Source organism: Drosophila montana, unplaced genomic scaffold (assembly GCF_035044405.1).
Source record: "Drosophila montana isolate Dmon_TW-CO22-7 unplaced genomic scaffold, ASM3504440v1 contig_1083_1, whole genome shotgun sequence".
Taxonomy (NCBI): Eukaryota; Metazoa; Arthropoda; class Insecta; order Diptera; family Drosophilidae; genus Drosophila; species Drosophila montana.
In genome coordinates, this window is record NW_026996074.1 from 1,227,542 (window position 1) to 1,290,165 (window position 62,624).

Here is a 62,624-nt window from a genome sequence, read left to right on the forward strand (position 1 = left end):
TCTATATGGATGGAAGCATTTATGCGTTTGTGTGCGTGTTGGTTGCCTGCCTGCCTGCCCGATGCAAATTTGACCAAATTTGAAGTTTTTGGCATTTCTGAATTTCGAGCTCTACACACAGACACACACACACACAAAAATGTGTGCGAATGAGCCGATCAAGGGTTTGTCGTGAGACAGAGATATTTTCATCAATGGGTGCGTAAATTTGGGCGACGGTGGGCTTGCGGCCGCGTAAGGCACACATGTGTGAACAGGCAACGAAAGCAGGTGAACCGCCACTTGCCGCTCGTTTGCACTTTGATATGGAAAAAATGCAAGTGATCTTTTTATTTATTTTTTGACATAGTAAACATTTTGGGTTAAAGGGTGTTATGGCAGGCAATTAACGATAAGAATGTGCAGCATGCGTCTGCATCCATTTGTCCATTTGTTCACACATCCGATTATTTTGACATTTGACAAGTCTATGCATTGTATGGTTAGTGATACCGATAAATCGTCAACGACTGAGCCCCATGGGTGCTCGCGATCATTTTAGTGTGCCCAGATAGAGTAAGACTGCTGAGAGAGGCAGCAGCACGCCGGCCTCGAAAGCCGAACGTTTAGTATGAAGCCGCATCTCGCTCAGCGCGTAACGTCGCTGCGGCTGATGCTATTTCGTATTATATGTATGTTAGTATTAAATCTTTTCAGCCCAAATACATATGTACATATGTGCGTATGCATGTGCAGAGTGTACCTCGCTCTCATTTATTGATTTGCGCACTTGTGTGCATCTCCTTCTCCCTGCATAGCTTCTCAAAAACCCGGAGATCTACAAGCATACAAATGTTTCTGTTGTGTGGATGTGCGCACAAGTAGATCGCGGCGTTTGTCGCGAGCCAGAGATTTTTTCTTCAATTGTGTGCCCTTTGTGCCATTGGTGGCAAAAAGCACACACATTCAAATGCTCTATCATGTATTTCTTCGTCCAGTCAGGCATAATGAGAAGAATCTGATATATTTATATTTATTAAAAACTTAAATGACCTAAATGATATATTTATATATTATATTCTAATTTTTTTGTTTACTGTGAGGACCAATTTTGCTTAAAAGTAAAAAAAAAACGAGAAGGAAGGGCTATCTTCGGCACGCCGAAGATTTAATACCCCAGACCCAACCTTTTCATAATGCTCATAGTGCTTTGCCTGCATCTAAGAAGCACAGGGAAAATAGTTAATGACAGTTAATTAACCGAGTATGGTTAATATGTCTTCAAAAACAGAAAGAGTTCCATATAACAACTTAATTTCGACCGATCGTTCCTATGGCAGCTATATGATATAGTGGTGCGATTTTAATAGGATTTTACATGTATATGACGAGCGTCGTAAAACTAATAAATACCGAGTTTGGTCAAGATATCTTTATAAACAAAAATGTTTTTCATACAAGAGCCTACTTTTCGACCGATCTTTCCTATGGCATCTATATGATATAGTGGTCCGATCCAGCTGATTTTGACATATGTACTGCGTGCAACAGAAAGAGGCACTTCTGCAAAGTTTCATAAAGATAGCTTTAAAACTGAGAGACTCTTCGCATAGAAATAGACAGCCGGACAGACGGACATGGCTATATCGACTCGGCTGTGGATACTGATCATGGATATACAGTATGTCAACAAATTGTTTTGACAAAGCGAAAAATTCATATGTTCCAGATTAAGGTGCACTTTAAACAACATTCTTTTAATGTTTTTATGTATTTTATATTTTATATTGATTTATTATTTTTCTATATATGTATTTTATGGAATCGGAGATGCTTCCTTCTGCTTGTTACATAAGTTACATCATCCACTTTTTTCACGCCTAGAGCACCGTAGGTTGGTTTTACTACAACATTGAATAACAATATACTTAACTGTTATTAAATAAATCTTAATTCCAACATTTACGTACATATGTATCTTAAATGCCAGTAATAAGTGAACAACTTGAATGTTTAGTTTTAAAACGGAAACAGTCAGACAAATGGCCAGAACCAAAACCAGACGCTGTCCCAGTCCCAGCCGCGAAGACAGATTGTTCTTTATTCGGAGTTATGCACTAAGTATAAACAGGCGACGAAAGTCAATTAGACAAATGCTGCACGGTGGCATTCATATATACATACACATATATGCATGCACATGTATGCTTATGTATATTTTGCTTTGTTGGGGCCAAAATTGCCGCGCACATGCCAGGATATAAAACAGCAGCAGAAATTGTAAATAAAGCGAAACTACAAAATATTCATTTTAAACCTATGTATGTACATAGAATAAGCGCATAAACTCAGTGTTCGTATTTTGGCGGCCAGCATCCAAAATGCAGCATATTAACTGTCTGCTAGGTTTATAGCTGCAATAACTTTTATCCAAATAGGCTGACAGATTGTCGACTGCGCGTTTAATTTGTATAAGGCTTAATGCATAATGTGCAGGAACATTTACTTTGGAATTTCGTGACGCGTTCATACAGACGGACATGGCTAGATCGACTCGGCTGTTGATGCTGATCAAGAATATATATACTTTATAGGGTCGGAGATGCTTTCTTCTGCCTGTTACATTATACCCCTTTTACCCATTTTCAACTAACCGCACTACTTGCCGCCGTCTTTACTCAACAGCCACTCCATCCAAAAAAATAAAAAAATTTTTCCTCGGTAGGGGGTTCGAACCCTCACTACTTGCCGCTGCCCCTTCCCAACAGCCACACCAATCATTGGGTCTTAATGCAAAAAAAACGAATTAAAATAGCAGCACAGAAAACAATCCAATCGCAATTGCAATGCTGTTGATAGAATTCAAAACAGACGCACATGAATACGTGTGTGTGTACATGTATTCAGAAATTGTTGGAATTTGCGCTGGCTGCTGTTTACATGTCCGCAACCAAAACATATAGCTTTTGTGTTTCTTAACCGATCTTATTGAAATTTTCGACATCTTACATCTTATTATCCCATAGGTTATTTTTTTTATTCTCAAAAAATTTATTGCATATAAATTCTGTCATAAATTGGTGAGCAATACAAGTTGGATTATTAACTTGATTTATAGTTATGAGGTGGTAGCGGGGAGGTGGCGATAGCTATAAAATTAAAGATGCTGTATGTATGTTTGGCAGATGTCTTCGCTTGTTAGGATTATTTCGACAACTAAAAAAATAGTCCCCACCTTTAGGGCAGGTTATTCAAAGGACAGTGAAGAACATAGATTTGTGTATACAATGCAACTGTGATGCACACACTCATGTGTAGCGGTGTCTATCTCAGCAGCCTGTTTCCATTTTGTCATAAGTAGGATATGACGTCACTACCTCGTTCTGCATATTTGCCTCGCCGCGAATTGACCTTCAGGGCATTTACACAAAATGACGAAACATGTCTATTTACACACAACCTATGTACAGTTTTGACATACATATGTATGTGGTTATAAATACTATATATGTATACTATATATGTATGTATATGCAGTGTGAGGTTTTTCTACAATGAGCTTGTTGGCAGCAAGTCCAGCTGAAAATGGGTAAAAAGGGTATAATGTTTTTGTGCAAATGTATGTAACAGGCAGAAGCATCATCTCCGACCCCATAAAGTATATATGTATATTCTTGATCAGCATTAACAGCCGAGTCGATCTAGCCATGTCCGACTGTCTGACCGTGTGTATGAACGCAAGGATCTCAGAACCTATAAGAGCTGAAGACATTTATTTTTAATTTTATTTTAGCTGTAGGTCCTCCTAGTGCTCGCGCAGATCGAGTTTGTTTCCGATATTCAATAACTTGCCGCGTTTCCAAGTAATCGATAAAAATCTATGTATATCGAAATCCTGTTTTTTGAGCAATTTCGGCAAATAATATGAGCTAGAGTCACCAAACTTGACATGTAGCTTCTATTATGGTATATACATACATATATATATGGTGATATATATATGTATCAAGTATCTTTCATTTTATACATAGCTATCACCACTTCCCCGCTACCACCGCAAAACTATAAATCAAGTTAATTATCCAACTTGTATTGCCCATCAATTTAAGCCACAATTTATATGCAATTGACTTTTTGAGAATACCCAAATATTCTTTATTCTATTCTACAATAAGATGTACTGTCGAAAATTGCATTAAGATCGGCTAAGAAACACAAAAGTTATGTGCGCACGTGTTAACAGCATAGCTGCTGCGCAAATTCCAAGAATTTCTGTATACATACGTGTACACACACACATTCATGCGCATGTGCTTTGAGTTCTATCAACAGCATTGCAATTGCGATTGCGTGGTTTTTTGTGCTGCTACTTATTTTAGTTTGTTGTTTTCTCATTAAGACAATGATTTGGTGTGGCGAATTCGAACCCTGCCGAGGAAACTATTTTCATTTTTTTTTTGGCTGGTGTGGCTGTTGAGTAGAGACGGCGGCAAGTAGTGCGGTCAGTTGCGAGTTCGAGCCCTGCCAAGAAGACGTTTTTTTTTTTTAATTTATCTTTATTTCTACTAAAGTCGTCCTCAGCTACTAAAATCATGAACATGAACAAAAGGAAACTTTAGCTTAAATTTAATATTACTACTAAAGGAAACGAGCGCGTAGCGCGAGCTGCATTTGTTGTTGGAAGAAGAGGGTTCAGGGTATCCCCTAGTCGGGAGCTCCCGAGTAGAACCTCTTACTTGTTTCTTAGTTGCTTTTTATACCCAGCGCCTTAAAATTAGCGGAGTGTAACGACCTTGGGCAAGTGTATGCTCCTATAAATAAGATACAACCTATTTATTGCTCATTGTTAATTCTTAAAGTCTATAACGAAATTAAACAAATAGCATTGCTTTAATAATACATATGTTGGGTATCTTAGAGTCACGCACACTTTCTTGTTTTATAATTTGTTTGCCTTAACTATTTGCTATCTTGCGCATTTCGTGTGTGATCTAGGTGCACCAGTTACACAAATATTTGTATGTATTTCAAGTGATGATATGAGTCTTTTGATGGGCAACATATATTTGCAACTGACAAACTCATCAAGGCGGTAACAACTATACAGAGTGGTAAGCAACACGGACCAAGGGAAATGTTCGTGCCTATGCGAAGGACAAAGACTGCTACTAGCGAGCCCTGACCTTTAGGTTCAGTCCTCATCAGCTACTAAAATCATGTATATGAACAAAAGCAAATTTTAGCTTAAATTTAATATCAGCATGGTGGTTTTATGTATATTCAATTTAAAAATATGTCGGAGAGGAAGCATTGTAGCATCTCGATAGGCATGAGACCTTAAGGTGTGACCATGGGTTGTGCTGGTAGATACTATCACTAACCATACAATGCATTGTATGGTTAGTGATACTAGTTCTGGTAGAATGGGGACTCAGTTTGCGAACTGAGGCTGTGTGTGGCTTCGTATGCGTTGCTAGATCTGGTCTCTCTCTGGTGTCTGTTCTGTGTTTCCGGCGTGGCGTGAGGTGGTCACGTGTGGGTATTTAAGAGACAATAATGAGCAACAAAGGCAACGAAGACTCGCTGCATCCGCCAGACCTGAGTACGGAACACCAGAATCCGAACGGTCAAGCAACCAACAATAACGACTTGCAGGGAGACGACTTCAATTCTCCGACATCAGAAGTGGGATTCGGCCCTAACCAAACTTCTTCAAGGGATGTCTTCGCGTTGTTAGAGCAGCAAAACCGGAATTTTCTGGAACTGGTTAAGAGGCTACAGATGCCGGCGAGCGAGTTACAACAGACTAGCGAGATTTGCTTGCCGAAATATAATCCGGACATTGCTGGGGTGGATGCCACGCAGTGGTGCGCTACGGTCGACATCATTTTACGAGCAAAACCGTTAAGTGATAGCGCTCTTATATTAGCGTTGAGTAAAGCTTTGGAAGGCGCAGCGGCCCAGTGGTTATCACAAATATGCTACCCAGGAATAACTTGGCAACAGTTCAGGCAATTGTTTGAGCAGCGATACGACACATCGGAGACGCCAGCCGCCGTTATTTTAAATTTTCTTAATAGTCGCCCAAGCAACGGTGAAAGCTTGCCTGTTTTTGCGGGTCGCAGCGTGACGTCACTGTGCACAAAATTGCGTAATTTGAGTTCTGAACAAATTTCCATCGCGCTGGTTCTTGGGCACATGGCTAATTTCGACCGGCGTTTGCAACGAATGATACACACAACGCATGTAAACAATCGAAAATTGTGTAAAAAATAAAATCTTTAAGATATTCAAATATACCAAATACAAAATAGGAGCAATTTTATATTTATAGTATTAATAATTTTATTGTCTTAAAATATTTAGCTTTTTCATATATGAATTTGATCTACAGGTAATGAGGGGTCAACATTCATTCATCAATTCAAACCCAAAATCATAAATAATAAGGGTGCGCGACAACCGCGGGCCAAAAATGATATTTTCTTTTGCGCCCATGATCTGCCCATTCACACACATTTGTCTATGTGTGTGTGTGCGCAGAGCTCGAAATTCAGAAATCACAAAATATTGTCAAATTTGGATCGGACAGGCAGGCAGGGACCAACAGGCACACATGCGCATAAATGCTTCTATTCATATACAAAATACGCAAGTATGCGTGAATAGCAAGTCCAAAAACTTTTAAATGCACACATGCCAACGCTTAGGTACCCTTTCCAATGATAACGAGCTAAAATGAAAGAATTTCGCATCGATTTGGCAAACCCTTTCATTATTTCATATTACTCATCCCCTCAAAAGGGAAGAAATGCCACCGACTTTTGACAAAAATTGAATTTGTGGGCATTTTTGCTTGTGCGGACACATACACACAAAAACATTTTAACGGTACCTAGACATAAAGAGAGCATTGTGAGCACTGGAGAGTAAATGCGAGCGAGATAAAAATAAACAGCGATGCCGTTCTATCGCACAAATCATATGGAAGAGAGTAAGCCAAAGCAGTTTCCTGTAGTGGGAGCGAGATAAAAAACAGCGATGCCGTTCTATCGCACAAATCATATGGAAGAGAGTAAGCCAAAGCAGTTTCCTGTAGTGTGAGCGATCAAAAGATGTCATATGTATATCTTACTCGCTCGTTGGACCAGATGCAAACCAAATTTTGGTGACCAACATCTTTACTCTGGTTGTCCGGTCTATATGTTTTTTGGTTAGTGGTAATACTCAATTGTGTGTGCAACCTCGCTATCGCTCATGAAGTGTTTCGAAAAAGAGCTTTCAATCCAAAAGGCTCCTCTGTCTCTTTATTATACTGATCGTTCGGCTTTTGAAGACGGACGTTCGGCTGCCACTCTCAGCAGTCTTACTCTATCTGGGCACACTAAAATGGTCTGAGGCACCCTTGGGGTCCGTCGTTGACGATTTATCGGAATACGATTACTCTGCTGTTTGACATGTCTATGCATTATATACTTAGTGCTAATACCTTACGTGATAAGGGTTCACGTAAAGGCAGGGTTTTGGGGAATTTGTGCAAATTCTTTTGCGAACTGTTTCAAACTCTTCGCATACTCCATCACTCCTTGGTTGAGACGTGCACTTTTTGCAGAATCAAAGATTTTATTGAGCGTGTTTTTAAGACTTGTCCGATTGGCTCCAAGGTTATTTTCAAACCCTAAGAACTTAAAAATTACGTGTTTCAGCGATATCCGCAAATGCTGTAAATTTTCGGAAAACAGTTGCATTAAAGTTTTTATAGTTTTGCCCTCCGATCGGCTTTAAATTCATTTTTAAAGATCTTTGTGAAAAGTCATCTGATACATGTTTCACATCCTTTGCAAACTCCTCGCCTCTTAGACAATAAATGCTGTTCAAAGATTGTATGGGCGAGGATAAGGGGATACTGCCATTTACAAAAGATCTTTAAGCAGAATTAATTTCATATATTTCACATAAACTCTAACTTTTCAGAAAATCTAAGGCTCCTCGTTCAAAAACAGCAGTTGAAAGATTTTTAAGGGGAAGTTTTTAATTTTGACTATCGGCTTCAAACTTGTTTTTAAAGCCCTAGTTCAGAACTTAATGTATACGTGGCTCAGTGATTTGAAAATTACAAGGTTTGGCCAGTAAATACCTTAGTCTATGACGCATTGAATCTTTATTAATATGCCATTTTTTTTAAATCAATCTATTTTTATTATGCATTTTGACAGTCTACAATCGTCGATAATGGCCTTCCCCATTCCTCTTAATGAACTCTACGGAAACGTGGCTGTCTGCGTTTATTTTTATGTTGTGCTTGTTTATAACATTTTCTTCTTTTATTATTCCACACAAATAATCGCATTGATGTTGCCCTATGTCCAATTGAATAAAAGTCTGTAATTCGTTATGTAATTGAGAACAGAACGTAATGGCAGTACGTTGTAATTTTTTGCGCGAAGAGGAAGCCAAATATAAAATAGCCTGGCGTAAAAATTTCGAAGCATTTTTTTATACGAAATTTTTCATTTCGATATAGGTAATAGCATTAACCATGCAACATGTGTTGTTGCGAAGAAAAAACCTGTTACCGTCAAACATATTTTATTGTTCTTAGAAACCCGAGGATTTGTATAACTAAAGAAACATAGATAGTTCATAAAACGACAACGACCTTACCAGCCGTTTATTAAAAAAGACAAAACTAAACCAATAAATAATACAAGATATACCTTTTAAGTTTGGACTTAATTTAATTTTTGGAGAATCTACAGAGTGAAATATTTTTGATTTGCTACCGAAAATTTAATAACAAATGTTGTACCATTATTAATAACCAAATTCATATTTGTTAAACTATCAGAAAAATCATATATGAGACTGGCTAATTATAACATCCTATACAGTTTTATGCAAACTGCTAAGCGTTGAACAGTTGATTGAGCACTGTTATTAACATAACAAAAATAAGTTCCTATAAATGTAAATATATCTTTCAGTTTGAGGGTCACTGTACAATGCTAATATTCAAATAGCCCCCAAAGTATTTTTACTATAATAACATAAGAAAATAATTAATATATATATATATATAATATATGTATTTAGAGTTTTTACATAATCGAATCCGATTTCGAATACATTCGTATAGATATAAAATCTAACTAAATTCTAAAAAACACTAACAATACTCCAATACAGGCCATATTTTTGTGGTTTCACGACCTAGCTTACTAATGTTAATCTTTGGGCAACTTACGAACTTGGCAAGTTGACAAAGTTTTCAGTACAGCTTTCCATCAAATAAAGGAGACATCCGCGGGCCGTTGGCGCCAAAAATGGCATCGATTGATTTCAAAGCAAATGATTTGCATTGAACAAACTATGAGCCGAATGCTAATCGAGTACCTTGGAGCTCTACGATGATGCAGGGGCGCCATAAAGTAAATTGTCCAATTTTAATTTGTTTATCTTATCTGCAGTGGGTGCCCCGTGCCCGGGACGTCCCCAGAACGTTTCGAATGTGTCGAAATGCTGATTACACAGGTCCCGGTCCATCTGCCTGGAGACGCTGACCGAGCGCCGTTTCTGGGATATTTGCACATTTAAATCGTGCAGATAGCGCATATCGGCGGCCGTTTGTATCCTGCAAGGAATTGCCCCAGTGGGTGGTTGGTTATGCAGTCAAGGTCGATGTTGGCCAATGGCGATGGGCAGCAACGAGGTTGGGCAAATTGTTGATTGTTGCATTGATAAGTCGTTTATTTTAAGTGTTTGTTTTGGTATCGATTTGGTTTTTGGTTTCGTTTTTGCAAACGGATTTTGCACGGGGATACATAGAAGATTTGTATTATGATTTGGTTATTGTTGGTTGTTCAATTTGTTTTGGTGAGTTTGGTCTTGCTTTTTTGGATGCTATACTTTCACTTGGATTACAATTGATATTTTCTTGCTGTATGAGCCAAAAGAATTGATAGAGAAACCATTAAAAACACAAAGATGAAGCAATCGTCGCAAATTATTTTCAATTGCTATGATTTTTGTAAGCTCAGCTCAGCTCAGATTTGGTATTTGCGCAGAGCAAGCAAATGGGAAACAGCTACAGTAATGGTAAGCATAATGCTAACAGAGAAACGAATGCGGATGCAAGTGCAACACACTGATAACGAATCAGAATTAGAAAAAGAGTCAGATACAAAGACAACAACGAACACACAGATGGACAGGTTGGACAGGATGGACTTGGATTATCGTATGTGCACTGTAAGGCGCTTGAGGCAACAGACGTCCGCTCGAAGCGGCGTTATGGTTGGGGCGCAGCCGCAATCGCAGCACTTCAACTTGCAGTCCAAATTCTTGGAAAGCCGTTTTATGTGACTAATGTTTTTGATGATATTGCTGATGTTCTGCTCTTTGTTGGACTTTGTCTTGTGCTTGGGTGGTGCGTACCTATCATGCGAGGGTGTCCTCTTCGTTACATCCGTGCTAGATAGACTGATGGGCCGGTTTAAGCCTCGCCTGCGTGCCAGCAGTGGTACCAGTTCAACGCCTGCCCCATTCTCCATACTGGCATCCGGTGTAGCTGTACTGTTGCCAGTGCCGCCCGTACAGTTCCCTCGCTGCACCCGTGGGCATAGTTTCACAGGCTTGCATTCTTTGGGCGGTGATCGTAGACCACATGCAGGCGCATGCGGCCTTGCAGCTGCAATCATTCTAGACGATTTTAGTGGACTTAAGGTGTTCACGGCGGGGCACTTGCAGGTGCAAAGATCACAACAGCGCTGGGGCTTAGATGGCTTGCTGACCCTCGATTTGCGAAATGTATTTTTCTCAGCGGGAGTCACGGGATTGTCCTGATCGAGCTCTTTAAGCATTTCCTTGTTCGTCCAGCCCTGCAAGCAATTCAACACGTGTGGTACTGTCTTAATTCGCTTTAAAAATGAGTCTTACCAGCGACTTCATAAAAGTGTTGCCTACTTCTTTGGGACTTCGCCAGGGCTTGCCACCAGGGCCGGCCTTGCCCCAGGGCTCTTTGCACAGCTGAAAGTGTGAAATTATTATGCATTAATAACGCTATGCCACCGTTGAAAGTACCTGCTGCTCACCGGCTTTTCCAGCTTTGTCTGTAGTTTCTTTTTCTGCGAGACAAGCTTTTCCTGCAGAGGATGGTCGCTCTCACTATTGACAACAATCTTGTCGAGCGTCGGCTTGCTTTTGCACGGTGGGGGAGGCCTGTATCGTAACTCAATGTCCACATGACCTTTATTGCGAAATGACATTGAGGGGTGCTCTTTCAGTTCGATGTGCACACTCTCACCGTTCGCATTGTGGCCCAGGCTGACACCAGCCTTCACCGGATGCTCGCGCTCACAGATGGTCACAGTGCTGCTTCGAGGTCCACTCTCTCGCAGATGATGAATTGAATGCGCGTTCGTCATTCGGCCGCCCGGCTGAAGTTGGCAGGCATGAGGATGATCATGGTGATGGTTATAGTAAGCCGCCAGCAGGTTTTTGTGGCACTTTTTCTGCATGGAGAAGTAATCATTGTAGCGGCAAGGCTGCAGCGAGTTAATGCGATGGGCGGTAGTCTGTAGCACAGAAATGGTAAGCATTGTATAATCAAAGCCTCCACTGCTGCACCAAACTTACAACTGTTGGTGTTGAGTGGAGTCCGACAGCGGTAATATCCTTGCGTCGCACCTCCACGTTGGGAGCGCCTCCACCCGGCCGACCCCAGGGGCAGTGCTGCAGGAACAAATCATAGTACTGCAAAAAATTAAGAGACATTGGTAACAGTCGAGTATGCATAATGTACCCATTTATGGTTTTCGCTTTATTGATTCCCTAGCAGCCTATATTCGGCACCTCCATCCATCCTTCCGTCTGTTTACGGAAATTGCTAATTCCCAAGGCACCAACATGGGCCTGCGAGGCCTGCTGGTTGCTATTTGTTTGTTTCGCTTGTTTGTAGGTTGTTGTTATAGCTGCGAGGTGGCTCGCATTGCTTTTCATTCACCCATTTTCTTCATCTTTTATTCCGGCGGAACTGAATCACATTGGCAATCATAAGCACGCGAGCTGTTGCTAGATAAGCTTAGTGACCGACTATGTTACTTCTGTTTGTGGGCTTGTCTTTATTAAAAAGTAAACTCAAACTTGTCAAATTTTGGCATTACATTTTGTTTGTTATAGGTCATTAAACTCGACCTGAGTGCTTGTCCTGGCGTGGGTGTAGTTGTAGGGATACAGGATACCAGGAAAAAAGTCCTTTACAAATAGTTTAATATAGTTATAAGATGTTGATGTTATTGCCCACTAGTAGAGTTGTAAAGTGCATGTCTTCGGAAAAAACAAACGCTGTACTCAAGTTTTAACCACGTTAATGTTACTACAGTGGTATAAAACCGACACACGCTTTACTCTGGTGGCCTTATTTTGAGAAATCGATACTAAAACAAAAGTTTACAAACTTGATGAAATTTACAGTGTGAAAGAAAAAAGAGTAAGAGTGCTCTAGTCTGGAGTGCCCGACAAGAAGATACCCTGTACCTTCTACTAACCACACAAGCACACAAGCCCGGGCAACGGTAGGAAATTGCGCGTGCCATATAAGGACACAGCGAAAAAATAGCATCAATTACATCAACTGATGTTTTGCAATATACATTTGGTTCCTTTTATTTGAAAAGACATACGTATTAGTCAATACATACACAAAATTTTGTTTTTTTAATTTTAATTTGAATAGAATAAATTGGCTTTATGCTTCTCATCGCATCAGACCTTATAGTCGCACTAACAATCAGATTATTAGCAAACAAAATCTACTATATGAAAAGTCTCTTCCAGGTTCTGAGAACGACGTATTCATACAGACGGACGGACGTGGTTAGATCAACTAGGCTATCAATTCTGATCAGGAAGAACTATTTTATGTGAATTCGAAGATGCTTCCTTCCTGTTACTTACTTTTGCACAAAACCATTATACCGATCTTACCCATTTTGGGGGTATAAAAAGTTCAGAAGGACGAATAGTTAAAAGGTATGGATGAATCTGGTATTTAATGACGCTAAATGCAGCACATAATTCCTTTTAAGTGTAATTAAAAATGTAGAAAAACTTGTTACTTTTGAAAAGCATGACTTTAGTCTGCGTTATAATGCTGAGCCAAATATGAAATTTCGGTAAAAATTATTAGACAGACGGTGAGCATGTTAAGCCCCACAACGCATGTTGCAGGAGACCAAAAAATTACAATTGGATAAATAGATCATTTGATTAAAATCTAATTCATCTAATAATTCATAATCATTCTAATGTTATTATGAACATTATATATTATAAACATGAATAAGTTTTTGAATGTTAATAAATATGTTACTAAATACGAACTCCATGATATTTAAAGATCGAATTATTTGAAAATATTCGATATTTACCTCCTGTTTATCCTTCTCCTTGCGAGCACATTCCTCAGCCTTGCGACGTCGCCACATACGTAAACTCTCCTCGGCATTCTTTCGTTCGATGAGGCGCTTCTTATCATCGCACCACATCAGCGGATGCTGGATGTGGTCATGGCAGAAGGTGCCCATCTCATCGCTAGTTGTCATCGTTGCAAGCAGCTGGAAGCGGCAGTAGCGTCACGTTCGGCAAATCACGCTCTACTAAAACAGTTCCGTGCATAACCTAAGCCTTTCACATCACAGTCGAGTAGGTCGTCGATTTGGTTCCCTGATCCGTGCCTGGTACGGTTATTGGTCTCAACTTTCAGCCCGCCAAATCAATTTGGTTGTCTAGGCAGCGTCGCTAGCCAGCTAGTTATTTATAGTCTAGGTCGGTGCACAAGCTGCACGTGAGCGGCGCGTATGTCCTTGAAGTAGGCTAGGATTGCACTTAGTTTGCTTAACTCGTTCTGGCCATTTAAATATTTTGTCAGTTAGGCACCCTACCGCTGCCGCGTTTGTTTGTTTGTGATTCCAGGGCGTCTTGTTTGCTGAGCCCAACGAGGATTGGACATAAAATAAATTTATTTTATAGTAAACTGCGGGCGCTGTGGTTTTTAGTAAACTGTGGCACAGTTGCCCCAATTCGACCCTATTCGTGTGGTTTTCGCATTAAAATAGAAAGCTCCCAAAACTCATCAATATTGAATTGGGGCTTGGAGGTTTCCTGCTGCAACACTTCGAACTGTTGCTGTGAAATATTGCGTGTGGCACTCCGTAGTTAACGTTAACCCAATTAAGGAACTTTTGCAAACTGGTTGATGTTTGTCAAGCTGGGCCTAGCTGCAAGCTCTCGGAATGTGTCAGCTAAATGAGATTCACTTAAGTCTTTCTGACCTCCATTACTCACAATGACTTGTTTGCTTAGTTTATTTTTACTATCAGTTTTGCAAAATAACCTTTTCACTAAATGCTTCATCAGTCAGAATGTGTAAGGGTTTTAAATCTTTATTTTATTTTTTTATTAACATCATCGTCGGTATGCCTTACAATATTGTATTTTATTCATGTTTTCGTAATATAACTATCATTATCAAAACAAAGTCATTTATTATGACCAATTACCCGAGCACCTTGCTATCCAAATATAGCGATATATTAAAGTTGTTCCATTTTACACGTTTATAAAGGTGCCTTTGGCTTAACGAGACTACTTCGAAAAACCGCACAAGGGTCTGAAGTCAGTTTAGGGCTGCACTATTAATTATTATTATTATTACAAATGGTTCTTAAATAAATGTACATCCATTAAACATTGAATTTAATTCGTTCGTTTTGTAATACAAAAATTGTTCTTTTTTATTGGATCAAAAATAAACCATGTTTGTTTATATTTTTAAACTAAGACTGGGTAGCTGTTTAAAGAGTAATTATTCTCTTTTTATTATCAAAATAGTTTTAACTAGTAATAATTGGTGATTATATAAAAATGTTGTGCATTTCATGCACGAGCGGTTCAAAACTCAGGTAATTTCATTAAGATAAGTTTACAAAAAATTGATAAAAACATATGAATCATGAGTTTGTGCTGGCTGAATTGGTGGCGAAGTGTATGAAGTGATGATTGAACCATTTAAGCATGAAATGTCGTAAGCACTGCTCGTTATGTTATATATATATATATTTTTTTGCTCTGACTAAAAACCATTTTGATTTGTTTAGGATTAAATTGATAGTCCATTTAACTTAATATAGGAGACATTTAAATTTAACAAAAATCTCAAACTGTAAAAACTGATATTACTTTAAACTAAACAAATTTACAAATTTTTATGTTTGCAAAGCTTAGCTTTTATCAGTTTTTACAACTTATTATTTATGTAATATTTGCTGTGCTTGACAAATATTCTTACATGTATGTGGGTTTTTAACATACGTATAGATATTCAAAAGCATTGCATATAAAGTATAATAAAAATTATTTTTGAATTGTTCATGTTTGTATATACAACGTACGTGAATCGTATTTCTGCCAGTTAATTTCTTACAAAATTTTGTGTACATTTTATGCAATTATTTACAGTGTCAACAACAATGCTTAAAAACTAAATAATAAATGTTGTCTTTACCATTTTCTAGTTTTCTTCCTACAAATTTTTGCTTGTTTCTCTCATTTGTTGACTTAACTAGCATTACGTGTTGCCTGCCTGCTTATAACTTAATTTTATTTGTGTATATATTAATTTGTATATATTTTATCAATCCTATTTCATACGATTGATGACTAAGTCGGCAACAACTTGGAGGCCCTTTTGATAGGGAGACTCCGTCAACTCCTGTGCCAGACGTATCGCCTCATTGCAATGCTTCTTAGCCAGAAAACGCGTTTGCTCTAGTCCATGCGACTTGTGTACCAGATCAAAGGCCCGCTCTACGTCGCCCGGTTCGCTGAAGCGACGCATTACCATTGGGTTGAGCTCGGGATACTGCAAGATGAAACATCAAACTGTTGTTAGTTATTGTAAGAGTTTTCTATACAGCAAGCGCTATCCTCACACTCAGGTGGGCTCGGTTTCGGGTCCGCATGCCAATGCGATCAGTCAGACACATTATCATTAGTCTCTATGGCCTCATGATACGCATGTACATGGCTAGTTTTAACTATTTAACTGGCTATCTTAGCGATTGGTACACTACTCGCTTTTGCCACTGCTGTTGGCGTTGGCGTTAAGATCGCTGCTTAAAACGCATTGCACGCGCGTTTAATCGCGCTTCGCATAATAAACTGACAGTCGTTTTTGATCTGAAATCGAAAACGCCTTACAAACGCATTTGATGGCACTCGATGCATAATCCCAGCAGCACTATGATATCATCAACATCATGAACAAGCATAAAGCACCAAGTTGAAAATGCACAAAGCTACCAATGCAAACACAGTTCTGAACAATTAGCAGAAGTTTCCACTGGTATAAACATTATTTAAAATATACTTTATAGTCGGCGTGTTGTCACAGCAATGAGGAAGTCAGTCCGGGGCTTACCTTTTCGCATGCAAAGAGGACCGGCGCTGTGGCCAGGCCCAGTTTTAAGTCAGCTGCTGTTGGCTTGCCCATTTGCTCTGTGGAAGATACAAAATCCAGCATATCGTCTACCAGCTGAAAGGCTAGACCAATATTGCGTCCATATTGAAAAGCCACCTCGGCAACATTGTCATCGGCCTGGGCGATGACAGCGGTCTGTGAAAACACAAAATCAAAGTCAATTGCTGGCCAATTCAATTGTCCAATTGTTCAAATGGGCACAATGACAAACGCGTTCGAGCAAATCAATTTGCAGCCTACCAATTGCATTGATATTTGCAATTGCGATTACAATCACATTTTGATTGACGGGATTACTCACCGCTTTCAGTGCGTTCGCAATCAACGATGCGGTCTTCCTGTAGGTCTTGGTCAGATAGTGTGCAAAGCGCTCATTCTCCGTTTCCCTCGAGCCGAGCTGCATGAATTCGCCTTGAACCAAATCTGTTAAAATCTGAAAAAAATAGTTAATTCACAATTTGTTAGCAGTTTAGTGGACTATAACGGAGCAACGTTGCTCCAGTCAAAAGTTTTGAATTGCCATAAAATGCATTCTGCCATGCTTCTTCCGCCCTCAGCACTACATATGAATAAGTTATTCGTGGATTAGGTCTCTCTCTACCATTCTTAGAGATTACAACCCAAAAACTTACATATATTTAGTCTGTCTATGCTGATCGACATCCTGTGTATTTCTCAAATTTGGTCCCCTTGGCTGTCATGTTCAAATTCTCGTGATATGATTTAAAAACGCGAGCTACATATTAATTTCGATCGGTTGTCGAGAAACGTACAGATTTATTAATAAAATATTTCATAGTACATATGTTTCGGATTCAGATCGTCGCGTTTCTTAAAATTCTAAGCAAAACATTTCTTTTTATTTCTTTCCATAAAGTTTGACTTTCCTTTATTACGTAAACGATAACTGTTAAGCCAAGCAATATCATTAAATTTGATAATATATATCCATATGTACAACATACCATATATTATATTATATATTATATATATATATATACTAGCGGGTATACCCTGGCCTTGCCCGTGGCACCTATAAAATAAATTCGGAAGATCTTTTAGTTTGAAACCGATGGGACGGTAAACAAAAAACTTTCATACAACCGTTTCCGCTAATTTACCACTGTTGAGGGTGAAATTTTCCAAATCGCTGAAACACGTATAAATTAAGTTCTTACGTAGAGCTTTGAAAATAAGTTTGAAGCAAATCGGACTAAAATCTTTGAAAATGAGTTTCAGGCCGACGGATGTTAAACAAAAAAGTTTCATACACACGTTTTTCGCGATTTTTCTGTGACTTTAGCTACAATAGTATCGATAAAACTACTTTTAGACAGATAATCGGATGTATGTATTGCCATTTTTGCAATTTACATAGATACATGTGCTTATAGATATTTGCGGGTAGCTTCCTCATGGATGATTGTTCAAATGAAAAGGGCAAACACAGATGTGCCAAATAGTTGGTGTAAATAAAATTTCATTAAGAGCAAGATGTTCAGAGGGTGGATGGTGGAATGATAAAGGAATGGATATAAAATACCCGTCCGAGGGTTATTCGTTAGGTAACAAAAATATATGTAATTTCAAATATTTAGTTTGAAATCAAAATTGCTAAATTGTATATTCGACTGGGATTTTATTACAAGTTTTTCTTTATCGTAAGGGTGTCTTCCGCCCAATAAGTTTATGAAGGGTTATAGGTCACACTGAGTAGTGAAGTTTTGAGGAAATTAGGAAAGAATTTCAAATAGAAATAAACACAAATATAAATGGGAGGGGTTGATCTGATTTGTAAAACAAATTTATGCCAAACAAGAAAACGGCAAAGATAAAATAATTTTTTTTTTTTAAACTTCAAATAGGAGTGATGTACATCTTTATTTTAAAATCGACCCTCGTAGTTAAGGTGATATTTTTATTTGCACAAAAAATGTTGGCGCGCCCTTCGCTTAATTTTGATTTTGTTTGTAGTCTGTGCCTCTCGCATAACTATTTTCATTCATTCATTCACTTTGACAATTTCGCAGGCAATTGTCAAAATGTTGAGCAAACAAACGGCGGGGTAGTATTTGGTATATATATGTATATATATATGTGGGCGCTGATTTGGTGGAAATCGTTGTAGTTGTCATTTGTCACTCGCAGCTTAAGGAGCCCAAGGTAAGAGCTAGAGACACAGCTCGGACATCGATACGGCCATATAAATATTTTTGGCCAAATCCCAGCGAATTGGCTTGTTTAATGTACATTATTTGTTGTTTTTTCTTTGCAGTTTACCTTAGAAGCAAAACAACATCTTGGCTTTCAATGTTAACTAATTCACACATGCGACTGAAATAAGCACGATCGGTGCACAACAACAAACAAAAGAGCAAGTAATTGCAGTTGAAGCCTTTTAAGCAGCTGCTGACAACATTTTTCTTTTAACCGCAAAATGAGAGCAGTCTTTTATTATTGTTTTTTTATTTTCGAAATGCTGCACAACTTCAATTTTAACAAAAGATATTTCCCAAGCCTATTGTCACCTGGCTTTATTTTAGTTAAATTAACCTTTGATTCTCACTTTCCATCAAAAAGCGGTGGATTAAGCGAAAAACGAAATAAATGTATACAAAGATCTCTGATATTGTATTTGAAGCCGATCCGACGGTAACAGAAAAATCGAAAATTTTTATCAAGTGTTTTGAAAATAACTTTAAAGCCCATCGAAAAAACTTGAAACTTCGTCTTTACAATCTTTGACCACCAAGGGGTGGACTTTGCAAAAAATGTGAAAGACATATCCGATCAATTTTTGAAAAGTTCTTAGATTTGTTTCAAACAATCGATTTTCCCGATTTTCTATACTTGCGGTTGGAATTTTTTAAAAACCCGTCTTAGCGTGCATCTTTATCACATAGCGTTACTACGGAAAAAACTTCAGTTCCTAAGTCTTATGGCTTGGGCTGTGCTGGAGACCAATAGTCAGTCAGTCTGCCAGGAAACAGTTTCATTTATATACTAGCTGGTAATTCCCGGACTTGTCCGGTACAAGTCTTTTGCTTCAAGTAATAGACCAATTTTTATCCACCGATTTCCCAACCGAGAGAAATTTAAGCACACCCGTACTATGTTGAACACTTCGTGGAAATCAACGCATTTCGCTCATTTTAGTTTCGTGAGGAAAATCCTGTAGCTGAAACGTTTGCGCATACAACCTTTGCCCGCATTTTCTATCAAACACTTATTGTCATACGGTTTTTATGTATAGCTTTGTAAAGTAGTTTAAAGTAGATCAGACTTACACTTCGCCCTTAGAACCTTTGTTCTCGATAGACTCAAATATAACCCGAGATGCAAGTTGTACGAGTAGATTTAATTTCCCACCAGCGAGAAATGGGTGAAATTGTATTCTAATAAAAAAACTTAAGCCGGGCAAGGCCTAGAAATACCACCTTGTCATATACAAAAAGATATTTGGTAACATATGCTAGGTCAAACTTTGCTTTTCATACATGTTTATAATAAGGTTTTAAGGATTTGCCTTAATTGGAATCACGAATCGTAATCTCCTCTGATCAGATTCCTAACAACAGCACATTTTAAGCCGTAACGGACTGGTTTAACACACATGAGCGATCTACCAATAATAAGTATAATGCCGTCAACGTCTTTGAAGCCGCGGAAATTACTTAAACGTGCTTAGCATATCAAATACAACAACCTGATATTGTTGTCGTTGTACATGAACAAAAATTCTAAACAGTCAAAATATAATGCTTGGGCGTTACACACAAAAAACTCCCAAAGCAACTGCGAAACTACTTCTAAGATAAAAGCGATGTCTTGGGTTTTGCCGCAGCATTTCTTATACACACATGATAATCTAATAATAAAGACATAAATGTATTAAACTAATACGAATGGATGTAACAAGCAATGGAAGTCTTCTCCGATCTTATATAAACTTCATCTCCGATCGCAAACGTCGATTTTGGAGACTACAAGAACGACGGTAACAGCCGTTACAGCGGTAACGGCAATTCAATTTTCATTGGGATACGCGTTCGATTACCAAGTATCCAAGCTTGCTTTTGACCCAATTCAATTTCAGTATTTTTATTTTACGTTTTTTATGAATACGGGTTATAAAAACGAGAAAAGAAGGCAAACTGCAGGCTAAATATTCGTAGCATTGCTGCTTGCTTCAAATATTGATTGTGTAAGTGACGATTAATTCGATTGCGCTGACTGACTTAGGCTAACTCCTATTTCTCTGACTCTTGCTACTGAAAGTGAAATTGTCAGCTGACATTTCGTCAATTTGTGGCATTGCTGCGAAAGTGTTTTGAATTTAAGAAGTCTGACTAAAATTTCTGTAATTTTGTAAATGGATTTGATGTGCCTACAAACAGCATTAAGTAGAGGAGACGTGGAAGCCGGTTTAAATATGTTCATACATATGTATCATAGTATATATGTGCAAGTAAATTGAAAAAATGTGAAGGCTGTAATGAACTCGCGATTGGTTGCCCTTCGCCTTGGACCATTCCAGGGTCGCAGGAAGTAAAATCGAGCAGTCACGTTGATTGTGGACGATAACTGAACAGGTTTTTCCCATGAAAACAAAGGAGTGCTGAACCAAACGAGCAACTTCCTTAGTTTAAAAATGTTAACCTGCCAGCCCGATATAAATAAAAATGTATATATTTTGTTGTTTGTGCAAACTGCGTGCGAAATCCTATACAGATCTGTGATCTGAGAACCCCAGATACTAAACTCATGTGCTGGGCTTTCAGTTTTTGATTATTAAATGCAGGTTGACTTTGGGAAGCCGAAGATTAAATACCCCGCAGACATATAGCAGAAATGCAGTATTGTTAAAACCTGAGCCCATTTAAAATAGGTAGAACGGGTATAAAGACAATGGTTCAATAAACGATTTTATCATTTGTATTCGATATCAAAGCCCATCGATTAAAATGGATTTTGAGACACGGTTTTTAAGCATAACTCGAAAAATATAAGAGCTAAAAGTACAACTTTGTCTGTACAGTTTACATATTCTACTTTTTGGATATCTTCCTTCATTTTCTAATGACGGTCACTCCCGTCTGCATCTCTTAATTATACCCTTGAAGAGGGTATTATAATTTTATCGTGAAATGTGTAACGCATAGAAAGAGCCATCTCCCCATAAAGTATATATGTATATCCATGATCAGTATCAACAGCCGAGTCGATATAAACATGTCCGTCTGTCTGTTTCTATGCGAACTAGTCTCTCAGTTATAAAGCTATCTACATATATGAAACTTTGCAGAAGTGCCTCTTTCTGCACACAGTACATATGTCAAAACCACTATATCATATAGCTGCCATAGGCATCATCGGTCGAAAAGTAGGTTCTTGTATGGAAAACATCTTTGTTTATCAAGATATCGCGACCAACGTCGGCATTTATTAGTTTTACTATGCTCCCTCTATTTATGCAAAATTTTATATACATCGGACTACTATATCAAATAGCTGCCATAGGAACGATCGGTCGAAAGTTAAGTTGTTGTATGGAGAACTCTTTTGTTTTTCAAGATATCTTAACCATACTCGCCATTCACTATTTTCTCTGTGATTCTTAGTTACGGGGAAATCGCTATGATCATTATGAAAAGGTTGGGTCTGCAAGGGTATTAAATCTTCGGCGTGCCGAAGATAGCCCTTCTTTCGACTTAAAATTCACATTCTCGCTACTCGAAATTTTGAAATTTTGCGCCCATGATCTGCCCATTCACACACATTTGTGTCTGTGTGTGGGTAGAGCTCGAAATTCAGAAATCCAAAAATATTGTCAAAATTGAATCGGACAGGCAGGCAGGCAACCAACAGGCACACACGCGCATAAATGCTTCTAATCATATACAAAATATGCAAGTATGCGTGAATAGCATGTCCAAAAACTTTTAAATGCACACATGCCAACGCTTAGGTACCCTTTCCAAAAAGAACGAGCTGAAATGAAAGAATATCGCATCGACGTGGCAAACCCTTTCATTATTTCATATTACTCGTCCCCTCAAAAGGCAAGAGATGCCACCGATTTTTGAGAAAAATTGAATTTGTGGGCATTTTTGCTTGTGCGGACTCATAAACAAACAAACATTTAAACGGTACATAGACAAATTGAAAGAGCACTGAGAGTAAGCCAAAGCAGTTTCCTGTAGTGGGAGCGAATAAAAAGACAGCGATACCGTTCTACGACACATGTCAATGTATTTCTTACTCTCTTGCTGTGAGAGCAGGCGGGCATGTCTCGAACCCAACCAAAAACAAAGGCGACTTTGGACCAGCCGCACTGAAAACGCTTGTCCCCGTCATTAGTACTCTTTGTCCAGTCTATTTTCTATTTGGTTGGTGGTATAATCTAAAAGAATATATATTTTAAATTTCAATTCCTTAATTTTTTTTATTTCAGAGATCGACACGTTTTACAGACGGACGTGGGTAAATAGACTCAGCTCATCGTCCCGACCTCAGCACTGCCTGTAACCTACATTTTTACAAAATGCTGGGATTCAAACCCGGTCCCCGTTTTTAAATAGTCCTAGACACGAGGTTACTTAATGTTTGGATAAACTGCTTTTAAATTAATTCAAATATTTTGTATTTAGACTATGGCATTACAAAATTGGATTTAACTTACTTGACTCAATACGATCGTCACATCATCGCTGCGCAGACGCGATATCATTATCGAGGCAATCGACAATATATAATCACCAGCCATTGTGACCTGTAACGACAACGACGAACATGGTAATCAAGTGTTAAGAGGCCCCAACACACGCACTAATATAAATATATATGAGTACAGTTAAATGTTTCGACAAAACCAATTCGCTGGGCAAGTAATGTGGATATGGAGCAAGCTGTTGATCACATCGAACCAAGAAATGTTAATTATTTGTTCAGATAAAAGCTCTTGTGTTGGCATTCAAAATGATGTCCAAATCCAAATTTAACTTGAACCTGTGAAACTAAAAAATTTAAATCGGCTAGCGGGAAAGACAGTCCATTATTATACGGCCTCTGCTTTAAGACCTTGCAAATGATGCAACTTATTGACAAAGTCTCAATAAAGTTTATTCCATTGATGGCCAAGTCGGGGTCGCGTGAAATCATTGAATCAACTGCTTGATCATTTTCGGTGTTATTCATTTCAATTGGCAGCTTGCAAACAGTTCGTTGCAACTGATCCCGCAATCGGCCAAAAAACATATTTTAGCTGATATCAACGGCTTACCTTTTTGTGATTCCATAGAGCATTCACGCTGGGCTTGCCGCGCCGAAAGTCCGACTGATCGATGACATCGTCGTGTACTAAGCTAGCCGAGTGGACCATCTCGGAGAAGAGGGCTATCTGTCGTTGCTTGTGTACTAATTGGCTGTCAAGGGTACGTCAATGGGTAAATATAAATTTTTAATCAGTATGTATGTAGTTATAATTTGGCTTTAATTGTTGTTCATAGACACTAGTAGAATGCGCACATTTCGCAATGGTCTGCTAATCATTACACTGCTCAACAAAAATGTGTCACTAATGCAGATAGTTGGCTTACTTACTGTGATTCGTTGTTCAGATGATAATTCAATGCCTTGGCCATCAGCATGGTCACCATAGGACGCAGCGCCTTACCCTGGCCATCAAAGTAGTAGCATGCTATGGTGTCCAATTCCGACTGCGATGTCCCCGACTGTAGCAACTGCAACGATTAATTGAAGAAGATACTAATGTAAGCTAAGCAAAAACTTGAGATTTGACAAATAATGATTATTATAATAATTATTAAACATTAATAATAATAAAAATAATAATAATAATAGCAGGTCTTATCGCTCTTGAAGCTAGAAACTACATTCTTAGAAATTAAATTCTTGTGTAAACCACTTCAAATATTATTATAGTTTGGTTACGCTTATTAGGGGCGAGCCAACCGCGATATCGCCTATAGTTTTGGACATGGCTTAATGGTATTGCCAAAGCGGCCTAGCTTTCCACAACTCTGAGGTTTGAGCATTGGTTTCAAATTAAAATATACCAATTCAATATATGTTGGTATTCACAGTTCGAAAAAGGTCCTTTAAAAAAACATGATTAACAAACAAAAGGAACTTTTATATTCCTGAAAGTACAAAAATGCAAATTGATATATTGAATGAAAACCGAACTGATAGGGGTTTTAACTATTAGCTGATCGTACTCAGCGCGATTTTAAATAAGTTAAATGGGCTGAAAAAGAACTACACGGCGTGTGAGCGGTTTAATGTATACACAAATACGCACAGTGCAGAAAATACCCTAATATCATTATGGCTTACAAAATGTAGTTTGGCTGTAAACAAATTCAAACAAAAAATAAAATGCGAATTCAGTAAAAATGATTTCTTAAAAAACTTGCTTTGAACTAATTTTAGTGTCTCATGTCATGTAAATTATTGGCTTTTCAAAAGTTTTTAATGCACAAAAAAGTTTCTTGTAATGTGCAACAATTGTTTAAAAAATTTTTAAATGATTATTCATAAGCAATAGTTATATTAGCTTTAAGTTACTCATATTTAAGCGGGACAAGGGGAAAAAATATTTGCTCAAAAATAATTATACTTAAACCACGTACACTCATTTTTACAAAAAAGAAAAAACACATGCCATTACACTCTTGATTTATGTACATATTTTGCTGACTATACTTACGTCTCTCACATCGTCGTAGAAATACTTCAGCTCATCATCGAGTATTATATATGGATCAATTTGTATTTCTCTCACGGGTCCAGCTGGTTGCTGTGTGTGAACGGAGCTCTGTGTGCGTAAACTCTGCATCGATCGGGGCGAGTACTGTGCGTTGTTATAGCAGTTGTGTGAGTTTTGCTGCGGGTTGAAAAAACATAAGAATAGTGGCAGTGCGATTAGCGAATTTTCCATAAACGCTGCAATTAATAATAAAGTGTGAAAATTACAGGAGTAAAAAAATCGCTTGGATAAACGGTCATAACTCCCAAAGTCAGCAGCAAAACAGCATACTACATTCGTACATAAAAAACTGTTTTTGAGTCACTTAACAACTTTCAATTGCTGGCAGCAGCACTAACGAGTTTTTGTTGCTGCCCCAAAGCAAGTGGAACCAAAAGCAACTTTTTTGACACTTATATTAGACGACAGCAGCAAGATTAATAACTGGAAAATTGCAGCGGCAAATCACCAACAAATCAAAGTTTATTATTTAGCGCTCTCGTCACGACTCTTGACCTTGTCGCCAATTTCAACTGTGCATACGTATCCTTTTGTTCTCGCACAACAAAGCGCAACAAATCACTTGCAACAAAAGTCTCGCGTAGGAGGCCGCACGGGACACATCAAGAGAGAGAGCGCAGCTATTGATCAAGTCAGTGTTGCCAATGTAACATTTTTCCTATATAACCTTTTTCCAATATACCCTTTTTCCTTTTTAATACTATGAACTCATTGAAAACGGGTAAATGGGTATGATGGTTTTGTAGCTAAATGCATTTAGCAAGTAGGAGGAGGCATAGATTGGCATTAAGAGCTGGGTCAAGTGAGCCAAACCCGTCTGTCCATATGTATGAACGCGTCGAACTTAAAACCCATAAGTTAAGAGTAATGCAATTTTAAAAGCTTTTCTATGGCCGCGCAGTTCGAGTTATTTTCAAATAATCGATAACCTTCTCAGTTTTCATAAAATCGAAATCGAAATCTTGTTTTTTGCGAATACCTCTGAACTATATTCATATATAAGTATAGTATATATGTATATATAGTACTAGCGGGTATAACCCGGCCTTGCTTGTGGCACGCACGATATGAAATCAATGTTTTCAAAAAAATTTGAAATGATTTTAAAACTGATCGGACGGTAAACAAATAACTTTCATACAAACGTTTTCCGCCAATTTACCACTGTTGCGACTGGAATTTCCCAAATCGCTGAAAGACGTATTCATTACATTCTTATGTAGAGCTTTGAAAATAGGTTTAAAGCAAATCGGACACAATTTAAAACTTTGCACAAAAAATCTTTGTGTCGCATTCCACCCGAAAAAGTTTGGATTCTGCGAAAAGTGTGAAACTCGTCTCAAATGATTTTTCTTATAGATCTCTGCAAATGAATTTGAGCGCGAAACGTCATCCACCAAATCTTTGACCTCCATTTCCACCAAGGAGGAATGGATTTTTCGAAAAGTGTGAAACACCCCTTAAATGAATTTGAACAAAGATCTTTGAAAATAAGTTTGGGGCCGATCGGATGGTAAACAAAAAACTTTCATACAACCGTTTTCCGCCAATTTACCACTCTTGCGGGTGGAATTTCCCAAATCGCGGAAGTACGTATTTATTAAGTTCTTATGTAGAGCTTTGAAAATAAGTTTGAAGCAAATCGGACACAACTTAAAACTTCGCCCAAAAAATCTGTAAATCGCATTCCCCCCGAAGAAGTTTGAATTCTGCGAAGTGTGAAACACGTATCAAATGATTTTTCTTATAGATCTCTGGAAATGAATTTGAGCGCGAAACGTCACCCACCAAATCTTTGACCTCCATTTCCACCAAGGATGAACGTATTTTTCGAAAAGTGTGATACACCCCTCAAATGAATTTGAACAAAGATCTTTGAAAATAAATTTGAGGCCGATCGGATGGTAAACGAAAAAGTTATATACAAACGTTTTTCGCGATTTTTCCACACTTGCGGGTGGAATTTCCCGAAACCCCGTCTTAACGTGCACCTACATCACATAAGGTAGCTACAGTGAAAATATCAGCTTCCTAGCTCCTACGGTTTGGGCTGTGCGTTGATCACCAATCAATCAGTCAGTCAGTCAGTCAGTCAGTCAGTTAGTCAGTCAGGACAAACAGTTTTATATATAGAGATACACAATGCCTCGCACATTTTTAAAAATGTTAAACTAAGACTATTTTCAGCATGCAAAAGATTTAATACGTTTATAGACATACGGTATATAGTACTTACGGCTTTGCGAATATGTAACAATAGTGATGCTGGTAAATGTTAAGTTTGGTGAAAATATCTTGGAAAACAGAATATATTGCCATAGAGTTATATAATATAGTAGTGCGATCTTGATAAGATATGGCTCATATATAAATAGCATAGTGAAACAAGTAAATGCTGGGCTTGGTAAAGATATCTTGACATACAAAAATGTTTATCATAAAAGAACATAATTTTCGACCGATCGTATCTATAGCAGATATATTATACAGTGTTTGATGTTAATAAGATTTTGCACATATGTAAGAAGTACGAATAAATTTTAAATGCCGTTCCTATGGCAGCTGTTTGCTATTATTATCGAATTACTATTCGATCTGGATAGTTCCGACATATGTATGTATTGCCTGCAACAAGAAAGAGGTTCTAGTCGGGAGCTCCCGACTAGGGGATACCCTGAACCCTCTTATTCCAACACCAAATGCAGCTCGCGCTACAGGCTCGTTTGCTTAAGTAGTAATTAAAATAGATTAAAAAAAAACAAGTTTCCTTCGGCAGGGTTCGAACTCGCAACTGACCGCATTTCTTGCTGCCGCCTCTACGCAGCAGCCACAACAGCCAAAAAAAAAAATAGTTTTCTCGGCAGAGTTCGAACTCGTAACTCGTAGCCACACCAATAATTAAGTCTAAATGAGAAAAAAACGAATTAAAAAAGCAGCACAGTAAACAATACAATCGCAGTTGCAATAATGTTAATAGAATTCAAAGCAGACGCGCATGAATGTGTGTGTGTACATGTATACAGAAATTCTTGGAATTTGAGATTGCTGCTGCACGTGTTTGCAGGCTAAAACACATTTTCCTTAGTGTTTCTTAACCGATCTTGATGAAATTTTCAGCAGTAGATCCTATTGTACTACAAAATATTTGAGTATTCTCAAAATGAAAATTGCATTTAAATTGTGACTTAATTAAGTAGGCAATAAAAGTTGGTTTACTAACATGATTTATAGCTTTTAGGTGGTAGCGGGGAGGTGGCTATAGCTATAAAATGAAAGATACTTAATATATATATATACTATTCTATGTCAAGTTTGGCGACTCTATCTTTATCGATTACTTGGAAACGGGGCAAGCTATCGAATATCGGAAACAAACTCGATCTGCTGGGCAATAGGAGGACCTACAGCTAAAATTTCAAGTCTTTAGCTCTTATAGGTTCTGAGATCCTTGCGTTCATACATACGGACGGACGGAGAGACAGACGGACATGGCTAGATCGACTCGGCTATTGATGCTGATCAAGATAATATACACTTTATGGGGTCGGAGATGCTTCCTTATGCCTGTTACATACATTTGCACAAATACATTATACTCTTTTTACCCATTTTTAACGGGTTCAGGGTATAAAAACGGACCCTTGGAAAGTTTTAATACTGAAAGACTAGTTTGCATAAAAAAAAAGACGGACATGGCTATATCAAATGAAATGTTGTACTGATCAATAATGTATGGGGGATGTCTCCTTCTATGCGCTACAAATTTCATGACAATGTTATAATAGCAAGCCTTATTAAGCCTTAAAAATTTCATAAATTCATTCATTTCATAATGAATTCCGAATCTATTCACGAAAGCATATCCCAATGTAAGCTAAAGAAAACAAATCGCAGCCTGTGCGAATAATGTACATAAACTGTACATAAAGTTACACAAATATTAATTGTGATATTTAGAGTTACAAAACATCAGTTCAAATTGTTCGGTCAGCAAGTAGACATCTTTACTCGTTTTTTGTCAAAGGCCCTGCTCTTTTTTTGCATAGTGTACGTTTTCGTAATGGGTATCGATGTTGGTTGGCATTACGTCGGAAATGGGAAATGGCATGCCTCGGGACATACCAACCCACACATATAGAAGGAAGCTAGAATGTTTGTAACGGCGACTCAGAATATTTTGCCATACAAAATACTTATTTTTCGACCGATTCTTCCTATAGTGCTATAAAATGTAAAACTGCTATATAATATAGTAGTGCGATATTAATATGATTCGGCTCATATGTTTTCTCAAAAGTTGTTAATAAGGAAAATAGTTTTCATACAAGAACTTTATTTTCGCCGATCATTCCTATTGCAGCTATTTGATATATCCGTCCGATGTTAATAAAATTTTGCATCTTGAAAAACAATAAAGTTTTCTAAAAAGAACGTTGTTCATACAAACAGACAGACGGTCATGACTAGATCGACTCGACTATTGATTCTTGTTACATACATTTTCACGAAACCAAACATGTCTGCACAAATAATTTGTAAGGTGCAATTGCGAATTGGACTGCTGGCTATTAAAGCGAAAATAAAATATATTAAATAAAAGCAATGAATAGAATGAAATTAACTATCTTTGAATTCTTTTTATTTATTTAGTTACCAGACACACAATTCTTGTTGTTTACCCTTCGTGGTTTAAATTGTGATCCTCGTGTGCGGTTATGATTAATTTTCCTTCTCTTATTAATCGTACATCCATGCTTGGTAAAATATTTATTCATAAGTTAATTACGGGTGAAATTGACTATTCTGGGTTGCCTAGTCAATTTAACTTCTCTATCCCTACTAGACTAACAAGTAATTATACACCCTTCTCGCTTCAATTTTGTTCAACTAACAATGCCTTGCATTAACCGTTCGGTATTCTGCTCGGATGCTTCTCTTTATCTAATAAAGTAATCTATTCTAAGCCATTTGGCAAGTAGATAGTCTTAGCATAGCCTTCACTCCAAATGATATAACTTTCTGCTGTCACACTACAAAAGATATAGATTTTCGCAATTTTAGGGTCAACGTTCAGCGTAGTAAATAACTATTTGGCTCGACCCTTAGAGGTTGTCTGCCTGAACAATTTTGTGAGTTTGGACGGTATAGATTTAAGTAGCTTGCCAAAATTATCTGACTCGGGTATTCATGAGCTTTTATTTAAAGTTTCAAGTGTCCAGCCTCACCGAAAATAATTGAGTTCATACGAACAGATGGACGGACAGCAAGAAGGACATTGCACAAAACCAATTTATTCTTTTCACCTTATGAATAAGTACCATGTCTGTATAGCATATAGGGATATAGTTATATAGTTTTTATAAACAGACTGGGCTGTAGCTCTATGTATATGTTCTAGGCTAAAAATCGATATTTACTAATTTGATGAATGTTTTGACACCAAATAACGCTAATTTGTATATTTCTTTTAAGTTGCGCGAATTACAGAAACAATTTCCATTTCACTTGAATTTTCAACATTATTGATTTGACCCTGGCGATAATTTCTTATATATGTAAACTCTTGTATATATTTAACATCAAACATGTAAGAGGCTTAAGTCGGGAGTTCACGACTAGGAGATACCCTGAAACCTCTTCTACCAACACCAAATTATTGACTATCGGAATCTTCTACTGCGCGGGCACCAGGCGGACCTAAGTGTAAAATTTCAAGTCTCTAGCTCTTACATGTTTAGAGATCCTTGAATCCTTGACAGACGAGGTTGGCTAGATTGACTCGGCTATTGATGCTGATGAAGAATATATATAATATATGTTGTCGGAGCTGCTTCCTGCCTGTTACACACACTTGCACAAATACATTATACCATTTTAGCCATTTTCAATGGGTTCAGGGTATAATCGGGGTCCTGAGCAAGATCCAAAACAGGCACAAGTCACTTCTATAGCAACAGCTAATGCACACACAATCACACTATTTATATAACGGCTGAAAAGTATTTTTATCGATAATGTCCTGTTTTTATAAAAATGATTACGAAACACGGTAAACAATTTATTATCAAAAGCGGTTAAAATAGTTTATTTGTTTAAAATAAATTTTATAAATCGGTAAAAAAAAAAACGCAAAAATCGTAAATCGGCAATTTAAAATGGACAACACACAAAAGTCTGTAGGGTGATGGCAACAGACTAAATCGATTACTGCTTCTTCTGTAAGAGTGTTGGAAAATACGCACTCTCCTACCACCAAGAATTAATGTACATATGAAAATGCGCGCCCTTCCTAATTAATTTTTAAAGTCACATATACATATAAAAACAATCTAATGATAATAATTATTAATGCATCAGTCAACCTCTTCTGGACTATCTACTAATTTTACGTAAGTAGCATTATAAATTATTAAAATCATGTAACTATAATAAATATGTACGAAATATAATTCTTTAATTACGCGCGCAGATTTTATAGTAACAGTGCCGAAAAGTTCCACTTCGCGGTCTTCTACTACTTTTGTAAACATACATATGCATGTACTGATTAGGCCTCAGCAACAACGAATGTATGTATAACGATATATACACATACATATGATTACATTCTTCCGTAAGCTTTAATGAAGATATTAATTTTCGAAGAAGGAAATGAAATAGCGTAATTTCACAATTTATTGATTTAATTTAAAAATGCTTATATAATTATATTTAGTCATACCTGCATACTCATACGAACACAAATATTAATCAGAAAGCTTTATCCGAAAAAATTCATTTTTTTGACTTATGGGTGAAGGGATACAACTATCATTATTAAAAAAATTAATAATTGAAAAAAAATTACATTCGCACTGCTGGAATTGAACTTGCGCCCCGCGTTCTACGAAACGAACTAATCTCCATCGCTTATACCTTGCAGCCATAGCAAGAGTTGGTATCCCATGAAAAAAGACTTTACTAAAATAGCCGCACATATCCAATCGCAATTGCAATTCTCTTAGGTGTATACATGTTTACGCATGTGTGTGAATGTACAGAAACTCTTGCGCTTTGCGCTAGCTGCCGCTGACACGTGGCCTGCCAATATATACATATATAATCACACTTTTAAAAACTTCTGTGTTTCTTAACAGATATTGATGAAACATTTAGCAGTAGACCTTATAATTTTATAGAATATTCGTATATTCTAAAAAACAAAACAGCATCAAATGTTGTCTTAAATTAGTCGGTAGTTCTAATCGATTCAATTATTTGATTTATAACTAAGGGGCGATGGCGGGGGGTGACGATAGCTATAAAATGAAAGGCACTTGATAAATATATACTATTCAAGAAGCTAAATGACGAAATTGGTGACTCTAGCTCTTAAAACCTAAGAGATTGTCTCAAAAACAAGGATTTGAATATCGATTAATATCAAACAGACTCGTACTGCGCAGGTACTAGGAGGACCCACGTTCAAAATTTCAAGCCTCTAGCTCCTTTCGTTCATACATATGGACGGACGGACAGAAAGACGGACATAGCTAAATCGACTCGGCTTGTGATGCAGATCAAGAATATATATGCCTCATTGGGTCGGAGATGATTTATTCTTCCAAAAATGGGACCGTTAGTTGTGTTTGGTGAAAATATTACCGGATAAACTAAAGCGAACGTGGACAAAATCTAGTGCAAGTTTAAAGTTCAATAAATGAATAATTCACTCGCCCAGACGTGGGAGAGACTAGCTCGCCTCCATCAAACGATCAACAAATACCCTTTTACATTTTTGGCAAAAAAAAAACGGAATTAAAATTATTATCTACAAATGCAGCACGCTTCATCGGGATTCTCATAAAATTGGTTACTCTTGCTCTGAAGACATAATAAGATATCTTTGAAATCAGGATTTCGATCTAGTTTTTGTCGATTGCTTGGATTTGGCAAGTTATCGATGATTATAAAAATTCGTAAAGCGCGGGCAGTATGAGCAACTACGTAAAAAGTTTAATGTCTCTCACCTCAGGTTCTGAGATCGTCGAGTTCATACATACGAACAAACGATCAGACGTATACGTATTACGTTACTCCTTATCAAAAGATTCCCTGTATAAAAATGAGCGTGTTTTTTTTTTAAGTAAAGGCGAGTTATCGTAAGAATTAAACCTTATATTAAGGTGTAAACATATTGTATTTCTTAAAATTAAGAGATCTTTTGATGTTTTTTTTCACTTTAGTCTTGTGCTTTTATACCCTGAACCCATTGAAAATGGGTAAACAGGGTATATCGTATTTGTGCAAATGTAACAGGCAGAAGGAAGCATCTCCGACCCCATAAAGTATATATATTCTTGATCAGCATGAACAGCCGAGTTGATCTAGCCATATCCGTCTGTCCGTCCGTCCGTATGTATGAACGCAAGGATCTCAGAGCCTATAAGCGCTAGAGACTTGAAATTTTAGCTTCAGGTCCTTCTAGTGCCCGCGCAGATCGAGTTTTTTTCCGATATTCGATAACTTGCCCCGTTTCTTATGTGCGTGTTAGCTGAAGATTCCAAGAATTTCTGTATACATGTACACACACACATTCATGCGCGTCTGCTTTGAATTCTATCAACAGCATTGCAATTGCGATTGTATTGTTGTCTGTGCTGCTATTTTAATTCGTTTTTTACTCATTAAGATTCAAATATTGGTGTGCTTGTTGGGTAGAGGCGGCGGCAAGTGGTGCGGTTAGTTGCAAGTTCGAACCCTGCCAAGGGAACAACTTTTTATACCCTAAACCCATTGATAATGGGTAAAAGGGGTATTATGTATTATGCAAATGTATGTAACAGGCAGAAGGAAGCATCTCCGACCCCATAAAGTATATATATTCTTGATCAGCATCAACAGCTGAGAGTCGATCTAGCCAAGTCCGTCTGTCCGTTTGGCGGTATGTATGAACGCAAAGATCTCAGAACCTATAAGAGCTAGAGACTTGAAATTTTAGCAGTAGGTCCTCTTAGTGCCCGCTTTGCCCGCAGAACGAGTTTGTTTCCGATATTCGATAAGTTGCCCCGTTTCTAAGTAATCGATAAAAATCGATATCGAAATCCTGTTTTTGAGCAATTTTGGTAAATAATATAAGCTAGAGCCACTAAACTCGGCATGTAGCTTCCAGAATAAGCAGTATATATATATCAAGTATCTTTCACTTTATACCTATCGCCTGTTGGAAAAAGAGGGTTCAGGGTATCCCATAGTCGAGAGCTCCCGACTAGAACCTCTTGTTTTTTTATTTTAATTTTTCTTTATACTACAAAAGCAAACGAGCGCTAGCGCGAGCTGCATTTGATGTTGGAATAAGAGGATTCAGGGTATTCCCTATTCGGGAGCTCCCGACTAGAAACTCTTACTTGTTTTTATTCCTTTGTATGGAATTATGCAACACTGTCACTATTTGGCATTTTTACATGGCTTGGCTATGGCTATGTGTATGTTTGCTTCTTGTATTTGTCAGCCCGTACGACTGTCAATACAACTGGTGCGCATGTAAACACGATAACATGTAAATTTTATGTTGCCAACTGTCAACAGCTCGCGGAAAGCTGCTGCCAAACGGAGGCAACTTTTAGAGCCAAAGCCAATTGAGCTGCAAATATTTGAGTTAAGTTATGTGATTTGATGTGTTGTGGTGGGTTGGGCGTGGCTATTACGCATCTCTGCAACCGCAAACAAGCACAAGCATGTTGACCCAGATGCATGCAGATCCTGCAGCTCAATGGCCGTCATCGACGGCCATACAGTTTAACGCCCTTGGCAGCTCTACCTGTCCGGTCCTCGTCTGCAGTGTCATAAACATTATTATAATTGATACTCTTTGGTACACGTGTGGACCAACACAGCACATCAACTGGTTTGATGATAACATTTCATTAATGTTGATTGTAAAATACAACAAAAAACGTATGTATTGAACGCACATATATATTTATATATAAATATTGACCATCGCTGGCCTTTATGTTCATTAAAAATATCTCACTCACATTGGGCTTGTAATGACCCAGTTTCATATTAAGTAAGAGTGCACATATGGATGTACATACTCAGATACATATGTATGTATGTGTCATCAATATATTCGAAGCTTAGCGGCTTTGAAGTAGAAAGCGATGGCGTCGTCGGCTATCCAAACTTGACTGTTACAAAATCAACTCATCAAATTAAAAAAGCCAATTAAATTCAGCTCGTGCAAAGTTTCATTTTCAATATGTGCGTTAAATTAAAATTAGTACAAACCTAGCTTAAAGCGTAGGCTACTTCAATATACATACATAGATGTATACAAATCAAAAACAAAAACCCAACATTCATTTCATTTCTTTCTTACATTTTTGCTTTCTGGTTAAGAAACGTGAAAAAATGCATTTAATTGTGGCCGCTTTTGCGTTCGCAATCTACGTTGAATAATTTATACACTTTTAAATGGTTTTAATGGTCAGTGGCCAATGACCAAACAGCCAGCCAAGCAGACAACCAGGTGGCCCACCATCAACCAACAAAATTTACGGATATCACTTATCACCTCTGCCTCTGGTGATGAATATGTCAAAGTGCTGCTAGGCTCTAGGACTTCTTAAAGAATCTTGTCACTTCAATAATACAGTTACCAATATAGATCTGTGGAGCTGGAGTTGCTTCAGTTTTCTGGTTGGCATTGCGTGCTGCACAAATATTGTAGGAAGCACAAAATTCGTCGCACTTGGCTGCAACTGGCGGGCAGAGGACTTTGACTGACTTCAGTTTATGCGTTTCTTATATAAGCAGAGAGAAACATTTAAAGCAGACTGCACTCATTGACATGATAGGAAACCAGACTAATAACATAAATGTAATGTAAAGATAATGCGTTAGAATTGGAAATGCAAATGCTATATCATTGCGCCCTTTATATATTTTTAAGACATCCTAATAATCCGTATACAAGAACTTTGTTCCTACAGTAGTCCAAGCTGGCCAAAAGACGGATCAAAATTATAATTACCAGGACGTATATATTTTTTATATGAAATGAGTACCCTCTAGGTTCTTCGGTTTGGTTTACCTGAGGGCTAAGCCGCAATAGGCCGATTGGTGGCAATTCAGATGACAGGCAGTGGACCCGAACCACCTATTGTCAGTTGATTGACTAAAACGATGAATCTTTTATTTGTACATTTTCGCGCAGACGCACAAGATTAAAGTAATTTCGTTAATTGTTGCGAAAACAAAGTATATGCGAAATATGCGAGACGCTTAAAAACATTCGCAGCTCTTAAGGTGCGATGCCTGAAACTCAAATTGAGAGGTAAGTACAAACACACACCGGGGGAAAACAAAAAAACGATGCGAAGTATACTTAAGTGGCTGTCGTTGAATTTTAACTCTGGGCCTCGGGGCGCTCCCACGAAATAATCTTGCGGATTTTGGAGAGGCCTAAGCTCGCTTACAATTAAAGATGAAACCGAATCGCAACAAAGCAATTGAAATGTGCAAACAATTATAAGCGACTCACACAAGACGACAAAACATACACAAAAAAAAAAGTTTTTAATGATTTACAAGTAGCCCGTAAATGCCCTAATTGATGTAATTTTGATTGGGCACACGTTGGATTGACAGCCTGACAATTAATTGCAAAATATTGCATATTACCCATTATTCACTCTTGTTTTACTCTATCCATGCTAAACATTTTGCACATGCATATATATAAAATCTATTTGTCCTGACTGGGCGACTCGCTGATTGTCGAACAACCAAAAAGTAAGAGCTCGGAAACTGATTTGCATGTCTTGTTTCTTTTTTTCAGCTTATATGAAATTGATTTGAAGCAGAAGAAAAAACATACAAAGCCGGGTAATAATACTATATTGAATGTAGCATTTAAATTTGTATTGCCCCGTCCTTGAGCCGCAAGTGCACATTAATCAATTTGTAAGTGCTGAAAGTGCTTAGAACTGGAAATGGTGAAGATGCTAAGATGTGTCATTATGCCACTGCTATACATATATATATATATATAAATATATATATGCCATTAAGCAGACTTTTAATATACCGACAAACATAGATGTGATTTTATAGGTATAATTATATTGTATATTATCGGGTTGTCTAATGTCTCTCATCCATCGTTTTCACAGTTTCTATTTCTGGCTTGCCAACCCTTTTCTGCTTTGTTTCGTATATTATATGAGCTCTGACTCTTGTACTCTATTTATGACATGGATAATTGCAGGGAAATAGAAAGTCCTGATTTGTTAATTGAAAATTAATATAGGGACTACACATATGTTTATAACTGATTGGGGTTAATAGATAATTCCACTAGCAGTGAAATTTGCTGTCAGTTAACGAGAGTTGATAACCGACGGCGGGAAAACCTGCAATTTTTCGATTCAACTTAGTTGCTTTGCTTAACTTAGGAAAACAGTTTTATTATTTTCAGCTGATCAGGTATAACGGGTAGCAAACAACGGCCAGCAAAAGCGCTCCCAACAATAAACACAATGTCAGATTGAACAACAATAATAATATTGGCCAAAAGAGACTAAAAAGTGAAGCAGCATTTGGTTGACGGCCGCCGATAAGAAGAGGCCGAAGACAAACGCAAGCCCACGACACTTTGGACTTTCCCTTTTTGTCGTCATCGTCTTTGTCGTGGACGTTGCTGACATAATCAAAAGTCCGATGAGTTATGTAGGAGTGAAGGAGGAGGAGGAGGAGGAGGCGGTACGAAAATTGGATGCATAAATCGCGCGCAATGGTCGGTAAGTGTTATTTTCTCTCTGTGATATTTTTTGACGCCAGCGAACAACAGCAGTAACGCAGCAGCTGATGTTGCCAAGTTGTCTTCTTCTTTATCGGAGACTCGTTAGCATACGTGTTAATATAACAGGCAGCGAAGCGATATCATCGCACGCATTTCAAGTGACTATGAATGTTAAGTGTCGAGGGCTGGGTATTTGTGTTTGAATTTGTATTTGGCTTCGAGCGTAACTCTAGACATATTGCGTATACCAATCGCATTGAGAATGCTTCTGAAGCTGCCGTGACGAAACGCATGTCAACGATATTAAAGTTAGATGGCGAAAGACTGCTGCCCGAAGATGTTGCAATTTCCATATGTCACGGTTTTATGACGGCAGCAATGGGCTCATCAAAAATAAGTACTTTAAATCACTGCAATATTATTTAAGTTAATTTGACGTAGCTGCACAATGCCAAAATTAAAGGAACCAATCAGCGCCAATAAAAATGACAGAGATATGTATGTGAGCAAAAGGATTGTAAATAGCCAAAACTGTAAGAAATCAAGAAAGATCATTTATTCTTCTTAGGCATACAAAAATTTAATTTCAGGCTGATTGCTTATATGGGACCTAATGACATAGTTGCCAGATGTTGGTAAGATTTTGATTGTGATATGTATGTTGAAAGAATTTTGAAGCTTGTAAATGTTAAAATTAATTAGAAATAAAACAAAAACTTTTTAAAATGTTTAAGTTTTATACGAATTCTTTTTTAATCGATTGATCTAACCTATCAAGAATACAGTAAAAATATCATCAAAATATCATGATAAACAAAAATTTATTATATTCCACCGAAAATGTCGTGACCGATGAATACAAATTATGGTCCGATACTGCTAGCACGCAAGTACTCAGGTCATCTGTCAAGTTTCATAGGTACCTTCAAAAGTTACAGACTAGTTTCAGTAAGGCAGGTTTTCAGTCGGGAATGGCTTTGTCAACTCAACTGTGGTGTGTGAAGCACACATAAAATTATCTTTAAAATGAGTTGGAAGCCGATCGGAAAGTAAATTGAAAAGTTGCACACAATAAATTATCATCAGTCCCATATCGCCGAAACAGTTCTGATGTATGTCTTTGAGAATAAGTTAGATAGTGAAAGTGAATTATTGACCCGCATTTTCCACTCAGGTATGCAATTCTTTCTTTCTTCCACACCTGCAGATTAATTTTCCCAATACCCAGTCTTAGCATGCACTTTCATCGCACAGGTAACTACAGAAAATTATTAGCTTCCTAGGTCCTACGGTTATAGCTCTAGGTACTAGAGGTTACACTATATACAGTAAATTAAATAAATTCTTATCCACATTAATAAATAGAATTTTCGTAGTTTCCATACAGACAATACACATCTGGGCTGTTTAAAAAAAAGGCTTCTCTTCCGACTAATCGAATCGCCGAAAAATACTTTATTTTCAGCATTGCGAGTTCAAAACAAAATAAATGACTTACAATTGAACGCAAGTGATTATATAAAACTGTCAAGAGCAAGCCAAAGAAAAAAATGATTAAAATGCACTTAAAGCTGTAGCCAAATTGCAAACAAGTCTATGCGCAAAAACCAGTAAAATTCAAGTTTATCCTGCAGCCAATGAAAATTATATAAAATGTGAAGCCAGCCAAAGCAAAAAGTAAATGACAAACTTGTAACTCCAAATTCCGAATTCCAAACCCGAAAATACCAAACTACCAATTGCAATAATCAAATGCGACGCGTGCTACAAATTAATGCAAACTTTATGTACTTGCTGCTTGATTTAATAATTGTTATTGTTGTTGTTGTTACTGTTGCTGTTGTTGTCTAAGCAGGAAGTCAAAGCTTAATGATTTAACTCCGTTGATCGATTCATGGCAAACAATTAACCAACTTTAAATGTAAATAAAGTGAAATCTTTCGTCCGAATTGCGCCAGTCTATGCGGCTAATATCAACAATAGGGCCAAACAAAAAATATATGCATCAACCAACTCAGAGCTTCAGAATGATGGCCAAAAATCGATAAAAAGAAATTAGCGGTCCGCGTGTGCGAATCAGAGTCAGCCGCCAAAGGGCTACCCAGTGATGTAATCAGTCTGGAATATTTAATGTATTTGTATGTAAGTAGATACGAGATGGTTGTTTATTGATAAAGTATTGAATATGTTGGGCCAATGCCTCAAAGAATCTACTTAATGGAATGTGGGCCGACAGCTGAGATCGGCCTCCCGAACTGATTGGGGTTGAGGCTGGAACTGGGTATGTGCCTGTGCAGTTATGCAACATATCTGCTGCTCAATAGCTGCAAACTTGCTTTTAACAGCTACACGATGGCGGCGCTTCTTTGGCTTTCAAATCGAAATTCGAAAATGTTGCTGGGTGAAAAACAACGCAGAAATCATTAACAGTTAACAGTTGGCCGCCAGAGCCGCAAATCAATGCGGCCCGAAACCACAAAACCAGTTTAGGACAACAGCCACGAAACGCATGCTTCTTTTGAATTAGGTCAGCAAGTACGAGCCAAAGAAATGAAGCGAAATAACCAAACAGCCAAAAGACTCAGACCCAATGCAGGCCCATGAGTCAAAAAAAAAAAAGAAAAACACACACACACCAACAGCAGCAGCAAAAAACAGGTGTAAGGCATGTGAATGAAAGTCGTTGGCTTCACTCGGCATGCCTGGGATCGGAACAATGTGGCCAATGTCGTCGGAACTCAATTAGACACTATACCCAATGCACTGTGCGTTCATTTTTATTGATTTCAATTTCATTTACATACGTTGTCAGCATATGATTAAATGCGCAGAACGCTCGCTTATTATTGGATTTAATATTGTATACATTGGCTGCATTCCTTGAATACTTTTTGGCAATTCGCTTTTTGGCTCGTCTCGCAATCTCATTTGCCAGTGAAAGTGACCAGCGGGAAAAAACAACAACACAAAAATGAAGACACGGTAACAAAGACAAAGATTTAAGATATGGCTAAATCATACATATGACAGATGTTGTTGTTGTTAGCATTTAGCCTGGGTTTTTATTGTTATCTTTTATTATTTATATTTTCGTATATATAAGCGAAATATTGTACATTTATTTTTCGTCATTCTGTGCCACAAATTAACCAAAAGGAATAGTTATCTGTGTGCCCCAAAAATAAGATAATGTTGTTAAAGCCGATTATTGAAATCGAGCTTAAGAATTTGCTAAAATTTGTATACAGTAAAAACCCTGCAATTATCGAAATTGCATGTACTCAGTTTTTATTGTTTCACTAATTGATGTTTAGAGAAGCAAATCCAAGTAACAAATTTGAAATCAGGAAGCTTAAAATATCGCATTAAGATACGATAAATAAAACAATTTATAAAGCAAGCTTTTAAGAAAACGTTAGAAAATATGACTAAAAGTGTAATATCAAAGACCACTTCAAAATATTAACATAGTCGAATCCAATATAAAGAAAATAAATAAAAATAAAAAAAAACAGGTCTAAAACGTGCAACTTGAATTGGTTTCACTTTCGCGAGCAACCGAGATTCGGATTTGGGTCCATCAGCTTGTGAGTAATGCGCAAAATGCTGACTGCCAAGCGAGTCAGACAAAAGAGCTCGTGGCCTAATGATGCTTTGGGCAGCCTGTATAGCCCAGTTCGCAGCCATGGCTCCAACTGATCAAACAGTTCAAACTGCTTATCAAATTCACACGGAGCCGTTAAACTCTACACAAATTTCACGCGTTCGAAATGAAAGTGAACAACATCAAGCACACAGCGTCAGAAGGCGAAGCACATTCGTGCAGATTTTATACTCGTGTAATTTCGAAAATATTTGAAATCAAATTTACAAACTTAAGCATATGCGCAGATCATGATAACGAACTATAAGTAATGCAAAGCAATTCGATATCTAAAAATTGTTCGTGTTGCGCATTTATGTTGATAATCATTTCTTTGCACCGTTTACAGACCTGAAGTTCATAGAGTATGTAACTATGTATATATAGTAGATGTGCCTATAGACATATGTACATATATTGAAGTCTAATATAATTTTGGCCAAAATATTGCCAACATGAATAAGAGGCGTCAGCGAATGCGATGTCGCAGTTTGTCAAATGAAATGAAGAAGAAAGTCGAGTGAGTTTCTCATACACATACATACATATGTATATGTATATGTATATATATATATATATATTGTTGTTGTGGTTGCTATTGCTATTGAAGACTATTGTTGGCGGTATTTTTTCTTTTGGCTAGTATTGTCGCTGCCCGCGTCGCTGCTGCTGCGATGTTCGCTTTCTATTTGCGTTTGTTTATTGTTTACCTATGATAGGGTTAGATGAACGTATCAGTGTCTCAGGTGTGTACATGTATGCGTGTGTGAGCTAAGCGTAAAATCAATTGGCGCTGAATGAATTTTTATTTGGATTTACCAAATTTCAAGCAGAAAATGCATAAATAATTCAAAAACGTCGAATGCATACAAATTTTAGTTTTAACTTTATCACTTTCCTAATAACTCATATAATTTAAATTAATATGTTGTATATACACATACTGGTTTCTACTGCTTTGATTATTAAGTTAAACTAGCATTTCGTGGTCCTAATTTGTGTCAAAAGAGTCAATTAAAATGTGTGTTTTTATGGGCACTTGACCTTTTTACTTTTTGTTGGCACTCGATCCCAAGTGCCAGTGGCAGCCCCACACATACGCACAAACAATCTTTCCAAAATACATATTGCTAATTTATGCCAAGACCTTGAAACGATGAACACTATAAACAAATTATTTACATAGCATTTTATAGCCCTGGTAATGCGCTGCATAAATGCAATGGACTAAGGCCTACGGACTGTGAAAAGTGCAATGCTAAACCCATTAAAGCAACCTCAAGTTCTCATCCAGGGCCGCCCGGCGGCGAGAATTGCGTGCATTAAAACAATAATCCGAAAATAGCATTATGCACTAATTGTGCAGTGCTTAAATTTTAATACCTGCACATATTCAAGGCAGTGCGAGCAATAGAATGGAAAGCAAAATATTAGGTATACGACAGGTAATAGAATTTCTTATAATTAAATAAATCTCATATATACATACGTTATTTTATGGAAGAGATTTATTCTTAAATAATTAAATGAAATGACAAATTCGTTTCCTTTACTTCAATACAACAATAAAAGGAACCACACAATTGAACTCAATATGCAATTATGAATTTATTACACAATTTGACACACTGTACTGTGCTCGGAGTTCTCAGTCAGCTGTTACACTTTTGCAACAAGGAAAGTGGAAAACGATAAAAAAAAATGAAACTGCATAAAAATCTATGTTGGCAACGAAACAAGGAGAGCGACAAAATTAAGGCAAAGTAAATGACAACAGGCCAACATTATAAAATATTTTGAAAAAGTGTATTTGAAGAAAATTGTTAAATGTTTCACCTTGCAAATATGCGATGATAAAAATTGCAGGTCGCAAAAACTAGCAACATAAACATAATAAATAAATGAGGGCTTCCGCCAACAAAAGCAACAGCAGCGGCACTGCCCAATGCTGCATGCACAACTGCTCCAATGTCTGGCGGCAGCTGCTGCTGTTGTCGACGGCCGTTTGCTTTTTCACGCTACCTGAACAAAAGCAATGGCCAACAGCGGAGCCGCAGCCACTAGCGACCAATTTCACTTTCGTTTTCTTTTGGCTTTGCAGTGAAATGAAAAGCGAGCCACAGCAACAGCAGCAAAAACCAAAGTCACGCAGACGCATTAACGGCAAACACTCTGAGCATGCGCAATACACTCTTGTTAAATGCTCGATCAACGGGTTCGCCACCAATTGGCCACTGGCCACTGGGGCCGTCGATGTGTTTCTACTCACCAGCAGGCTGAGGTAATCCTGGTTAGTGCCGAGGCTTAATCCATAAAAGCGACGAGCCAATTGCTGATTGAGTGAGTGTACGTATTTCCTAGCATGTCCTTCAGCGGGCGCTTGACCAACTGCCAGGTGGCTGCTCATCCGACGCAAGCTGGGGTTTAGGAATAACCGACAAATAAATTTGAGCGCTTGTTGGCGACGCGAACCGCACGCGACTCGACCGGAAGTACTTAAGCAGGCCATTTTGTTTATTTCGATTTGTTTTGATATGATTTTGTTGATTTGGGTTTTTTATTTATCCGTCTAAAACGAGGGCTTCTCGTTGAATGAATCAAACCCCTTGCAATTTAAATTGCCAAGCTTCGCTGCTCCAAGCCTACAAATTGTGATGAAACATGAACAAATATTTCTTAAATTCCGAACAGCATTATTATAGGCTTATGTTCCGATTCGAAATAGACGACACAGAAACAGAATAAATACAGAAATAGGCACACACACGGGTACATATACAGACGTACACAACACGCGCAATAACGTACGACGACGGGACAAAGATTGGAGACGGGCAAAGCGCGTTGCTTGCGTCCAACTGCAGCAGCTTCAGTGAAGTGTTTCGCGTTTTACTGGTGTCTGCGCACGTAGCTTGTCTGGCTACGCCTGCGCGGCCGTTGAGATTTGTGTGGTGAGTTTGTATGGGAGTATGTTGAAATGCGACAGCCAGACGACAAGAAAACCCGAGCGCGCTGATTTTGAACTTGACGTTGGTGGGCTTAAGATTCGGCGGCAGATTAAAGCTGCATGTCAATTGGGCAGTTTGAGATGCACTGCACTCAGCCTTGCCTGGACCTTTTTACTGGAATTCCCTGCGCCTACTGCCTGTTAAGACGCCTGTTGCATGACCAGCGGCAGCATATTTAACGTTCTTCCAGATACTCTAGAAAAGTTTCATTTGACTTGTTTTTTGCTCGTTGAAAGTTAGTCTTGCTTTTCATTTAACACATTTCTAAAACTTGATGTCACAGAACTTTTTGTTTTGACGTAATAATGCAAGAACAGCTGTGCAGGCCGCCGTCTGGAAAAAATACCAGAGCTGACAACCTATGTTCGACAATCAAATAGTCGTCGTTCACTCTAAACATATCGATAACATAATCTCGTTGATTCAACTTTATATTTAAGCTTTTCCCTATTTAATTAATGTTGATCAATGCAACACATTCGTACAACAAGAATGTTCCGTAAATTATGTACCAGTTTATTCATGTTCATGGTAAAAACAATAGTCTGACACAGAGGCGATATATCGCAATGAATATTATATAGCACCTTATTTAACATCGATATAAGTCGGTCCCATCCCTACATTTACATAAATTCATTTTTCCAATTACAGCTTAAGCATGTCTCGTAATTTGATTGTATCAATTACAAACTTTTTCAATAATTTGGAACGCCTGTTTTTGCCCAACTGTGGACCCCCACCCTCGTTGGCTTATTTAGTGCACCAACAGCACAGTATCCCGAGAACCAACACCTTACAGAAGTTAAGTCTCAATAATCTTCTTGGCGATGGCGTGCTCTGGGCAGTACCAAAGCACCGTCGAAGTGTCGAGAAACGGTTAAATCGAAAATTTGGCTATCCAGAGTTTGTATGGAAGCCACTGAAGGAGAAGAAGAACCTGCGACCTTGCCAGCAATGCGGCCACGATCACGAATTGGGAGTCCTGTGTCGTAAGTTGTGCTAAACCCTAAACAATTTCGTACTTATATCAAATATTACAGCTCACTGTTACGATAAAGTGCGTCAGGAAACTCAGCTCATGCAGGATAAAATACAAACTCAGTTAGGTCTGGAGCCAATCGAGCAGGAGGTGATTGTCTTATACGCAGGCGAGACAGCACAACAAGCGACAGATGCCATAAGCGGCAAACGCATAGTAGAAATGAAAAAGCCACGTCCGATGTGGTTCACTAAAAATCTGCTGCAAAAATCCACACAGCAATCATCGGAAACCAAAGAAGTTAAGCCCTCAAATTTGGCATAAGCTTTGCCGCTATTACATCATTAATAAAATTCTATAGAGCAGAATTTGTTAACAGAAGACTACTTGTTTATTTTGCGTAAATTGCACCGATTGTGACCGTTTAAGGAATCCATTGTTAAAATCGTGCGCGCTCATTGGTTTTTTACCTTCGATTCGTAGCTGCAACACCTCCAGCTGGGTACCCCGTGCACAACCAACTATCAAGGATTTCCGGACACGATGGTAGCAAATGTAACCCGGAGCTGGATTAGGAGACGCGGTTAATTGCAGTTCAGGCTGTTTAAGCTCTAGTAGATACACTGTTCTGTCCTGTAAGGTTGTAGTTAGGTTTCTAAACCCATAAAGTGCACGATGGCGGGCAAACAGCTCCATGGCAGTTTGCTCATGCCAAACAATTTCGGTAATTCGGGACGTAATTTTTGGTGCTATGAGATTAAAAGTTATCAATACGGGAGTCAATTTAATATTTACAGGTTACCATAGCTGGCCGCCGTATCGTTTTGCGTCTGCGCTTTTAAAAGTCTCTCTTCCAAGTCATTGATTGTGTCCACAAGCAAGTCGGCACCCAATTGCGACAAGGCATCATGAAGCTCTGGCAAGTAGACAGTGCTTTTAATAGGCATTTCACGCTGCGCCAATATCTGAAAAAGTAGCAAGTTGAGTTGTGCGAATTCGTTTGCGGATGGCTTGTTCTTACGGGCCCAATATCAAATTGATGTGGCTCTATTTTCATTATGGAAATTCCCGTTTTGGCGTCGCCTTCCATAATAGCATACATAATCGGTGCAGCACCGCGCCACCGGGGCAGCAAACTGGCATGAACATTGATTATCCCGCGGGGAAGAGCGTTTATAATATGCAATGGTATCATGTGTCCAAAAGACACCACAACACCAAGCTCGAAATCAGCACACTGCTCTACCGATATTGGCCATCGGTATAAAGAAAGTTTTTGCGCCTCGGCAAAACTGCGCACACAGTTCGCGGGACTCTTAAAGGAGGTAACGACGGTAACGTCCAAGTTGTTCTGGTGCAATTTTTTTAAACTTGGCAACGAAAAGTTGTCAGTGCCAAAAAACAAAACTTTGGGTAACTGAGAAGTTCCTATACACCGCCTAATACTCTGAGAAATTTCTGAAAAAACTTTTCTCTTATATTTAAAGAAATTATTAGCTAAACTTTTACTGCATAACATTGTTACAGCTGTTTTGCAATAACAGCCGTGTGCTCCTTATTTAAGTGCATTGGAAAACCCAGTTAAAGAACGTCCAAATAAGTCGAGCGCGGTGTCTATTTCACTCAATTTTTACCAGAATTCCATTTCCTGCAATAGAGCTTAACTTTATTGCGTATTTCATTAAATATAAGCAAATAATAGTTGCCGACAACGTGACGGCGGCAATTGTCGACTGATGTGCAGCAACGATACTATTAGAAGATGAATTTTTGATAGTTTTCAACTATCGGCAACGGCGTGACAACGATGCGCGAATGAGGGCTGCTTACTATCGATTACGACTCATTATAAATATCGAATTTTCAAATTGGCGGAGGCTACTGTGCAAGAAATACTGTTCGCATTGGCAATGTTTTGTTTTCAATAATTAAACATAAATGTAAATGTTAATTTAACATGAATATCTTATAATTAATGTAAGCCATTAAATGTAGTCTATATACCTAATTAAATAAATATCAAAAATAATCTCGATACATAAAACTGTTTGTCCTGACTAACTGACTGAATGACTGACTGACTGATTGGTGATCAACGCGCAGCCCATACCGTAAGAGCTAGGAAGCTGTAGTTCCAGGAGTGGAATAATCGCGAAAAACATTTGTATGCAACTTTTTCTGTGATCCTTATTCTAATTTATTTGAGGGGTGTTTCACACTTTTCAACAAATCCATTCCTCCTTGTTGGAAATGGGGGTCAAAGATTTGGTGGGTAAAGTTTCGCGCTCAAATTCATTTCTATATGGAAAATCATTTAAGACGTTTCGCGCTCACATTCATTTTCAAGGATCTATACGAAAATTAATTTGCTACGTGTTTGGGAAATTCCACCCACAACAGTGGTTAATTAGCGAAAAACGGTTGTATGAAAGCTTTTTGCTTACCATCCGATCGGCTTCAAAATCATTTGCAAAGATCTTTGTGTAAATTTATTTGATACGTTCTTGAGTGGCAAATGCGGGTCAAAGGTTTAATAAATGAAAGTTTATTCTTCAGTTTCATGATTTTGCCCACAAGACTAACATGGGCGGAAACTGTTGATTCCCACACTTTTGTCTTTATTCGATGCACTTAAAACATATTTTGAAATAGATGTGGAGATCAAGATAGATTTAAATTTTCCACGGGCGTGTACTTAGTGGAAAGGTAATATATACAATTTTTAGCACAAAACGTTCAACGGCCGGGCAATACCCGCTAGTTATTAATAAGAGCATTTTAAAAGATGTATAAGTTGTCAATCGTTTATCACCCGCCTTACCCCGGCCTAGTTTTGTTTGTATTTTAAATAAGCAATACTACATTTATTCCACTCTGTGGAAAATAAGTATTTTGCCGGAATACAATGAACGACTAGGGGATACCCTGAACCCTCTTCCAGAAACACCATATCCAGCTAGGTGTACTCGGCATTAGGTAGCTAATAGGGCTCGAGCCCGTTACAGACCACACTGCTTGCCCCCACCACCGAAAAAAACAAAACAAGTCGGGAGCTCCCGACTAGGGTATACCCTGAACCCTCTTCTTCCAACACCAAATGCAGCTACCGCTATGAGTTCAATAATTTCAGCTACTCTCTCTTCTTCCAACACCAAATGCAGCTACCGCTATGAGTTCAATAATTTCAGCTACTCTCTCCCTCTTATAGTATAATAATAATCGCCTTGGAGTGCAATTAAAAGGGGTTGTATCGGTTAGTCTAATGGTCATTTTCTGTCTAGGGCTTGTAGTATAATCGAGGTCTTCACATAAATATCGAGAGTTTATTAACAGACCACATTGGTCAGCCGCTTCACGGCCAATTTTAAAGGGTTCGTCAATAACCATTTCTATCCCAATACAAAAGTCATTAAATTTATTGCTTTGATCGCAAAATTTGGTAATTTCTTTGCGTTCTTGCGTCTACAGATTTATTTTATTTATTTATTAATTTATGAACGAGTGTCAGCCCAATTATGTATTACATAAGATTATAAAAATGAAATGCTAAAAGCTTAATTCGAATACAAATATTTTTAATAACGGATTGAGGTATTTTATTTGCCCGTCCGGATAGCTATGCCCCTTTTCACAGCTAATTTTGTCAGTGATGTTATTAGAGCCTACAGTTAAGAAGGTGGCGTTAGTAAAGAAAATAGAAAAAATGGAGTACAAATGAAAAAAATCTTACACTACTATATTATTTAAGATAATATAATAAATAGAAACAAGAAAGAAAGAAGTTAGAAGTTGGTCAGAAGTTAGAAAAGTGTGTGCGTAGGCACAAGAAGCAAGGCGCAAAAATTGGAAATTTTCAATTTTTGGTCTTTTTCAGAATTCATTGACAAACCGACGACTAATTTCATTGCAGAAATACAAGTTAGAAGTTTTTTTTATTTAAGGCATAATTGGTTCCAACAGCAAACAACAAATTATAATATAAAATACACTTTTTACAACACTGCTTGTTAATTGCAGAAGTAAATTTTCTCAAAAAAAAAAACTTTTCTTTAAAATTTTCAATTTTTGGTTTGTAAGTGATTAAAAGAACTAATTGAGCACACAGCTCCACTACAAATCGCGAAGAGTGAATACACCTAATTCACGCGACCCTTACAAACATCCAAAAATGGCAAAACCACCCGATATAAACAGACTCTTTTTAAGAAACAATAATAGTGAAAACAAACCAAAATATATTGTAATAAACAGAAACGACGACAACTCATTTGAAAACATATCCCCCTTTATCATAAAAATGTATTGACTATACCTGCGGGGGTGAAGTCGACTCTTGCAAAATAACTAGAGCAGGCACACTCCTAATCAAAACCTTCACTAGCCGACAAGCTGCTAAACTTCTAAAAATGCAATAAATCGGACACCTAAATGTTACAGCAAGTGAACATACTACATTTAACTCTTCTAAAGGCGTCATCTAATTCAACGAAATTCACAACATTAAAGAAGACGAAATCCTACAAGAACTCAAAACCCAGAAGATAATCGAAGTTCGCATAATAACAAAATTCCAAAACAACACAGTTAGTGAAACGGTTTAAATTTAATCATCCTTACACTTGCCACACATAACCTACCTGACAAAATTAAGATTGGCTACGAAACCATACACGTCCGCCCATACATCCCACTACCCCTTAGATGTAGAAAATGAAAGAACAAGAAATCACAGCAATCAAAATCAAAGAAAAAGTAGACCACAAAACTGCCCCCACAATCTACCACACCGGTGACAGCGAGCAACAATCAACATCATACGCACAAACTCTTACAGGCACATCATCAACGAAGATATCAAACACAGTCAATCCCACTATAAAACCCTCCAAAACAATACCCAATCCAGATACACTAAATAAAACAAAGTACTACACTAACTCATCCTCAGAGCGTCAAATCAACTATCCTCCACGCCGAAATCAACACCAGGAACCTCTTACCACCTACCGAGACAAGTTGTAACCAACGACTCCGACATAGAAACAATGGATACCCTTCCAATCGAAGATTCGCAAGAATACAACAATCAAGCAGGACCAGATCGTAAACTAAGAAAACTCACGAAAGACAAATCCAATATTCTTACAAAACCTCTAAAAGCAAAAGATAAAACAGAATCCAAGCCCAAAATTACAAATCACACCAAAAACATAAACATTAACACCAAACACACTTTAAGCAATTACCTAAACGAAGACTTCTAAGACTAACACAATTAAAACAATATGTTACCATAATCACAGCTGATTTTAATAGTTGGCACCAAAACTGGGGCTAACCCCAAAACAATAGAAGAGCAAATATTTAATCAAAATTTATTGATCATCGCAGAACATCTTATTAAACGACAAGTCACCCACACAACCTTGGCCGAATGGAAAATTTTCGATGACCTTTGTGGTAGCGATCATTTTCCTATTCTAATTTCCTTATTCCCAAATCCAAAAATCGAAAATAGCTGTAGACCACATTTTAAAACCAAAGAAGCGATTTGGAAAACTTTCAATCATATGACTTACATAATACACAATAATATTCCAATTAGTTCAAACATCAATAAAGAAGCAACCAACATTACTAAAATTATTTTACATACATTATTTTACACAATTCCACAAACATGACCCCACAAATTTAAACGCAAAGTCCCTTGGTGGAACACAAAACTTCATGAGCTACGAAATAATAAAAATAAAACGTGGAGAAAATTAAAAGTTAACATTGCTACAGAAAACATAGTTAACTACAGAAGAGCCAACGCTCTATTCAAAAAAGAAGTAAAACTCAGAAAAAAAGATGCCACTAACACATTCACATCGGTAATAGAACCATCTACACCGACAGCTAAAATTTGGTCAAACATAAGACTTTTCTGTAAGCTAAATCCAACCAAAAACATACACTGCATAACAAATCGACAAAATAACAAAGTCGAAACCTCAAGTCAACACCAGAACTCAACCGAAAATCTTATCCAATGATTAAGAATAGCTCACATACAGTCCAAGCTAGAATTGTAAGTCATTTTAACAACATATTAAATAACTAATAAGTAGGACCAAAAATTATACAATACATAAAAAACTTGATGTCAAACAGAAAAATTGTTGTAAGAGTTGCATTGCAATCATCCAATATCCTTCCGTTGAGTAATGGCATACCACAGGGATCACCATTATCCGTTATAATATTTCTCATACAACAAGCTAGCCAACATAATATCAATGCAAAGAGAAATTAGATTCAGTGCCTATGCCGATGATTTTTTTCTAATAATTAATTTCAACAAGAATAAAAATATCAACTACAACGTTGATACACTGTTCGAAAACATTCAAAGTTGGTGTTCCTATTCAGGGGCCGCCTTTTTAATCAACAAATGCAAACATCTTCACATATGTAGAAAACATAATTGTACATGCAATATATCTTGCAATTACATGCAAATAACCACTGTCAATTCAATAAAGCTATTAGGATTAACAATAAATAATAAATACAGTTGGAATTCACACATTAATAAACTCAAAACATCATTATCTAAGAGACTTAATGTAATAAAATGTCTCGCTAGCCCCCGATTTAACTGCAATACTATAACTCTTCTCTCAGTTACAAAAGCTGCAATTATATCTAAAATAGATTACGCTTTATTTATATATGGCTTCACACCCAAATCAATTTTAAATAAACTGAAAAAAACTTTTAACGCTGCAATTCAAATGTCACTCGGAACCGTCCGCTCAACACCAATCCACAACATCCTTCTAGAAAGAACACATAGAAAACAAAGTACTGCACCACATACATTCTTCCGACAACACTTATTCAGAATTAAAAACCAACACAAGACACACACATTTATCTACACCGACGGATCCCAACAAACAACATTACTAGGTTTGCAATTACAACAGAAACACATACACTTAAATTTGGAAATCTACAATACTACTTAACAGTATTAACAGCTGAAATAGTTGCAATTTTAGGAGCCGTCAAATTAGTAAAGACTATGAGAGGAAGATTTATAATATGCTCCGACTCCATGTCCGCCCTAGACTTCATCTCAAACATAGACAACCACGACCATTATCCCTCCATAATCAGAATTATTAAGTAATCTATTTCCTAAAGTAAAGCTTATTTAGATCCCTGGTCATACACAAATAAAGGGAAATGAGTTAGCAGATCGCATAGCAAAAGCTGCCACCCAAATGCCTTTAATCTGCACACAAAATAATAACATTAACGACATACAAAGATACTTAAAAAGCCAACTTAATATGGAGAAAAAAAATAAAAATTTCAATAACTAAGCTAATCAACCAAACAAAATGTGACTTATATATATTTACACCAACACAATGTTGAACAGTAATTAAGTGCTAATACTATAACACCTAAATTTAAGTTTTAACTATTGTCCAGCTGAAGGCCCTGGCAGCCATTGCTGAGATTCACTTATCATCTAGTTTCAACTCTATGATTAGTTTATATAAATAAATAAATAAATTATATAAAATACAAATATTTCAATTAGGTCATTTAAGTTTTTATTAAATAAAATAAGCAGATTCTTCTCTTTTTGCTTGACTAGACGAAGAAATACATAATAGAGCATTTGAATGTGTGTGCCTTTTGCTACCGCAGGCTCAAAAGGGTCTACCAAAAAACCGAACGCAGCGCCAACTATATGGGCGCACATCCAAAAAATACATACATATGTATGTTTTTAGATCTCGGTGTTTTTTTTTTAAAGCTATGCAGGGAGAATAAGATATCCATACAACTGGTGTCTTCTCTAATCAACAAGTGAAATTGTGCACAGTATTACAACTAAATCGAACATATTTCAAATCCAAAATTCGCTATCCGCAGAAGAACTTGACGTGTCAAAGCAACTCAAGCAGCGTACTACTAAATACCTAAAATTATTAAAAAATGGAGCACCAATGGAGGTTCTCGTGTTGCTGCACTTCCAGCAATGAATAAATTAAACGACCAAAATTTAAACCAATTGCTTCAACAAATACGGAACAAATAACCCTGGGTCCATTTATCAGAAGGATGGATTACCTGCTTCAACTGTACTCTACTCATAATGAACGACAACAATGCATCATATTCCGGGCGATTGAGCTCCAGATATCCGGAGAAGCCCAAAAGATACCTAGAATGCTGCAAATCAACAACTGGTCCCAACTCAGGGAATCTTTAATCTCCGAATACAAGACGCAAACACCCGTGGAAGAACTAATGCGAAGATTATATAATACCAATTATCAAGGTAATTTACGTAAATTTTGTAGTGAGGTAGAGGCTAAGATAATAATTATAGCTGACAAATTAGAATTAGAAGGGAATTTAGATAATTCCGTATTGTATACAAACGCTATGAATAACACTGTAAAAAACTTAGTTACTTTTCGGTGCTTAAGGTGAACGGACGTGCTCGCGGAAAACAATTAATAACCAAAACTCCAGTGCGCACCCAAACGGTCAAAGCGGCTATTGCAACTCTGCACAAAGAGTGCAAAGCACCAATAATTTCACAAAAACGAAAAAAATTAAAACAAAACTAATTGCTGACAAAGCAATTTGTTTTAGGTGGATCGAAACCAAATCAAACACAAAATAAGGTGGTCACAAATTGAGCAAGTCGGCTGCGTTGCCGTGCTGACATGCACCCGACCAGCGGCAATGCCAATAGAGCAAAAATTCCAGTGAGTGCTGACAACAGTAATGCACCCACAATAAATAGCAAGGGGCCGTCTCGAACTAATGAGGTAGGCCAACTAAATGCTGACGCCGCAACGCCGCCGAGCACCTCAATGCTTAACAGCCGCTTAGCAACAGCTGCTAACAAATTCTCCGCGCTGATGTCTGGAAGAAGTACTTCAGTCTCCCCTTCCTACCCTCTAATGGAATCCGAGGAACCCGGCAGCAGCCCACATGCCGGTGCTAGCACAATTAGACACGTTGACGACCTAGTGCAAATAGTAGAGGCCATCAAACCCAATTCGCGCGCCGCAGCTGCGGCTCGAATGATTCAAGCACAGGCAAAAAAAACTAACGACAAGCGCAAAGTCTCAGACCTGCTGCGCGGCGAAAACTGAACAAAACTGACACCTGCCCAGATGGCACTGATGCTTCCAATAGATTTGCACTCTTGGCCCCACCCGATAACGTCGAAGACATGGAAACTGACGAATCTGAGGCCGAGCAAGAAGAGAACTTGCATGCCTCAGCGACTCCTCAGGTTGGGGGCGACAGCCAGCCCAACGCTGTAGCCCATACCAGCACCAGCTCCTCCGTGCCCGAAATAAGGGCCAACAACAATGCCCCCACTGGAGGAAAGAAGCCACCCCCCATCGTACTAAATCGGGTCAGCGACATCAACGACGTGTGGCTCCTACTATCCGAAGTAGCGGATAACTTGACCATCAAATCCAACCTAGGTAGGACTATGCGACTCCTAGCCAATGATGTGCCCACATACAGGGCCATCATACAGATACTGGATGAACACAAAATTGAGTTCTACTCATACCAGCTGCAGGAGGAGAAGCCCTATCGCATAGTTATCAAAGGCCTCCACCACTCCACACTCAACCGAGAACTCGTCGACGACCTGCGGAGCCAGGGCCACACCGTTCTCCACGTGCACAATCCGAGCAGCAAAGCTACCAAGGAGCCCATGAACATCCACTTCATCAACTTGCAGCCGGCGACCAACAACAAGGAGGCTCTTACTATTAGGAAGCTGTGCAAGCAGGTGGTCAAGGTTGAGACTGCTAGAAGAAGCCAGGATGTGGTGCAATGCCATAGATGCCAGGAGTACGGGCACACGGCCACATACTGTAGAAAACAACACAAATGCGTTAAATGCGGGCTCAATCATCGCTCTGCTGATTGCACACGGCCCGACTCAGTACCGGCAACATGCGTTCACTGCGGTGGTAACCACCCTGCCAACTATAAGGGCTGCGAGTGGTTCACTGAATATACAAAGCGTGCGGGAGCCCCAAAGCCCGCCAAAATGAAAAATCTCCCACCGACTCAAGCTAACCGAAGCCGCAGCAATAAAGTTCATGGGCCTACACCTGTTGTCTTCCCCCGTACAGCACCCACTGAACAAGTAGAAGGGCTTTCATACGCCGCTGCCACCAGAATAGGACTAGCTGCATTCAGCAAAGAGAACAACGTCCCCAGCGCTAGCCAGCGAGAAGGACCAGCGCAAGCTAGGCTACATAGATTGCTGAGGGAACAGCAACAGGAGAGGCTGACTGCGCAACAACAGCAACATCAGATATCTGGAAACGGGGAAGGACTTTCCTCTGCCATCAAGGACATGAGCCGAGGGTGGCCATGGGTATGCAACAGCAAATCCTTACCCTTCTAACAGCGTTAGTATCCAAATGAACACACCACTGAAGGTGCTAATCTGGAACGCCAATGGCATTTCAGGTAAAGTACTAGAGCTGGAGGCCCTAGTACAAAAATACGCAATCGGAATAATTCTGCTGTCAGAAACTAGAACCAACGGTCCAACTTTCCCTAAAATCTTTGGCTTTGAGGCATACCCTGTACAGTGGACTCAAAATCGCTCAGCTAGCGGTGGCTGCGCTGTCCTCGTTCAGAGTAACTTGGTTCACTTTCCGCAATTGACTATTACTAACCGTGTTTACCAATATTCGACTGTGAAAGTCTCCACTGATGCTGGCAGCGTGGACTTTGGAGCAGTCTATTGCAGACCAAATGAGCAGACGTCGACTGACGACTTCAACGTCATACTCAACTCGGCTGGAAGCAGATATCTGGTGGGAGGCGACTGGAATGCACATCACTGGCTGTGGGGCGCAAATAACAGCAATGCGCGCGGCCTTCAACTAGCTAGCAGCCTAGCGCACCGTCAAGCGAAAGTACTGGCCACAGGTTCTCCCACAAGATACCCGTACGGCAGCCGAGGCACTCCGTCTTGTATAGACTTCGCCATCTACCAGGGGATCCCTGACCAGTGCCTCTCAATCGCTGACGATTGGGATCTCCCCAGCGATCACCTGGCCCTGATAGTTACCCTGGAGAGCAGGGCCAGGGTGGTCAGCGCAATACCGAGGCTGATCAACGCACGTACTGATCTCGGTGTCTTCCAGAGACAGATGAGTGAAAGTATACACCTCAACACCGAAATCTGCACTGGACGGGATGTAGAGGACGCCATCGAGCTGCTTAACGCAAAGATTCGCGCAGCAGCAGCCGAAGCCACCTCCCCACCAGTTGCCAGGCGGCTGGACAATGCTGGCAACGGGCTGCCGGCAGACATAGACAACCTGCTCAGGATCAAAAGGCGGAGCAGACGCAGGTTCCAGACGACACAGCATCCGTGGGACAAGGCGGAGTGGCGAAGAGCGGAACGGCAACTCAAGGATGCCCTTCGCAGACACAAAGACGCATCCTTCTCTAGAAGGTTGGAGAGCATGGACTATACCCATGACTCAGGATACTCGCTCTGGCGAGCAACTAAAAACCTGAAGCGCCAACCCTGGAGAACCGTTCTCTTCTTCGCCACAATGGTAAATACTGCCTTACAGACGAAGAGCAAGCTGATACCTTCGCCAGCCACCTGGAGGAACGGTTTACTCCCTTCAATGTGGCCTCCTCAGAAGAGCTCGATGAAACAACCCGAGCGTTGGAGACACCGCTACAGATGTCACCACCTATCGGCCCCATCCGCGTGGAGGAGGTGATCAACGTCGTCAAAGTCCTTCCCAGGGCTAAAGCACCGGGCCATGATGGAATATGCCACACCACTCTGAAGGCCCTACCAATGCGCGCGCTCCTTTTTATAACGTTGATCTTCAACGCCATATTAAGGACGCAACACTTCCCTGCCCAGTGGAAGTTAGCGAGGATCCATATGATCCATAAGTCGGGCAAGCCGGAATATGACCCTGAGTCATATCGGCCGATCAGTCTCCTGCCTTCCTTGTCGAAGGTCTGGGAAAGACTGATTGTCGCCCGACATTCAAGGCTTATGGATTACATGGCCATCCTTCCTGAACACCAATTTGGATTCAGGGGAGGGCATGGCGCTGTCGAACAGGTTCACAGAGTGATTAACCATATTCTTAAGGCTTACGACGACAAAGACTACTGCTATGGAGTCTTTGTAGACGTTAAGCAGGCCTTTGACCGAGTCTGGATTGATGGATTGCCCCAGAAAATCAAGATGAGTCTTCCCGCCCCCTTCTTTCTACTTCTGCGCTCTTATCTAATGGAGCGAAAGTTCGAAGTCAAAGTTAGAGCAGCAATCTCTCCTGCCCGCAAAATGAAGGCGGGTGTCCCCCAAGGCAGCGTACTGGGCCCTTTTCTCTACAACTTGTACACGGCAGACATCCCCACTCCGGATGAACTACACGAGTTTGCCACCCCAGGCAAATACTTGATGGCTACATTTGCCGATGACGTGGCAATATTTTACTCAGCCCACTGCGAGTACGAAGCCACTGACGGTGCCCAGGAATACATTCACTTGCTTGAGAGCTGGACACGCAGGTGGAACATCAAGCTCAATGCCTCCAAATGCCAGGCGGTCAACTACACACTGAGGCGTGGCAAGGCTCCAGCAGTCTGGATAGACGGTAACCCCCTCCACTCTGGCAGAAGCGCCAAGTATCTTGGAATTGTACTGGATAAGACGCTTAGTTTTCGGGCGCACATCGACGGCCTTCTTAAGCAGTGCCGCTATAAGATGGCCAAGGCCAACTGGCTACTAAACCCCAACAGCCCATTGCCACTTCGCTGCAAACGGGCAGTTTACAACGTCGTGGTGGCACCAACTTGGAGATACGGTATTCAGGTTTGGGGCATTGCATCTCGGACAAATCGAAGACGGATTCAAACACTCCAAAACTTGGCCTTGCGCCGAATTACGGGTGCTGACTGGTACGTCAGAAATTCTACCTTGCACAGAGACCTCAAAATGGAGACCATAGACAGCCAAGTCGGAGCATTCGCCAACCGGTACAGCGAACGCTTGCAGCGACACTGCAGCCGGGTAGCAAGAGACCTCGCTGGGAGGTGTGTAGTCAGGAGGCTCAAGAGAAGATCGTTCAAGGACCTCCTCCAACCACGACATAGGAGACGCCCCAGAGTCCCCCGACTACCTACGTGACGATGCAGCCTTACTCAAAAAGCCGCCTTTGACGTTTGTCCACGATAAAGCCTGAGGACCCAAACAGGCTTGGCGTAATATCACCTAAGCCAACTGTGTTGTAATAAAAATGTATGCTATTTTTGATTCAATACAATAAACAAACAAAAAAAATGTAAAAAACTTAATACATAATACATCAAAAAAAAGATACGACATATCTACTATTTCAAAATTAAAACAAGTAGCAACTATGAGGAAAATTATTATAACAACAATAATAAAAAACAAAATACTAACAATGGTATAAATTATACACGAAATACTTAACCTCAATTTACCCCAAATTACATAACTAACAATAATCAAAGCTAAAATTTTTCGCAACACCCTTCGAACAACCAAACTTATTTTAACCAAAATAAGCAACTAGCTCGAGAATTCAAACAGAATTTACAACAAGCACAAATAAATAACCCCATAAATCAACATAATTCTCCAGGTAGATATATACCACATCAATCGTAGAAGCGTGCGTGAAAATACTAGTGGTTCCCAAAAAATGCAGGTGGATGAAAACTATCAACAATCAGAAAACTATCAGGGTAACTATGTACAAGAAGAGTATGGTTGTCAGAACAACCACTATGAGAAAAATCAAAATAACGAAATAAAAGACGAAAACTTTCCAAATTGGAGCCTCGGGACAAGGCAGTACATAGAAATTAAAATTAATAACAGACGCTACAGATGCCTCATTGACACTGGGAAAATTTCCTTAATATACCAGTTTATACAAGACCTACTTCGATTAGAACTATGACAGGAGTATCAAAACTAAACCATAATGTGTCCACTGCACCTAATAAACTCTTTGGGCAAGACCAGATATTTTACATACATGATTATTCCCCTCATTATGATATACTTTTAGGCAGAAATTTATTAAAGCAAACGACGCCATAATTTACTACGCTTATGACAGAATAATAATTAGCGAGAGATCGTTCAATCATAAGAAATTAGTGTGAGAAAAAAAAACTTCGAAGTATATTTAAAACCAGAAAGTTGTACACAAGAAATTAATTACGCAATAAGTAATGAAATAACATCGGGACAAGATTACCGAGTTGATCATCTAAACGATGAAGAAAAAACAAAACTATTAAAATTACTGAAATATTTCAGTGACATCCAATATCGAGAAGGTGACAATTTGACCTTAAGCACGAAATTAATACACATCCTGAAAATTCAATTTAGAAGAAACCATACGGTTACCCTTTCGCTTTCGAACAAGAAGTCGAAAAGCAAATTAAAGATATGTTAACCCAAGGTATTATTCAGCATAGCCAGTCGCCTTATTGTAGTCCCTTATGGATAGTACCAAAAAAGGCAGACGCCTCAGAAAAAGCAAAATTTAGATTAGTGGTTGATTACAGAGGATTAAACGACATTACAATTATGTATACATTTCCCGTCCCAAACATGGACGAGATTTTGGGGGAATTAGGAAGATGCTCATACCTTACAACAACAGATTTAGCAAAAGGTGTCCACCAGATTGAGATGGACAAGAAATCAATTAATAAAACAGCATTTTCTACCAAATTCTACGAGTATACTCGAATGCCATTTGGACTTAAAAATGCACAAGCAACATTCCAAAGGTACATAAATCATGTTCTTCGTGATTTAATTAACAAGCATTGTCTTGTTTATTTGGACGACATTATTGACTTCTCCACATCACTTGATGAACATTTAAATTCAATAAAAAAAGTTTTTGAAAAATTAAGACAGGCCAATTTGAAACTCCAAATAGATAAGTGCGAATTTTAAAAAAAAGGAAACAGCATTTTTTGGCCACATTATAAGTCCAGAAGGCCAAACAAACTGAAAGTAAAAGCAATACAAGAATTTCCTTTGCCAAAAACATCAAAGGAAATGAAATCATTTCTAGGTTTATGTGGTTATTATCGAAAATTCATTCCTGATTTTGCAAAAATTGCGAAACCCATGAATCTTTACCTAAAGAAAGCAGCAAAGATTGACATTTATAATGTTGAATACAACAAAGCCTCTGAAAAATTAAAACTATTAATTATGAACGACCCAATATTAGTACGTCCAGACTTTAATAAAAAGTTTCAGGTAAAAATCGACGCAAGTAAATTTTCAATAGGTGCTGTGTTGTCACAAGATAACAAGCCAATTAGTTCAAGTAGAACGTTAAACGATCACGAACAAAATTACAGTACAATAGAAAAAAAGCTTTTAGCAATAGTGTGGGCCGTAAAATATTTTCGCCCATATTTATATATCAGACCATTTGACATTTTAAGCGATCACAAGCCACTCGTTTGGCTAAACAACATTAAAGAACCCAACATGAAATTACAACGTTGGCGTATTAAACTTAGTGAATATAATTTCTCAATCAAATACTTAGAAGGAAAATTAAACCACCTAGCAGATGCTTTATCACGCATCAAAATTGAAAAAAATATGCTAGGCGAACAAGATATTAACACACACCGCTGAAGAAGATAATGTAAATTTAATATATTTAACAGAAAAAATATTAAACTATTTTAGAAGACAAATAGAAATGATTAGAAGTAATACAGAGAAAAGAAAGGTTGAACCATATTTAAAAAAATTAAGAATAAAAATCAAATATTTAAACTTAAACATTGAAAAAGCTTAACAGATATTAATAAAACATTTTTGCAACAGTTCAAGCGTATTATACAGTGAATACGATTCCGATTTTGAAATAATACAACAAGCCTTTAGAGAAATAATGAACCCCAAAACAACTCGAATATTACGAACAAATATTAAGCTAAAAGACATTAGGAGCTATGCAGAATTTAAAGAAATAATAGTTAGCAACCACAAGAAACTTTTACATCCAGGTATCGAAAAGATGGTCAGACGTTTCAAAGAAACATACTATTACCCAGACTATCCAAATTTTATCCAAAACATAATTAACGAATGTGAAGTTTGTAATCTAGCTAAGATTAATCACAGGAACACATCATGTAAATTTAAAATTACACCAGAAGTAGAAAACCGTAGAGAAACTTACGTAGTAGACATTTATTCAATAAAAAACCACAGCTATTTAACATGCATTGATTTAAATTCAAAATTTGCAAATGTAATTGAACTTAACGGCAAGGATTGGATGGAAGTTAAAAAAGTACTCTTTCTAATATATAACAATATGGGAAAACCTACAACTCTGAAGTCAGATAGGGACAGCGCTTTTATGAGTCTTGCCCTGAAAGAATGGTTGAATAAGGAAAAAGTTGAAATTCAAATAACAACAAGTAAAAATGGTGTAGCGGATGTAGAAAGACTACATAAGACAATTAATGAAATAATACGTATTATAAATACTGACGATGACTAAAAAAATGGACTTATGAAAATTGAAGTAATTTTATAAACTTATAATCATAAGCTAAAACATAACTCTACTGGAAGAACTCCAGCTGACATTTTCATTTACGCAGGTACACATAATTATAATACCCAGAATATAAAAGAGACCAGAATAAATAATCTTAATAAAAACCGAAATGATTTCGAAGTAAATACAAAGTTTAGGAAAGCACCCATAATTCACATAACCCTTACAAACCCACTGGGAAAATAGAGCAAATTGAC

General features: G+C 38.3%; 4 protein-coding genes and 1 long non-coding RNA gene across 14 annotated transcripts; 2 read left to right on the forward strand and 3 right to left on the reverse strand.

Moving 5' to 3' along the window:
- Positions 1-9,152: 9,152 nt before the first annotated feature.
- Positions 9,153-13,580, reverse strand: LOC135432445 (uncharacterized). 6 transcript variants are annotated; one of them, XM_064688264.1, is made up of 7 exons: positions 13,407-13,573; positions 11,614-11,730; positions 11,282-11,552; positions 11,070-11,224; positions 10,915-11,004; positions 10,414-10,856; positions 9,155-9,610 (listed from the first exon to the last, which is right to left on the reverse strand). In XM_064688264.1, the coding sequence occupies exons 1-7, from the start codon at positions 13,560-13,562 to the stop codon at positions 9,382-9,384; spliced, it is 1,461 nt and encodes a 486-aa protein (XP_064544334.1). In that variant the 5' UTR covers positions 13,563-13,573; the 3' UTR covers positions 9,155-9,381. The 6 variants fall into 6 exon arrangements, with proteins under 6 accessions (XP_064544381.1, XP_064544263.1, XP_064544334.1 ...); XM_064688311.1 differs by having other exon boundaries at positions 9,153-9,610; positions 11,070-11,489; XM_064688193.1 differs by having other exon boundaries at positions 9,154-9,610; positions 11,070-11,552.
- Positions 13,581-14,410: 830 nt separating this feature from the next.
- qless (decaprenyl diphosphate synthase subunit 1 qless) lies at positions 14,411-45,056 on the reverse strand. Of its 4 annotated transcripts, none has more exons than XM_064686069.1 (9): positions 44,853-45,056; positions 44,007-44,379; positions 25,248-25,424; positions 24,119-24,258; positions 23,799-23,940; positions 23,199-23,288; positions 16,818-16,949; positions 16,457-16,651; positions 14,411-15,898 (listed from the first exon to the last, which is right to left on the reverse strand). In XM_064686069.1, exons 2-9 carry the CDS (start codon positions 44,244-44,246, stop codon positions 15,677-15,679), a joined length of 1,338 nt encoding a protein of 445 aa, XP_064542139.1. In that variant the 5' UTR covers positions 44,247-44,379; positions 44,853-45,056; the 3' UTR covers positions 14,411-15,676. The 4 variants fall into 4 exon arrangements, with proteins under 4 accessions (XP_064542139.1, XP_064542059.1, XP_064541973.1 ...); XM_064685989.1 differs by having other exon boundaries at positions 44,546-45,056; XM_064685903.1 differs by having other exon boundaries at positions 44,525-45,056.
- LOC135431314 (uncharacterized) lies at positions 37,652-38,776 on the forward strand. 2 transcript variants are annotated; one of them, XR_010436778.1, is made up of 3 exons: positions 37,652-38,092; positions 38,143-38,627; positions 38,685-38,776. It is a non-coding gene; the product is annotated as an uncharacterized LOC135431314 (long non-coding RNA). The 2 variants fall into 2 exon arrangements; XR_010436780.1 differs by having other exon boundaries at positions 37,653-38,088.
- Positions 45,057-45,368: 312 nt separating the features above from the next.
- On the forward strand, positions 45,369-46,108 carry mRpL32 (mitochondrial ribosomal protein L32). The gene is made up of 2 exons (XM_064686279.1): positions 45,369-45,737; positions 45,789-46,108. The coding sequence occupies exons 1-2, from the start codon at positions 45,407-45,409 to the stop codon at positions 46,049-46,051; spliced, it is 594 nt and encodes a 197-aa protein (XP_064542349.1). The 5' UTR covers positions 45,369-45,406; the 3' UTR covers positions 46,052-46,108.
- LOC135431173 (methionyl-tRNA formyltransferase, mitochondrial) lies at positions 46,096-47,483 on the reverse strand. The gene is made up of 3 exons (XM_064686177.1): positions 46,749-47,483; positions 46,530-46,692; positions 46,096-46,476 (listed from the first exon to the last, which is right to left on the reverse strand). The coding sequence occupies exons 1-3, from the start codon at positions 47,244-47,246 to the stop codon at positions 46,100-46,102; spliced, it is 1,038 nt and encodes a 345-aa protein (XP_064542247.1). The 5' UTR covers positions 47,247-47,483; the 3' UTR covers positions 46,096-46,099.
- Between the last annotated feature and the right edge of the window lie 15,141 nt (positions 47,484-62,624).

Coding starts and splice junctions, on each gene's coding strand:
- LOC135432445 (XM_064688193.1), bottom strand. CDS start 13,562: ATGGGCACCTTCTGCCATGACCACATCCAGCATCCGCTGATGTGGTGC. Junction 11,731..13,406: donor AGGAGAAGGATAAACAGGAG/GTAAATATCGAA, acceptor AATTTTTTGCAG/TACTATGATTTGTTCCTGCA. Junction 11,005..11,069: donor AGACAAAGCTGGAAAAGCCG/GTGAGCAGCAGG, acceptor TCACACTTTCAG/CTGTGCAAAGAGCCCTGGGG.
- qless (XM_064686069.1), bottom strand. CDS start 44,246: ATGGCCTGCTTAAGTACTTCCGGTCGAGTCGCGTGCGGTTCGCGTCGC. Junction 23,289..23,798: donor CTCTATGGAATCACAAAAAG/GTAAGCCGTTGA, acceptor TTGTCGTTACAG/GTCACAATGGCTGGTGATTA. Junction 16,652..16,817: donor TTGCGAACGCACTGAAAGCG/GTGAGTAATCCC, acceptor GTGTTTTCACAG/ACCGCTGTCATCGCCCAGGC.
- mRpL32 (XM_064686279.1), top strand. CDS start 45,407: ATGTCTCGTAATTTGATTGTATCAATTACAAACTTTTTCAATAATTTG. Junction 45,738..45,788: donor CGAATTGGGAGTCCTGTGTC/GTAAGTTGTGCT, acceptor CAAATATTACAG/CTCACTGTTACGATAAAGTG.
- LOC135431173 (XM_064686177.1), bottom strand. CDS start 47,246: ATGTTATGCAGTAAAAGTTTAGCTAATAATTTCTTTAAATATAAGAGA. Junction 46,693..46,748: donor ATCAATTTGATATTGGGCCC/GTAAGAACAAGC, acceptor CTACTTTTTCAG/ATATTGGCGCAGCGTGAAAT. Junction 46,477..46,529: donor CGATACGGCGGCCAGCTATG/GTAACCTGTAAA, acceptor TTAATCTCATAG/CACCAAAAATTACGTCCCGA.